This window comes from Phragmites australis, chromosome 6 (genome assembly GCF_958298935.1).
Source record: "Phragmites australis chromosome 6, lpPhrAust1.1, whole genome shotgun sequence".
Taxonomy (NCBI): Eukaryota; Viridiplantae; Streptophyta; class Magnoliopsida; order Poales; family Poaceae; genus Phragmites; species Phragmites australis.
In genome coordinates, this window is record NC_084926.1 from 40,051,044 (window position 1) to 40,103,227 (window position 52,184).

Here is a 52,184-nt window from a genome sequence, read left to right on the forward strand (position 1 = left end):
CAGGTACGGTAGTCCCCCAATGTTTCTTTGGTGGGCTCGATGGAGCTGAGGAAGACATTGCACTTGAGAGATATGAGAAATGAGCGATGCTTCTCTGTGAGGAGGTTTGGCTACTTATAGTTGGGGAAGGCAGGAGCATTGGATTCGCTCTTAAAGAAAGGAATTAGGGCATAGGCGTAGCTGGCGGGAGGAGCATCGGATTCCATCTTGAAGAATGGGACAGTTTTGTCGTTGCCCATGGTCAGAGATTCCACGTTTATTGGTACCCGTGTTGTCATTTACTGATTTGAAAAAGCTGGGTAGTGTTGTCACATCTTGTTTAAAGCCTGCAGCAGGAGGCATGTGTTGTCAAGTCATGGTTAAAGTTTAGTGATGTGGTCACTTGTTCATTGAACGTATCTGAATATGAAATGCATTTACGAAATGCTAAGTCGACCATACAAAGTGAACGTGTCTTAATACATATGAGCACATCACGAAGCGAATACGCATATGTTAGTTACAAAAAAAATGTAAAATGCTACTCATGCCTCCCTCGTTACCGTCGTCCGTGCGCCCCATCGTGGTCCCGATGCCGCTGGTTAACCCTCACGTGACCCCTGGAGTAGGTGAGGGGGTCAGGTGGGCCGACGTGTCTGGTAGGCCTAGTAGGGACCACCAGTGTCGAGGGCTCGTCGTGCGTGGGCTTGGTCCGAAGCGGTGCACTGGAAACCTGAGATCGCTGAAGGACGTCGTAGTCAGGTGTGCCCCCGAAGAAGTCACGGACGATGTCGTATGCGGTGTCGGGGCCAGCCTCATCCTCCTGACTAGGGTAGGAGGACTGTGAAGGCTCGGCAGGCGTCCACGTGTACTGGCTGGAGGGGCCTGTGAACAAATAATCACGTTAGATACGAACAATATGGTATTGAAAGTAGTAGTAAAAAATATATAATTGTACCTGCGTGGTACGACGGTGCAGCAGAAGAAGGCCACGCTGACGTGCCATAGTACGTTGCGGGGGGGGGGGTAGGGTGTGGGGCCGCCGAAGACGGACCGGCCTCGTCACCGAAGTAACCTGAGCACAGTTGTAACTTATTTTGCTGAAAGTACTAGAAATTAGGAAGAAGGGTTCCCGGAGTACCTGACTGTGGACGTACAGAGCTTAATCTGCGAGGCTGCGTCGAGACTTGTGCAGACGGACCTAATGAATGTTTAATAACAATAAGTATAGGATATTGCTTAATATTATTCAAAAGTATAATTCTTACCATGTTGCTCGGACCCTCCAAGACGTGATAGAAGGGGTCGTGTGGGTGCCGACACTGAAGAACGTCGGTGCACGTCTGACGGCCGAGATGACTCGGAGTGTACACCACTCGTCCTGGGAGGCGGCCCTGCTACATCTGTGGTAGATCGGCAGTAGGTGAGCTTCAGGGCGCGTGTCGTCTTGTCGAAAACCCGTCTAATGAAGCTCGCAACATCCGACGCACTTAGGTGATGCCCTTGCCGGACGCGGTCCATGACAGCAGCTGCATCCCTATTTACATCATAAATGATATCTGTCTGCGGATACGAACAATAGTGAACAATTAACGTATACGGTTATGTTCATTCAATATGGAGTACGGACTTGAAAAAATGACTTACTGCTAAAGCGGCGTCCTCGTCCCAATGCACCGGGTATGTCTCCGTTGTCGATGCGACGTGGCCCCGGACATCATCAGGGGTGTACGTGACATGAGTCCGCGTACGAGGTACGTACCACCGTAGGTACTCCCTGAAGTTTCCCTCGGTGTGGGGACGCGCCTCATCCACGACGTCCTGTAGCGCTTGGGCCCATGTTGCCACGTAAGGGGCCAAGCGGTCCGCCCAGAGGTGGCCAGCTGGCTGGCCTTTCCGCGTGTACCTGCATTCAAACCACGATAAATGTAAGTCAAACTGAAATGAAGGTTGCTCAAACTAAAATTTATCAAATATACCTGTGGACGTGCAAGGGGACTGTACGGATGGGGACGAGCGGGAATGCTTGGTGACGGCCAAACTGCCGCATGACGCGCTGCGGTGAGTACTCTTCGACGTAGATGTCGAAGACAAGGGGCGCCTTGGTGAGCCAGTACTCCTCGTCGCCCCAACCGTAGCTCCCGCGCAAGGAAGGCCTAAGAGGTAGGAGACGTCCTGCAGGGTTGGGGTCATCTCTCCGCACGGTAGGTGGAACGTATGTGTCTCCGGCCTCCAACGGTCGACCAATGCTGCTATCAGCGACCGATCAAAGTAGAAACGACGGGTCGCAACCTCGGGGTTCTCCGTCGATCGGGCCTCGACCAACCGGCAAAGCGGTAGGAGTCCGGCCGCTCCCAACCTATAAGTATTGCAGTACATCAATAATATGTAACAACAGCAGCGAAATGATATGTAACACCATCAGCTTTTCTAAGTACCTGTGGGTCCAGCGCTCGTCTACCGTCAGCAGTTCTCCGGGGCCTCGTGGGCGAAACACTCCTAGCTCCGTCTGGTGCTCGGCGGATAAGAAGCTGCGATGCTTCTTGTCCACGGTAGGGTCCAAAAGCTCCGGGGTCGAAGGCTGAGCCCTCTCTGTATTTGAAAGACATGTACATTAATACATTGATAAATAAATACAAGAACAATATACTTCGAATGCAAATTAACCATATGCGAAATTAACACATATTAAAATGGTACAAAACTAGCTGACCTAGACAACAGGTGCATCACCGCCTGCACTTTTGGGACAATATTTGTAAGTGTGACCTACTTCATTGCACTGACTGCATCGCTTAATCCTAGGGCCAGCCTCGGATTCATCCATATCGTTACGAATCCGCCGAGATTGTCTTCGACCCGGTGCGTTCTTCATCTTTCCCAAATCAGGCACATATATTCTTGAAAGCCCTGAGTTACTTATAAAAGTGTCAATAATGCCGTAACCATACAGCTCCTGGTTCCAGGTGTTCAGTACTTGATCTTTCATGAAATATTGTGACACATATTGCCTTGGAAGCATATGGTGCTCCGCGCACGCAGCTATGACGTGTGTACAAGGTTTGTGGAGTAATTGTGGCTTCTGACAACTACATATGCATGTCTCACTTCTTAGCACACACTCTTGAACATGCCGCTCACGTCTACCCCTCTCCGACCCTTATCCCGACACAGGACACTGAACCTGTGCTCTGCTGTGCCCTCTTGATTTGCGCGATGCATGTGGGCCTTCCTATTTGCCTTCTCCATGTACTCACATAGCATCCGGCCATAAAGCATACGATTGTCCTCCATTACAACCTTAGCAGCTGCAAACCGATCAATGAAGTACTTGTAGGTGCCATACAAAATGCCTTCTACAATTCCAACTAGTGGTAGGGACCTCATTCCTCGCATGACCCAGTTATAAACCTCTGCAAGGTTTGTAGTCATTACTCCATACCTGGCACCACCACTGTCGTACAGCAGAGCCCATTTTTCATTCGGCTCATTGCGTATCCACTGTGAAAAGCTCCTAATAGATGAGCCCGATCTCCTTACAATTTGCGGAGTATCGGTTGGGAGCCGACCGAGAGCTATTGGTTCCTCACGGTTAGGTGCGGCCTCCGCAGTTTGTTTAAGAGTCAGTTCATCAAGTCTTGCCCATAATGCATTGAACTTACGTTGCTGGTTCTGACTGCACAACTTCTTGAAGAGTTTCATTAACTCTTTGTTTTTAAACTGTCTGTAGAAGTTCGCACCCATATGGCGCATGCACCACCTGCTTTTGAGATCTGGCCACTGTACTGGTACACCCAGTCGCACGCTACCGTGTTGCATATCCAGCAAAGCATGCAACAATCCTGCATGTCTATCATGAATGAGACACACATCTGGTCGGTCAAGAACAATTGCATGCTTCACCCGCTCTAGGAACCAATACCAGCTGTCCCCATTCTCACTCTCCACGAACGCAAATCCTAGTGGCAGGACTTGGTTGTTACCGTCGACCCCTATTGCAGACAATATCTGCCCTTTGTACTTCCCGGTTAGGAATGTTCCATCTAGGCATATGATGGGTCGGCAATATCTAAATGCTTTGATAGTTGCACCGAATGCAAAGAAAGCACGCTGCAACACTCTTTTTCCGCTGTACTCCATATCAGTAGAGGGGTAATGCTTGATATCATAGTAGCTGCCTGGATTTCTTGCACAAATTGTGGCTAATTGACGAGGTAGATTGTGATACGAATCTTCATATGTACCGAACCTCATCTCAATAGCTTTTTGTTTCGCCCTCCATGCCTTCGCATAATTTATTGTGTACTGGAACCTTTGCTCAATAGCACGAATTATTGATCGTGGCTCATACCTTAGGTTGTCCACAATCTCTCCGTACATAACATTTGCAATGAAAGCAGAAGACAGGTTCCAGTGGGCAAACTCTATTTCCTCAATATGACAATTATGTTCCTTAACTATTGAGCATTGCCAGTAGTCTGCCCATTTCCCTCTGAATACGTGCACCCGCCAAGGGCACTGAGGAACCAAGCACTTCACATCGTACTCTCTTTTACTTGATTTAACAACCTTGAATTGCCTACGAAGAGACAACAACCAGAATTTCACAGCATCAATAACTGCCTCTTTTGTAGGGTACATAGCACCCTGTGACACCTCATTCTTATGGTATTACCACGGTGTCTGGTCAGCCTCACTAACCACCAACTTCGAAAATTCTTGATCCCGCCACTCTGCAGGAACTGCAGCATTACCCTCCTCATCAGAAGAATCCCCATCGGCAAGGCCTTCCTCCAACTCTTCATCCTCCAAATCCATATCTTCAATGATGCTAGGGATGTGCTCCCCTTCATCAGCTACACCCATCGGCTGCAGCTCTGGAACATCACCAACCTCCTCTCTGGACCCTACATTAGCCGCCTCTGACTCATCTTCCACTGCCTCACTTGGTCCTGCTACTGCTTCTCCAGAGTTCACCTCATTTTGATCTTTCAGGTACGCCGCAGCTAATAAAACAAGCGGCATGCCACGTTCACAGCATATATCTACATACTGCCTCCAAGTTGATGTGGTTTCGATGGGAACAAGCTCACCAAAGTATCCATGACTAGCACGGCTCAGAACACCTTTCAACTTCAGCTCATATTGCTGCGGATCCAGTTGGAAAAACCGCATGAGCCATTTGCACACCCCTACAATAGTCCTCTCATTAGCCTTACTAAGCCCCTTCATAACATGACGAAATCCAGAGAGATCTACACCGTTGGGACCGTACATAATTTCATCCTCACCATAATATATCTGAAAAATTAATTTATCTGCCATTCCTGGAAACACCCGCAAACATAACACATGTTAAGACAACAAACTATATTTCTGATTATCGGATAAAATAGTTTTTAAATGCTACCCTAGGTTCGCAAATTATCATCTAATGTTGACTCATACGTCCGCATGTACAAGTAATATACTATAAACTATATACTACAAACAACATACTGAAAATAATATACTAAAAATAATATACTACATGTAACAAATTGAAAATAATATACTAAAAATAATATTCTATATTCAACTATTATCGTGCAATTTTCTAACTAAATTTTACAATTTTCTAAACCCTAGACCATAAATATCTAAAATCTATGTCATATACTACTACTGCACTAATTAACAACAATAAAAAGGATAAAAAGATTTACCTGAATTTTTTTTCCAAATCCGCAGCCCAAATGCAGCAGGGCTTCGCCAATCTCTCTTCCTCCCCTCTCCTCTCCTCTCTTCTCCTCTCTCTTCTCAACTTTTCTTTTTTTTCCGAATTTTATAGGTTTTTCTCCATTTTTCGGGGTTTTTATAGACTCCAGGGCGCGGGGGGCCGACGCGGGGCGGCGGGCGGGAGGAGCCTTGAGAGGGCGGTAAGGACCTCTACCTGTCCTCTGAGGGGGCGATAAGCTGTGGGGCCCGGGCGGGAAGGCCTACAGCCCTCTCAGGGGGCGGTTAACACCCGTACCCGTCCTCTGAGAGACGGTGGGCGCCTACTTTTGCAAATCTTTTCGCCGGGAATCTATTTATTTAAATTTAAACTAAAAAAATATAAAAATAAAAAAACTCCCGCTCCTCCCACCTCACACAATGCAAAGCCGCGAGCTAGGCCCATCTGAGCCCAAACGGAATGAAGCCCATACGGCTCGAGAAACCAGCAGGCCCAACTCCAACCCCTCTTCCGGCTTCCCATTTCCCACACCACAACGGGGCACGCCGCGGAAACTTGTGAGACAGCTCTGCGCCGGTCGTCGCGTCGCGTCGCGCCGTCCTCCTCCTTCTCGCTCGGCGCCCGGCCGCCGGCTCGTGCTCCGGAGGCCTGCCTAGAGCCCGCCTGAGCGCATCCACTCGGCCGCTCCCTCTCACCTCGCCCCAGATTCCAAACCCTAGGGTAGTACGCGGCCTTGCGGCTGGCAACGGAGAATACGGCGTCTGGTGCGGAAAGGGCTTGGGAGTTTGGGCGCTTGGCAGCGGACGGTGTGCCAGTGCGCGAGCGCGACCGTGCGAGGTGGGTGGCTAGCGGCGACCGAGACTTGCAGGTAACGAGTTGTGCATTCTCTTCTTTCAACCCGTATTCTTACTGGGCACAGAACGGAGATACCAGTCAAAACCTATGAATTCGATGAATTCTGCGAAAATAAGACTTCCATTAGGTGCATTGTTGCAAAAAAGCTCGATAAGCTTCCGGATTAGTGTTTTAGTTATTCATATAAAATTTGGTTTGTAACGGTGCTAAGAGCCTTTTCAAGGTTCAAGTTTAAGCTGTCTGAGCTGACTATTTTTATCCCTTTTGTTATGTGCAGTTTTGTGGCGCTTCCTTCCTTTCTGGACTGAATGGAGCAAGGGGATAATCAATCAGCTGAAAACTTACTCGTTTCATCTGATAATGGTAACGAGTTGGAAGGTAATTGCATAAACTTAGTTGGTTCACGTGTCTGTAAATGCCAAATAACTGGGAATGAATATTCTCGCCCAAGAATACAAGGAAGGAAAACTATTTGACAAAAAGTTAAGAATAATACTGAGTATTTCTTTTTACATAAAACACATCTGTTCATGAGCCTCGAGATTGTTCGTGTGAGAGACACAGCTTTGTTTTAGACTTTCTATTCAGTCATTAAGAGTACAGGAACTAAATAATCAATTCTGTTGTTCCTGCTGACTTGTACTTTATCAGCTGATGGCCATTTTGTTTTTCTGTTAGCGTAATCCCCCCCCCCCCCCCCCACATTCTTGCAAACATAATACCAACCTATTCCAGTCATTTCATACCTGCACCTCTTTAATTTGTTTTTTTTCTTATTATTAAATGCAGGCCTTCTGTCTACTCCATGTATTTCAATCAGATATCTGAAGCGCCTTTTCCCTGATATTAGTTTCTTTTACAGATTTACCTGTGAAGGAAAGATGTTTTGAGCAGAGAGAAGCACTTCCCGAGGAGCCTCGCTGTGTTGTGTGTGGCCGATATGGTGAATATATATGTGATCAGACTGATGATGACATCTGCAGTGTGGAATGCAAGACAATTCTTCTTGCTAGGCTTGCTGCTAAAACAAAACCAGCAACTAAAGAAGCAAAATGTGTGAATCTTCCTTTTGGTGATGAGAGTTTCTGTATTACGGACAATAATTTTCCTAATATACCTACTTTGGTTGCCAGCCGGATCACTGCACTGAGAAGTAAACTTGACATTTGTGTCAAGGGTGAGGCTGTTCCTGATCCTATCATGTTTTTCTCTTCCTGTGGTCTTCCTGAGAAGCTTGTGTGCAATCTTGAGACTGCAGGATATTGTATGCCTACTCCAGTGCAGATGCAAGTCATCCCTGCATCAATGAGTAATAGAAGCTTACTTGTTTCTGCTGATACTGGTTCAGGGAAAACAGCATCTTTTCTAATCCCCATAATTGCACATTGTTCACGAGTAAGATCGCACCAATGCACAGGCAAGCTAGGACCTTTGGCTATAGTTCTTGCTCCAACTAGAGAACTATGCCTGCAGGTGGAAGAGCAAGCAAAAGTGCTTGGAAAAGGTTTGCCTTTCAAAACTGCTCTAGTTGTTGGTGGAGATCCCTTGGCTCAGCAAATTTACAGAATTGAAAATGGTGTTGAATTAATTGTTGGCACCCCTGGGAGGCTAATTGATCTTCTGATGAAACACAATGTTGACCTTGACAATGTTTGTATATTTGTCTTGGATGAGGTGGACTGCTTGCTAGAGAGGGGATTTAGGGATCAGGCTATGCAGATTTTTCAGGCACTTTCACAGCCCCAGGTTATGATGTTTTCAGCAACATTACATTCAGAAGTTGAGAAGATGTCTAACTCACTGGCTAAGAATGTGATACGTATCTCTTGTGGGAACCCAAGCAGGCCAAACAAATCAGTTAAACAAGTTGTCATTTGGGTGGAGTCTAAGCAGAAGAAGCAGAAGATTTTTGAGATAATGAAAAGTAAGCAGCACTTCAAGTCTCCTGCTGTTGTGTTTGTGAGTTCCAGAGTTGGCGCTGATCTCTTGTCTGAAGCAATTACTGTTGCTACTGGATTGGAGGTTGTTTCTATTCATGGTGAGAAGAGGATGAATGAGAGAAGAGAGAGTTTGACAAGGTTTTTGACGGGAGAAGTATCTGTCGTTGTTTCTACTGGGGTCCTGGGCCGTGGAATGGATCTCCTGAAAGTACGTCAAGTGATATTGTTTGACATGCCAAATTCCATTGATGAATATGTTCACCAAGTTGGAAGGGCATCTCGGATGGGTGAGGAGGGTATGGCTATTGTGTTTGTGAATGAGGAGGATAGGAGGCTTTTCAAAGAGCTTGTTCAGGTTCTGAAGACTGCAGGAGCTCCAATACCCCGAGAACTTGCAAATTCAAAATACACAACTGGTGTTTCTCTTGGTAGCGGGAGGAAGAGAAAATCGAGGTCTCGTCCTTGACCAGGATGTATAAAAGAGTTGCTGTCAATCTTTCTTGTAGTCAAATATGTCACTATTGCATGTTTACTCGGGACCTGACCCTTGCTATTCAACAGCCAATTCATCTGAAGATCCATCTACCTAAAGACAAGTTGATTATCTATGGAATTCATACTTTTCCTGAAATTTTCAGACATGTGCTGTCCCAAGTCACAACAGGGGCAAACAGTATAAGATGATTTCTCGGTGCAAGATGTCTAGGATCAATTCATGCTGGAAATATGAAGAAGATACAATATATGTAAATGTCAACAAGATGTAAGTCAAATGCGAATGATACAACTGACTTAGAAATGGTATAATTTGCATTTCCCATAAAAGTATAGTTCATCCTTACATTCACAATTTACTGGCTCTAGTTCAGTTTCTTTTTGTCATTATCTGTTTCTTATTCTGAAACATTTGTGAAATGGCAGTTATAAAGGTCAGTGTTAGATTTGTACTCTTTGTTGGAATTGATCCTACGAGAAGTGGGTTGGATTCACACACACTGGACACAAGAACAGCTTTTGATGTTTATTTAAACATCCAAAAGCCTATAGTTGCTAGCAGCTTCTAACGGGTGAAGCTCATCCAGAGCTTTCGAAACTCTTCCCTGAGCTCTACTATAGGGAGCTCTACTACCGTCATACTGTTGCTACAGTACCGACAACAAAAAAACATCAAACTACACAAGGATTATACTAACAATACTTCCCCTAAGCCTTGTGTCGCTATCGCTGTAGCCGGGCATCCGTCCCTCCTCTGCTTTGCCGTAATTGATTGTCCATGCAACATCGTGCATGATCCTCTCAGGGCCACTATATGCTCATGAGTTGGCCGCTCCATGAAACGGGTCACGAATTAGACGCTGACGGCGAGATCCTGCCATGCGTGGACAAGGTAGCAGAGGCTTCCGATAAGCCTCCTGTACTCTGTTGCGTCCACTTCTGCCGCTGTGCTCTCGTGGCTGAGCTTGAGCCGTTCCTCCATCAAGGTGTAAACGGGATTGCAGTCTCTCATCCCCGCCATCTCTAGGATTCGAGCGACGCAATGCGCTTGGCATAATGTGATGCCGTCGCTGTTGCTGCTCTACTAGACCTTGATCCTAAGGTAAAAGGAGAGCAAATCGAGGCGTTCATACTGAATTGAGTCTTCATTGCCATCTTGAATCGATCGATCTCCTTTACTGATCCCATGATGATCAGATCATCCTCGTAGACCCAAGGAGCACCAGCGTGTTGTCATGGCTGCGTCGGTACGCCGCATATTCGTGCGCACTTTGCTAGAAGCCGAGAGCCCTCAATGTGCTGTCGAGCTTTACGTTCTATTCGCGCAATGCTTTTCGTAGGTCGTAGAGCGCCTTCCACAACCGCATGACCTTGTGCTCTTCTTCACGATGACGAGCCTAGGCAGTTGTGCAACATACACTTCCTCCTCCAGTTCGCCGTTGAGGAATGCTGATTTCACATCCATGTGATGGACCAACCATTACTCTTGGGTAGCTAGTGTTAGCAGCAAACGCACGGACTCTAGACACATAGGTGTGAATACCTCGTCGAAGTCCACGCCCGGCTAGTACACATAGCCCTTGGCGATGAGGCGAGCTTTGTGCTTGATCATAGCCCTGACTTCGTCTTTCTTGAGCTTGAACACCCATTTTTGACTCTGATTGGCCGGTGTCCACGTGGTAGCTCCACTAGCGTCCGTGTCTCATTCTCCTTGACGGACTTCATCTCTTCCAGCATCGTTGCTCGTCATGCCGTGTCGCGTTCCGCTTCGACCAAAGTTCGGCTCTCCTACGCCCGGGTGTAACTCGGCGTCGTCCAGGACTCGTGAAGCGTGTCCCGCCAAAGCTCCCTCGTTGCTGAGCAGCTTGTCGACGATGCAATAGCGTACTGGGCTGTTGCCGTGGTGTGTGTCGAGCCTGGCGCCATCATTCAGCGATGGCGTGATGAAGTTCGACTCTCCGGTAGATTTGCTGCTTGGCATTCTGGGCGACGTTTCGGCCCCCGTTGGACTTGGTGTAGCTGGTTCTGCCGCTAGTGTTCCTCCTCTGGCTGAGGTGAGCCCGTCAGTAGCCGGGAGATGGACTTGACTCACCATGAACTCCACGGCAAAGTCGCTCGACGAAGCCACGCTCCCAGCTGCATCCGCGTCCCAGCTGCATCCGACGTCTTCGTTGAAGATCACATCTCGCGACACGCGGGCGCGCTTGGTTCTCGGGTCGTAGAGGCGGTACGTCTCTGCGCCACGCTTGTAGCCGATGAAGACACAGGGCGTGCTCCTATCATCAAGTTTCCGTAGATGCAGTAGTGCCTCATTGACGTGTACCAGATAACCGAAGGTGCACCATAAGTTCACCGTCGGCTTCTTGCCGTGCCATGCTTCGAACGTCGTCATGCCATCCAGGCTCTTCATCGGTGCGCGATTGAGCAGGAAGACGACGGTGCTCACAGCCCCTCCCCAAAACTCCGCGGTTACTTCAGTGAACAATAAGGCGGCTATTGTAGAGTGGTTACTTTATTGAGCAGTTGGTCGCTTATTGTAGTGAACAGTAGGTCGGTTTTTTGGCCTATATATTGGGTTGACCCCCCCCCCCCCTAACACACCTTTGGATTAGTTTTAATCCAATAGAGGTTGTTACCAGCTATAGGCTTTTGGGTGTTTGAATAAACATCAGAAGCTGCTGACAGCAAGAAAACTCATGTGTCCAGTGTGTTCATACGACCCACCTCTCAGGAGCTGTTGTCGGTGCGGAGGACGCGAACCGTGCAACCGCTCTCCACCTCCGTCTTCGCCTGGATCGCCACCGCTGCATCACTCTTCGTAGCCAGGAGCGTCATCAGCAGGAAGAATCGACGTTCGCCTAGTGTTACTGGCGTTATGGGACCACAAAGATTTCCATGGATGAGGTCGAGGCGCTCTTTCGCCTGATACTTGGCCTATGACGAGAACGGAGCTCGGCGGTGCTTAGTGGTGACGCACGTGTCGCATAACTGCTCGACATGCTCCAGATGCGGCAGGCCTCACACCATCTCATGGCGTGCCAGTCGTCGGAGTGCGTCGAAGCTTATGTGGTCGTAGCGCATCACGAGACAGATGGGACGGGCAACGTCGAGACGCTGGATGTACAGCCGGTTGCGCTCGCGACGATCTTTGGCGAGAAGGCGGCGTTGGCGGTCCCAGATCCGCAAGATGCCGTCCTCGATCAGCATGTTGGAACCGCCCTTGTCCAGCTGGCCCACGCTGATGATGCTGTTCTTTAGTCGTGGGATGAAATAGACGCCGGAGAGCACCTTGTGCTCTCCGTCCTTCCTGGCGAACATGATGGTGCCACAGCTGCGAATGTCAGCACGGAGCCATCTGCGAAACAGAGGGAGCCCACCACACCTTGATTGAGCTTCGCGAAGACATCGTGGCAACCCGTCATGTGGACTACTCGCAGATATTTTTCTGCGAAGCAATCTGCGAAAATCTTTTGAGGATTACTCGTAGATATTTTTCTACCATATTCTGTTCTTTTATTGTTTCTCCGAGCGTGCTTAGTGATGAGGTTGGAGAGACGCATCACGAAATCGTTGATCGTCTCCGCATCACGGAACGAAATTGCCTCGAATTCCTTTCGCAGTTGCTACTCCGAGGCCTTGCGTGAGCGATTGTCACCGACTTACATCGATTTGATGGCGTCCCAGGCCTGCTTGGTGCTCATTTTGACAGCGAGCGTGCCGATCATCTCTAGGGGCACGACGCGGAGGATGGCCTTCAGCGCCATGTGATCTTCCTAGAAATGCGCATTGCCAAACTCCATTGCTTCCTAGAGACCGCGAGCCTACAACATGACCTTCATGAGCAGGCTCTAGTCAGCATAGTTGCTCTGTGTGAGGATCTGGTACGAAGCACTGCCAACCTCCTTAACCACACGCTGGACGATCGCATTGCGTCCATCGACATTTCGATGTCGCAATCGTCGTGGCAACGGCGATGGGGAGCTACAGCGAACAGCCTCCAGGGACTCAAAGCCGCACCACTTGTAGAAGCCGATATCGATTAACCTTGACTCTGATACCAATGTTAGAATCGATCATGCGTGATGTGGGTTGGAATCACATATACGCAAGCACACACTGGGCATAGGAGTTTTCTTGCTGCCAACAGTTTCTGATGTTTATTCAAACATCTAAAAGCCTATAGCTGCTAACAGTTCTAATCGGGGTGAAGCTCATTCAAAGCTTCTGAAGCTCTTCCCTAAGCTCTACTACAAGGGAGCTCTACTACCGTCATACTGTTGCTACAGTAGTGATAACAAAAAGAGTGAATTGCACAAAATTACAAATATTGTGCTATTTGTAACACAAAACTATGCACTAATTTGACGCAAAACCCGATTTTAATTAGATTCACTAAAAAATGGTCCTATGTTTCTCCAAAAATCCTAGAATTTTTTGTACGTGTTCTATAATCCATGTACAACCTATTTTAATTGGATTCACTCGAAAAGACTGTGTAGAATTTAAACTAAAATTCTCCAAAAAGACTACTTTTATAACTTATTGTTAGGGCCTCAGATTAAAACCCCAAAATATGCGAAAATTCACTAATATTCTTTTTACAGGATGGATTATTTTCTAAAATTATTTCCTTAAACTAAAATTCTCCAAAAAGACTACTTTTATAACCCCTAACAATTATTAGGGCCTCAGATAAAACCCCCAAAATATGAGAAAATTCACTAATATTCTTCTTATATGATGGACTAATTTCTAAAATTATTTTCGAAAAATAATTAGTACACAATACTTGTAGTTTTGTGCTATTATTCACAATACTTGTAGTTTTGTGCTACAAATTGCACAATGCTCGTAGTTTTGTGCTACAAATTGCACAATGCTCGTAGTTTTGTGCAATTCACTCTTAAAAAAAGATTCGGTGCAATAACAAATTTACTTGTACAATATAGTTGTTATGGGCCTGGAACCGGTAGCCCAGCCGTGGACAAGGAAGGCCTAGTGGGCTGTTCACGTGCACTAAGCATGTGTGAACAGTACACACGGGCTGTTCACGTGCACTAAGCATGTGTGAACAGTACACACGGGTACTTTATCAATGATCCTCAATTAGTTACTTGCAGTTAAGTTTGGTAGGGTAGTTTCCTGATTATTCTAGATTGCTTTGGGGTCAAGTTATCATCTCTATTTAAAGAGAAGCCTAAATTGAAGGAGTTGTGCCCTTATGGTAGACAACGGGTTATCAATCCTCCAATATGCAGACGACACTATATTATCCATGGATCATGATGTAGAAAAGGCGAAAAACATGAAGCTTTTGCTATGTGCATTCTAGCAGCTTTCAAGTTTAAAAATTAACCTTCATAAAAGTGAATTGTTCTACTTTGGTGCGGCTCAAGACATGGCCGACCAATATGCCGATATTTTCGGTTGTGCAAGGGGTGAGCTACCTTCGCGCTATCTAGGAACCCCAATTCACTGCCTTAAACTCAGAAACTCGGATTGAAAAGGAGTTGAGGAACAAATAAAAAAAAGGCTGAGCAACTGGAAGGTCAGGTACTTGACCAAGGGTGACATACTTGTCCTCCTTAACTCAGTTCTTAGCAACCTATCCGCATATATGATGTCCTTCCAAATCCCACGTGGAGTACTAAAATGGCTTGACTACTTTTGTTCTAGATTTTACTGGCAAAACGATAGTCGTAAAAAGTATCATTTAGTGAAATGGAAAGTCCTTCGTAAGCCCAAAGACCTGCGCGTACTAGGGATCCAAGACCTCGATATCCAAAATGCCTCCTATGTAAGTGGCTTTATAAATTACTGAGGATAGGATTTGGCAAAACCTGATTCGTAATAAATACTTAGGGTCAAAACCACTTTCAGAAGTAAAAGGAAAACCAAGTGACTCACTTTTGGGCAGGATTAATGAAAGTGAAAAGCATCATATTCCGATATGGCACCTTTAACATTAAGGACAACTCTGAAATTAGATTTTTAGGGGACATTTTGTTAGGCAATTCGCTCCTAAGAGACTAATATCCTACCTTATATAACATTGTGCGACAAAAGCAAGACTCAGTTGCTAAGGTAATAGAATCAATCCTGTTAGAATAAATCCTTGTTTGTAGTTAGCTTAATCTTTCGACAATAGTAGGTCGGTTTTTTTGGCCTATAGATTGGGTTGACCCCCCCCCCCCTCTTGTAACACCTTTGGATGAGTTTCAATCCAATAGAGGCTGCTAGTAGCTATAGGCTTTTGCATATTTGAATAAATATTAGAAGTTGCTGGCAGTAACAAAACTCTTGTGTCCAATGTGTGTTCATACAACCCACCTCTTGCAGGATCGATTTCAACATCAGTATCAGAGTCAAGGTTGATCGATCCCGGTGATGTCGGCTCCTACAAGTGGTGCGGCTCTGAGTCCCCGAAGGCAGTTCAACCGCCGCAGCTCCCCATCGCCGCCGCCATGACGATTGCGACACCGAGACGTCGGTGGACGCTTTGCGGTCGTCTAGCCGTGTGGTTAAAGAGGTTAGCGGCACGTTATACCTGATCCTCACACGGAGCAACTACGCCGACTGGAGGTAATGTTGTAGCCTGCTCATGAAGGTAATGTTGTAGGCTCATGGTCTGTGGGATGCAATGGAGTTTGGCGATCCAAATTTCCAGGAAGATCGCATGGCGTTGGAGGCCATCCTCCGCGTCGTGCCCCGGGAGATGATCAGCACGCTCACTGTCAAAATGAGTGCCAAGTAGGCCTGGGACGCCATCACATCGATGCGTATCAGCACAATCGTGTCCGCAAGGCCTCGACGCAACAACTATGGAAGGAATTCAAGGCAATTTCCTTCTGTGACGGTGGGACGATCGACGATTTTGCAATGCGTCTCTCTGGCCTCGTCACCATCCTCGCCACGCTCAGAGAAATGATGGAAGACAAAAGGTGGTAGAAAAATATCTGCGAGTGGTCCCTAAGAGATTTTCGCAAATTGCTTTGTCCATTGAGACTCTTCTCGACCTCTCGACGCTCACGCTAGAGGAAGTGATTGGGAGGCTAAAGGTGGTGGAGGATCATCTCGATCTGAAAGAAACTCCTACCATTGGTGGAAAGCTCCTCACCGAGGAGCAATGTCTCATGCGCATGAAGGAGCGGAAGTAGGGCGAAGGGTCCTTGGGTAGCGGCAATGCTCGTCGCCATGCGCGCGCATCGCGGAAGAAAGGGGGAGGCAGTGGCTCCGATGGCACGGAGGCCGCACGTGATCCCTTCCACGACAAGTGTCGCAATTGCGGTTGCTATGGTCATTGGGCCAAGCACTGTTGATCGCCTAAAGAGGAGCATGCTTATTTGGCCCAGGGCGAGGAGGAAGAAGATGAGCCTGCGCTCCTGATGGCGCAAGTGTGCGCTCTCAGTGATGCGCAGGAGCCACCGCCAAGCCAGGTCCACCTCAACGAGCCGTACGTGCAAGTCCACCCTGGTGCCAGTGACGACGACGACAATCAAGAGGGTTGTACTTTGACCACGTCCATGGAGATCTTTGAGGCCCCATCACACCAGCGACACCAAGTGGACGTCGATTCTTCCTGTTGATGGTGGACGATGCCAACCGCTATATGTGGCTGACGCTCATGGCTACGAAGAGCGACGCAATAGTGGCGATCAAGACGATCCAGGCGGAGGTGGAGAGCGGTCGAAAGCTTTGCGTCCTCCGCACTGTCAACGACGGCGAATTCACATCCATTAAATTCACGTGCCACTGTGCGGATCGCGGCGTACAACGACACTTCTCTGCGCTGTACAACCCACAACAGAATGACATGTTGGAGAGGCGCAATCGTTCGATCGTCGCGATGACGCGTGCACTCCTGAAACAGAGGGGCATGTCAGCGGAGTTTTGGGGAGAGGCGGTGAGCATCGTCGTCTTCCTACTTAATCGCGCACCGACGAAGAGACTGGATAGCATGACGCCATTCGAGGTGTGGCACGGTCGGAAGCCAGCGGTGAACTTGCGCACCTTCGGCTGCCTAGCGTACGTCAATGAGGCACGACCGCATCTGCGAAAGTTTGATGGCAGGAGCACACCCTGTGTCTTCATCGGCTACGAGCGTGGTGCAAAGGCGTACCGCCTCTACGACATGAGCATCAAGCGCGTCCGCGTGTCGCGAGATGTGATTTTCGACGAGGACACCGGATGGACCTAGAAGGCAGATGCAGCTAGGAGCGTGGCGCAGTCGAGCGACTTCGCCGTGGAGTTCATGGTGAGTCAAGTCCATCTCCTGGCTATTGACGGGCTCACCTTAGTCGGAGGAGGAACACCGGCGGCGGAACCATCTGCACCAAGTCCAGCGGTGGCCAATGCATCGCTCAGAACGTCAAGCGACGAATCTACTGGGAGGCGGACTTCGTTACGCCACTACCGAATGACAGCACTAAGCTCGATGTACACCACAACGACTGCCCAGTACGCTACCGCATCGTCGAAAAGCTGCTTGGCGATGGGGGAGCTATGGCGGGATACGCTACCCGTGTCCTGGACGACACCGAGCTGCACCTCGCGAGCGCAAGAGAACCGAATTCCTATGTCAAGGCGAAATGCGACGTGGCGTGGCGAGCACCGATGCAAGAAGAGATGAAGTTCGTCGAGGAGAACGGGGCACGAACACTGGTGGAGCTGTCGCGTGGACACAGTCCAATCGGGCTCAAATGAGTGTTAAAGCTCAAGAAAGACGAAACTGGGGCTGTGATCAAGCACAAAGCCTGCCTCATCGCCAAGGGCTATATGCAGCAGTTGGGTGTGGACTTTGACGAGATATTCACACCCGTTGCCCTTCTGGAGTATGTGCGCATACTGCTGGTGCTAGCTACCTAAGAGGAATATGTGGTCCATCACATGGATGTGAAATCAACATTTCTGAATGGCGAATTCCAGGAGGAAGAGTATGTTGCACAGCTGTCGGGGTTCGTCGTCGTCGGAAAAGAGCACAAGGTCCTGCGGCCGTGGAAGGCGCTCTACGGCCTGTGACAAGCACCGCACACATGGAACACAAAGCTCGACAGCACATTGATGGCTCTCGGCTTCGAGCAGAGCGCACACGAACATGTGACGTACCGACGCAACCATGGCAACGTGCTGCTGCTCCTTGGGGTTTACGTGGATGATTTGATCATCACAGGATCGGCAAAGGAGGAATTCAAGGTGGAGATGAAGACTCAATTCAGGATGAGTGACCTCAGTTTGCTCTCCTTCTACCTTGGGATCAAGGTCTAGTAGAGCAGCAGCAACGACGGCATCATGCTATGCCAAGTGCACTACGCTACTCAAATCCTGGAGATGGCAGGGATGAGAGTGCGACCCCACTCATACCCCGATGGTGGAACGGCTTAAGCTCAGACGCAAGAGCACAACGGTAGAAGTGGATGCGACGGAGTACATGAGGCTTGTCGAAAGCCTCTGCTACCTCGTCCACACACGGCCGAATCTGACCTTCAGCATCGGATTCGTGAGCCACTTAATGGTGCGACCAACTCAAGAGCATATGGCGGCCATGAAGAGGGTCTTGCGCTATGTTGTCGGGACTACCAACTATGGCTGCCGCTATAGGAAAGCAGAGGAGGGACAGTTGGTTGGCTAGAGCGACAACGAACTTGCCGGTGACATTGATACGCGGAAGAGCACTTCTGTCGCTTTGTTCTTCTACGGAGATAGCCTGGTGGTTGGCATTCTCTCAAATGGAGGGTGGTGGCCCTGCCGTCCTATGAATCAGAGTATGTCGCCGCTACCACTGTAGCTACACAAGGTTTGTGGCTGTCCCATTTGCTCGGCGACTTCATGGAAAGCCTGTCGACACCGTCAAGCTCAAGGTTAAGAACCAATTAGTTCTAACACTAAGCAAAAACCCTGTGTTCCATGAGCGCAGCAAGCACATTGATGTGTGCTACCACTTCATCAAGGAGTGCTTGGACAACATGAGTGTTAATGCAGACTTCATTGGCACTATGGATCAACTCGTAGATATCTTAACAAAGGCATTAGGGCGAGTTCGTTTCCAGAAGCTTAGAGCTAGATTGGAATGGTCCAAATTAAACTTAAGCAAATACACGAGGCTTAGGGGAAGTAATGTTAGAGCAAACACACAAGTCTATATATTGGGCTAACCCCCCCCCCAGCTATTGGCTTTTGGATGTTTGAATAAACATCAGAGAAGCTACTGGCAACAAAAAAACTCCTGTGTCCAATGTGTGTTCGCGTGTGTGTTTATACAACCCACCTCTCGCAGGAGCGAGTCCAGCAAGTCCCTCCCAACATATCCTTTAGGCGGGACCTAATTGGCCTGAAACTAGTTGAGTGGAATGAACTGATGGCACACCTAAACAACATCACATTGTCTAAGGGACGAGATGAGTTTAGATGGAGTTTAAACCAATCTGAAAAGTTCTCGGTCAAATCTCTTTATAGGGCACTCGTGTAGGGTGCCAAGCCAATCCAGAACAGTCAGTTGTGGAAGTTAAAAATACCACTACAAATTAAAATTCTCCTTTGGTATTTACACAGGTGTTTTACTAACAAAGAATAACCGTTGTAAAAGACAATGGTTAGGTGATCGGAACTGTTGCTTTTGTCTCAAACTGGAGAAAATTAAGCACCTCTTATTTTATTGTCATTATGCCCGTTCTGCATGGTTTATAGTTCATGTGATCTCAAATCTTTACCAATCACGAAGTGTACCGAATATGCTTGGGAATTGGCTTCAAAGTTTTAGTAAAAATTTGAAAGCAAACATACTAGCAGAGGCGGCCACTTTTTGTTGGTTACTTTGGCTATGCAGGAATGATATTGCCTTTAACAAGAGGAAATCTTTCTTTCCTTTGTAGGTTATTTTTACTTGTACACATCGGTTCCGTTCGTGGTCTGTGCTACAACGACAGGAGCTTCGTGAGCTGGTACTTCAGCATATGAACGCCTGGAGAGAGTGGCTAGGGAGTTGTTCAACCGGTTTGGACGACAGTTTAGACTTTACATTCAAATTTAAGTATAATAACCATGGCTGAGGGGATCTATTTCCAGCTTGTTTAGCTCTTTTTCGTGATAGTCTTAGCATATTTGGTGTCTTTTGTTTTTTTGGTTGTGTGCATTGTTTATATGCAGAGGCTAGGGGGAGGGAGACTCTTGTACGGTCGTATCACCTTGATGTAACGATGAGAGTTAATAAAGCTTCACATTAAGCAGGGATTAAGCGGTAATCCCCTCATGCTCTCAACTCTCTTTCTCTCTTTGCCGCCAGCCGTCGTGCACCAGCCTCACACCGCCACACCTTCTCGCTCACACACGCTCTTCCTCCTCCAATTCCCTCCTATGGATCTATGCCCCTAACAATAATATTCTTTTGTGACTATTGCAGCTGTCTTTCAGTATTTTTTTCTGTTCTGCAAACTGTGTTTTCTGTATACAAACATCTTTTTACAACTACAACATTCTACCATCTTTACCTTGGCGTGCACTTTAATCAGTTGACATCCACATGTGATCTTTATTTAAACCATTTTGGGTAGATCTAGTATACGACAAGATCACCATCACAAAGTGAGTAACTTAATGCGATATGCTTTGCAATCTTAATTAAGATGACATCACTGGTTTGAATAGGATTGATACAAAGGATTGAGTTAATGTTGGGGGACCACTACAACTATCTTTCTGGACATATTTAATGCATGCTTTTGCATCATAGAAGTTCCTTGACCAGCTAATGTGGTACCAGAAATTATTAAGCACGGAATGCGGAAAATTTAGGGTGGCCATGTCACACCTCTAATTTTCACATACCATCCGTGTTGGATATGTTGCGCCTGTTTAGCAAATTGTGATGGATAAAGATTAGCAATTTTACTATGCACATGCTAATTTCCATTTGTGTGGATGATATAAGTTAGTGATGAGCAATTCATAGATACAACCTTCTTTAATTAGAATATATGAAAAGACCATGTTAGGATACATTTCCCTGTATGGCTGTGACTTCTGTTTCTTGAAGATCCTGCTCTTCTGTTTTGTTCTAGCACATTGACAGTGAAGAGCGAAGTGTGGTGTATAGGTATGTGCATAGCCAATAGGTTGCACACTGTTACAGATATTAGCTAAGGAGATGTTGCAAGAAGGATTGCTGTAAGGAAGCAAACAATGGCGGTAATGGGAAATAACTTCAGAAATTTCAAGGGAAGCAGCAAATGCCCACTGAATGAAATGAAGTCATCAAAGAGAACTTCATATGAAACATGTGATTAAGACAAACGTAGGTAGTGAGAAAAGACTGAGCTTGGTAGACAGTAGATACCTTTAAAAAGTTTCCATATTTAGACCATTATTCAGTGTAGACAAGGACTTGATTTAAAATGAGCTTCTCAACTACCCTAAGAACCAAAATTCAATAAGTTAGCTCTATTACATATAGTTATCCACACCTTTTGTTTTGGCATATGATTAAAAGTTTCAGAAGATCCTTCCCTTGAAAAGAAGAGAGACCTTCAGAAGGTCTTAATCAGATGTTATTTTATCAATTTATGTACTGAATGTAATGCTGTTTGTTCCATGACACCCCAAAACTTATTATGCATCAACGATGGTGGGAAGCTAGTTTCCTTCTTGACTTCTTGTATGTGTTACTGTTTTGTTCTTACAATCCTACATTACGATTGACCAACTAACTGGAGGGACCTTAGCAATGACTGCATGCCATACTTTGCACTGACCTCCAAACCCAACCATGGAGCTGATACTTGCCTTTTTGGCTGTGCCTATGTTCTTTGGGTTCTGAAAGAAAAAGCACACACTCATTGTGTCTTTGTTTGTTTTTATCTTTTTACAATCATATGTAAGGTTATCGTGAAACTTTTTTTTAATTGCCATTTTTGTTAGCATCCCAGCTAAAATACAAATTCATTGAGGTTCTTTCGGCTCAATCTTTGCATGATTTTGGCAATGATTGTTCATCGCAGGTTTAATACCACTGTGGTGGATAATCACCACTATGTGCACTAATGCACCTAATGCGCCTTATTGGATGACTGTCTCTTAGTGCTTAATTGACATGAGATGGAGCTTTCTTGTGGTTTGTTTTGTGTCTAATATGAGTCGAGGCTCCAGGCTAATATCGAAAGAGTTAGCAAATCCATATTTTGCAAAAATTTGGATCCTTGCTGCAAGTGAAATCCGGCCAGATTCCGGTGCTTTAATGGTTTGGGTTATTGTGTCATCTTTTTCTTTGTATTCTCAAGGTTTTAAGCTTCCCTCATCTTCTATTGTCAATATCATATGCATTTCATATGAAACAGCACATGAACACCTCAATTCTGACCTTGTATTGTAGTTCGACTCCCACCATGGAATACTGGTGCCAGATCCCAACTGGAAATTTGAGCCCTGAATATTGATTGTTCCTTATCTAAAGGCAAACATTTTGTTGGCCATCATGACATTTGTCCATATTAGCCTATCATGATTATCAATTATTTATATGTTACATTTGCTCTTTGAATGAGAAATATGACTCTTAAGGCTTTTAAAGTGTTTGTTGTACAGCTTGATGGTCCATACATTGGGTTCATCGCTCTCACCCTTAGTGCATCTCTACATCCACATTGCAGAGCGTGTGATAGTTACATGATGTTGAACATATTATTGTGCATGACATGTTCCTTAGAACAAGATTGGCAGAACAGAGCATATTGAAATGTTTCATTCTCCATCCTTGGTCAGTGGTGCCTGGTGATGTGGAATTGAACGTCCAGAAATACCGCATTCCTTGTGCCTGGTGTGTTTCCAGATACCCAATGCCAAATTTTGAGCTTCTAGTGGATGTATGTTTTATTAAAATATTGTGCATCTTTGTTCTTCTCTCTGATTTTTATCTTTTTTCTGCACAGCCGCCTTCACTAAAGTGACTCCTTTAGTTGATATGATGAAAGAAACGTGCTTGGCTGCTTGCTGGTTTGTCTCATATGCCATGTACATGTATTTCTTCACATTAAATGGGTACTTGGTATAGATACATGGCCATAGCAGTGATATCTTAGATAGCATGGTCCTTTGAAATGATTCTATCATATAAAAGCAGAGGTCTTATTCACAAATATCACCTTCATCCTGTTCTTGAGATTTTTTTTTTCTTCAGCTTTTTTATCTCCTTTTTGTAAGAAAGAAAGTAAGAGCTCTTCACCTTTTAAAACTGGGTTCTTGGTACTTCTCAACAGAGTACAAGATTGGGTCCGAACAAAGGATGAACAGTAACACAATCAAAATCTATTTATTTCCTTAATGAGCAACTATATCACTGACATTGATGTGTAACAAAGTATCTTGACAGGAACTGTGTATGTATAGCTTTTCACAAGTACATAAGCTGCACACAACTTATAATTCTTGGAAGTTGGATATAGTAATACACAACACTTATCTATATAACTATATTACTGAAGCAACCTGAATTACTTGTATACCAACCGGCCCAGCGAAATTCTGATCTGGGATGGTGACTTGGTTCTGCTGTTTCATCCATGCTTTTCAGATGACAAACTGACCTTCGTCGTCTCCATGTGATGGTGAAGCTGGACTGCTCCTGCTCAGCAACTCCTCGATCATTTGCAGCGCGATCCTCTCCTCGTCATCCATTGTTGTTGCTGGTGAAGCAGTTGCTGCTGATGTGGATTGTGCTGCAGCATCAGTAGTGGATGCTACCTCTTTGTTGAGCTCCACGGTCATGACCCAATTGGAGTCAGCATGGGGCCCTGCGCGCTTCTGCCAGACGCCAATGTGGGACTTCTCTGGGTCTAGGCGAAGGCAGGTCAGGGATGGCGATGGCGCCTTGCAGCACTTGCGGAGCTTGGCACTCAGAATCTGGGACAGGTTGGCGGTAGAGGATCTGCCGCCGACATTGCTGTGAACATCCCGGCCTGCAGTTGGGGCAGGCTCACCGGTGGTGCTCCTTTGGACAGGGAAGTTGGTCTTGGCGTTGCGGCCGCTCATCAGCACGGCAGCCTCGTCATATGCCCTTGCAGCCTCCTCAGCCGTCTCAAAGGTGCCCAGCCATACCCTCCTCTTACTGCATACGTTGCAAAAGGTACGTGCATTGCAGTTTAGACTTGTGGTTGGATCAAAAGTTTATGTTCTTATCTGAAAATCAGAGGGAGGGAAGGGCTTACAGGAGGGGGTGCCTGATCTCGGAGACCCAGGAGCCCCAGTGGCGCTGCCTGACTCCACGAAACTTCTTTGGCTGTACCATTTTCCTGGAGTGCAGATTCTCTGTCATGGAAGGACACAGGAGGCAGAGATGAGCTGCCGCTGCTGCTGGGTGCCTCTGGGTGACTTGTGGGGGAGGAAAGCTCTGGTTTGAGTGAATATAAACTGCCCAGCCTGTACTTGCTTCTGCAGTGAGTGTTTAATGCGGTTAGCTGCGTAGGTAGTCAAATACGTGTCAGAGAGGAAGGGATGGAGAGTATGTCTGGCCTAGTTTTCACTGACCACGATGGAAGGTATACACTAGAGAGCAGAGGTGCTGGGGCCACTACCAGTGTACCAGGCGTGTGTCAAGGGATAAAACTAGGGCAAAAAGATCAAGATGAATAGAGAAATCAAGGGAGGGGCAACTGAAGGGGGTCCACATGGTGTCTGCAGGGGTGGACTGTCGGTGAACTGTGTATGTATAGCATAACCACCTTCCCTGCTAGTACATGGGTAATAAACACTCTCACCTACGCCCATGGCTGCCATATTTATTGTGGGGCTACCCTGAGTTGATCCACATAGTCTCCTATAGCTAGTTGCTTGTACAGGGTTAATGTACATTTGTTTCAGATTAACGCCATCTCTTTTTCCAGAGCTACAGGGGCCAATCATGCTGTTGAATGCCATTGGACGCATGGACACTGCACTTAACTACACAACAGATATGGTAAGACTTCTGTTGAAAAATTGTTGTTATATTTTGTGCTTTTTTTTAAATAATGTCTTCAAATTTCTTTTGCTTCATTTGGAATCTCTCGTCACGTTGCATCACCCAGTCTCGTCTCTGGAATACAATGACATGTTGAAATTTATAAGAAAGTGTTCTTTAAGTGAGTGTAGAGATTTCAGAGAACTGTCAAATTTGCCTTTGTCCTGGGATGTTAGCTCTGGAATTGCATGGAGTTGGTTGGCATTTAAGCTTGTCTGAGGTAGCTGCAGGTACAGGCTGGACGGCCGGTGATGACGATGGTGTGTGTGCTCGGTGTTGATCGATGTTCTTTTGGTGAAGAAATATAAATTTTTTTCTGACACTGTCTTGACTGTTGTGCTATAAAATATTTTAACTCGTTGCTCGGTGGAGAATTTGATAATATATGAAATGTTGAGCTTTTGCGATATTTTCACAAGTAATGAAAGTTAGGTAGCAGAAAAGAAATACGATTGGGCAATAGTTCTCTTCATATGCATAACGTTGCTTGTCCTTGATTGAAGAACTCAGGTGCTTCAATTTGCAGAGAACTCTGTTTTACTTGTGGTTCGGTGTATTTTGTTCGTTTCTGAAATTATCCATAACTCTAGAGGTTTGTAGTAGTCTGCTTCAACTTGAAGCTTACATCTGACTTAGGATGACAAATGTTTATAATAAGGACTAGATGCTTAGCTATCCAGACATTCTGAGTGATTTAGGTTTCTTCGAAAGGGGGTTGGAGTCTTTACTGAAAATGTTTGATTGCCAGTTTGCAGCTTGGCACACTTGACTAGCCCACAACTTTCCCGTTAGGGTATTTTCCTGAACAAAATTGTTGACATTTCATTCGGAAATATCATTTCGCACGCCTTGCTTGGCTTTGAAGTATCTTTATGGGTTTTGTCTTTCGCCTGCTTATACAATTCACACATCTCGGAATATTCCATTCCCACTTCAATGGGTGGGCTCTTTTCAAAAAGAAAAAAAATAGTAATGGGCGTGTTCTGTACTGTGTAATTTTTCTGAGTTCATGTACCCTGATTCCAAGGTTTGCTCTCTTTGCAGAGTCATTTGCATGACCTGGGTACTACGGCTTCCTGTGATACCGAAACTGAAGCATTGATCTGCAATAGATTGGTGTTTGCTCATATTTCACCTGGCAAGCCGCTGCCCTTATTGCTGCAGAAGTTCTGTAAAAGTGAATCAAATTGATGGAAGTCCGTTGCCCTTGTCGACTCAATTAATGAGAAACAGGTACGTGCGGTACATTTGCGGTTTGGCTCTACAGGCATGTGTCCGTCGGTTCTTACTGGATAAAAAGCTTCTGTGAGATCTTGTCCTCTGACACTGTCTGTAGTACCTGCACCCTTTCCCACAGATACTAGTGCAAAAGTACCTTCAAAATGCTGGTACAGAAAGTCAGAAATTGGAGCATATAGTAATGCTACAATAAAAGGGTATTTTCATCTGAATCTCTTGCAGGATTGCAGCGGGATACCTGGTTCTTTTACCTGAGATACATGGCTCGTAATTTGTTCCCTTTCACTTGATCATTGAAGTTACAAATTTTGTTTGATCTTGTCTGATGTAGTGGACAAAGAGAGAAGGTTTTCTTTGGGACCATATATGACCAAGCTGGGCTCCAAAAATCATTTCCGGCAAAATTATGGACCTTGGCGAGGTACCAGGAGCTGGTTGGTTTTGCATTGTTTATATTTTCTATTTTTTTAGGAGTTTGGTTTCCATAGTGTTATGGTGAACCTGTATAGATATCCTTGACTATGAATCTATGATTAATCACCTTATGGCTGCAGACCTTCAGTAAGCCATACATGCATGGTACTAGAATATACTCCCTATGTTTCGCAGTAAGTTACAAATCTTGACAAAATATTTACGTCTGAGAATCTAGAACACTGAAAAATTGGAATATATTATTTTACATTAGAAGCCAGTCGAATGCTGTCGTATTAAGAACGATAAGAAAAGCTGGACAACACACTTGCCACAAAAAGGCAATCCACTAATCTGGTGATGCTGAGTTTGTTACATGAAACAAAACTCATTAGTCTTGACATTAACCCAAGTGGTTGGACACTTTCCAATCTTACATTTGGGATCAATCTCTCGCTTATCCGATCTCGACTCGATTAGAAGCCGGTTGTCCTATGCCTAGATCTGAACTGGACATCAAAGTGTGGTTTGGTGAAAGGAGAAAAATTAAGAGTAAGTAGGATCTGGTTAGCTGTGTTGAAAACTTGCACGGTTGCACTAGCAACTTACTGTTGCTTACCACCTTTACTTCCCTGCTTTGTTACTCTCTCTTTTCTTGTAAAGCTGATGAAGCCAAAAGGACAAACCTGGAGACAGGGCAATAAAGCTAGCTTTAAGCATGCTTTAACCAACTCCAGCGGTAGCTCTCTCGTCTCGTGCATGGATCAAGCGTGTGTGTACCAAACGCGCGCCACATAGCCCACCCACATAAACCGGACCTGGGTCGCCGATATCTGTAGAGAATCCGTGCGCTTGAGCCCTCTCATTGATCAAACTATGCAGCGGCAGAGGATAAATGAGCACTGAGGGGAAGGGGTTCTTACTGAGATTTCATTAAGAGTATACCACAACTTGAATCTGAGCTAGCTCAGTGAGATCATACACGACTGACTGATAGTATCGTGAAAGGCTTGGCATGTAGTAACTGAGGATGCGCACAGCTTTTAGTTTTATATATACACCGATGACAAACACTTTTGGTTTCATCGTGCAACTTTACCCACTGGCCTGCTAGACAGGTTGGGCAGGTAAACATCGCCGGTAGAGATGCAAGTTTTATATTTTTAGATTATCGAGGTGATCCAAAACTCAAAAATAATTTAAAGATTCACTTTCACCTAACTAAGCTATGAAAAATATAAAATAAATAGTGAACCAAAACTAGGTATCCACTTTCATCCTTACTCGCTAGTGAAGGAGAGTCGATTTGGCGCACACAGTTGAAACATGAGTACGCGCACGCAAGTGCATTCAGCGCTCATGCGGGAGATCCGTGGGTGCCAGATTTACCTGAGGCTTCGCAAGTATAGCGGAAATTAAATTTTGCATGCATTGTCTCAACTCTCAAGAGGGCAGATATGTTACTTCCTTCGTTTCGCAATGTTTATCCATAACCTTAGAAGTATCAAATTGTTTGTCCATTACGATAACTAATGATACTTTATTGTCTATTTTTCTGTTATGTCCTTAAGTGTATGTATGCATTTACTCAAACGCTGATAAGTTACTTGCTCTTATTTTTATATTGATTGAGGGTAGTATGGTTATCTCACTGTATTTTTAACTCGATTTCAGTATTTCTTAGCTTGTACGCAACAGTGGGTGTGGATTAATATTGCGAAACGGGGTAGTAAGATTTATGTCACCGAGGAAGCTCCTCATAAGTGTAAATGGATCTGAATTAAACGATGTGATGTGTGTTTACATCTGATTTGCTTGGGGTCGGACTTGAGACCGAGCTCTTGGTAACTACTACTGCCTACGCCTTTGTTGTTTAAGCCGAAGGCTCGATAGGCCGGAGCTAGTATATCCCAGAAGCTCACGACACCACAAGCAAGCCAGCCTAGATCGATGTTGCTAAAACAAGAATGATCCTACGCGAAAGTTAAACTCTAGAATTTTACAGTGAGAAGTTTTGAAATCTCTCCCCATCCGTTTCTGCAATTAAAAAACAAGTACTCGCAAGAAACTAGGCCGCCAAACATGCATACAGGCACTGATGGAGCTTAGTGAAGGTCAATGGGGGCCTTGGCCCCTCCTAATAACTTCAAAACCTTTAAATATAGCATTGATGTTAGGTAATAAATCATCTAATCATATAAAGATTAGTATACAATTCTTTGAGTGGTCCCCTCTTAATTTTGGTGCAAGCTGATACAGGGCCCAAAAACGATCTGATTGCCTGATTGGACCATGCTTCTCTATGGGAAGCCCAAGGGCTCCAAAATTGTACATTTTCTGAAGTGTTAGAATCCGATGAACGTGCACGATCACCATTTGTGTTCTTACTTTGGGCGGCTCTGAGAACCTTTCTGGTACAGCTTCTGATGGTAGCTTCACCGTAGAGAAAAAGCTAAACTGCTGCAAATTGAACGGCAGGACTCTACCGTAGCTTATAACGAAGCAGAAGCCATGAACTGAATGAGAAGTAGTTGCTGTTCGCGGATCTATCAATGTCTTAATTTGTGTCTACGGGTAGTATCCAGACGTGCCTCGTTCCTAGGGTGTAAATTGATGAATCTAAGGGTACCTATCGATCTTTTTTAGTTCAACTACTTTTTTCGAATTGAGCAAATTTTCAGAAAACTAATGTACATACGGACGTGCCTCGTACCTCCCTAAGACTGCATGTAAAGAGAGAGAGCAGCTGAGATCAACCAGTTGACTCGGAATTGCGCATTGGAATTATCGAGGATCGAGAGGCGTCCATGGACAACAGCGATCGCAAGCTCGCCATCGTGCTCGAACCGATCGATCTCTCGACCAGCTAGCCGTCCATTTCCAGACGAGACACCGTGAAAGCCTCACCTTACGTACCCTAGCTAGCTAGCTACGCGGAGCTAGCAGCAAGACAGGCGTAGGTACGTGTGTAGTTCAGTAATCAAAGCATGTCACAGAGATCTGCCGCTACATTAAGCCTGGTTAGTCTGTCCTTGTCGTTCGTCAAAGCGTCGTAGATGATCACCGAGGCTAGAGAGAGAGAGAGAGAGAGAGAGAGTAATGGCGAATCCGATGAAGCTAGCTTAGGTCCTTTCTGCCGTGGCTAGCCGGCCGGTCCCTCGGTTCTATCGACGACGCTGATTGCATGCGCGCAGAGAGAGAGAGAGAGAGAGAGAGAGAGAGAGAGAGAGAGAGAGAGAGAGACAGAGAGAGACAGAGAGAGAGACAGAGAGAGAGAGAGAGAGAGAGAGAGAGAGAGAGAGAGAGAGAGAGAGAGAGAGAGAGAGAGAGAGACAGAGGGGCAAGCACTTCCTCTTTGCTTCCTCTTACAGAGGGATAGAGAGAGGACGAGGTGTGGAGAGAGAGAGATGCAAGAACTTCCTAATAAATCGGGCGTCGCCGTTCTTTAAATTCGACCGGTCTCCGTCGTGAGGCATCAAAAACACGCATGGTATACGGTCAGCGTCAGGCAATGCCGATCGTTTGCCATCTCATTCTCCATGGAAAACGACCAGGCACCTGATCATGACGGACAGATTCTCTTCTCTTGCATGCATCAATATGTGCATGTATGTGCACAGGTGTAGCTCGGCCGTGCGTGCTCCCGTCTTCCAATCGATTCGATCGATCAGATTAATAAGAAGCATAACGATCGAGATGAATATATGTCGATGTGACCTCGATCATTTGGCTGTACGCAGCCAGTAGTTAGCCTGGTTGTCGTAGCCATCAATGGAGCTTGGTAAATTTGTTTTGAACATATGAACTTCACAGTAATCCCGTACCGTCTTCCAAACGGGATTAAAGGTCGTCCAAGCTTCACATGTGCAAGTGTAACCGTTGAAATGGCATCTGGATGTGTATGCTACTGGTTTGACGACGATAATACGATCGATCCGCTCTTATGGCTGATCTGTATTTGGAACATATATACGACGACTTCCAAATGAACTTTTCCCTTCTCGAGGTTTCAAGCCATTTCCTACCGAAATTTCTACGTGATTCTCGTGAAATTTCTGGCTTGATCCTGCATTCCAAACGGGGACTAAAACGAGCATCTATACCATCGCCGCCGCGCCTAAAACGGAGCCTAAAGCTAGAGAAAAATGAAGAGAATGTTTGGTTGCTACCATGTACGTGCGCTAGGCGCGTACAGCATCATTAACAGAGTTGTCTCTCTGGTGGTTGATCGCGATCTGCATGCATGAGTATTTGCAGCCGGGCTCTAATAATCTAACACGGATCTAGCAATCATACAAGAGTTAGTACATAGCTAATAAATATATATATCGCTCGATCTCTCGTGTAATCCATCTCTATATATCCCTTTCCATATGGAGTACATACCTACCGGGACCCCGGCCGCCGGGCATCGTATGTCATTGTCATGTACGTACGTACGTCATGGTTGTAGGATTGTAGCATCGATCAACGAACATCTGCAGCTGCACGTACGTACGTCGCTGTATGCGAGTAGAAGCTGGAGTGTTAATGAGCAGCTAGAGCTAGATATGTGTCTACCTGGAGTGGGGAGCTGAGGAATTCTTGAGGGCATGCATGCAGTGCAAAGTAAATGGTACTTATGCGTTAATGCATGCGCTAATGATGTGTAGTCAAAGTGCTAATAACTGCTGGGGATACAGGGACCTAGCATAAGAAGGAAATTCTACGAGACCTTTTACCGAAAGACTCATATGGGATCCGTATGTGTATAAATTTATGTCTGGCCGTCTTTCTTGATGGATTTTGGGTATGAGGTGAGTCCATGATCAGTATGTGGCCAAATGCAGTCCATATTTGTGAAGGTTCCGTTATGACAACAGAAACTTCAGTAACTGCTATATATACCTTCACATGCATGCGATCTGTGAGAATCACTCGCAAGTGAGGTAACAGTGTAATAAGTCTTCAGCAGATCTCACATTATTTTACGTTGTTAAATTTAACGATCGACCAAACTCGACTGCATTAATCTGGGAGAAGTAAAAAAGGCGAAGCGGATCAAGGATGCAGTCAAAAACAGTAGAAATCGCTATGCATCTAAAAGCAACGTTGAGAACAACAGACATTGTTCACATAGCAAGGAATTACATCAATGAACAAGCATATTTAGCTAATTTGTGAGCAATACCTTTGTTTTGAGCAAGAGGTGTATTTCATTGTAAAAACCTTTTTTCTTTAATGAATGGCAGAGCTCCTGTCCTTTAAAAAAAAAAAGAGAGAAAGAAAACCCCACCCCAGTGCAATCTTGCAAACCCAAACGTGGTTCGTCGGATGCGAAATGTTCAGTCTCGACGAAGCTCCGGTTTTGAGGCTTTGGAGTCACTTAGGGGCCCATTATGGGATAATTAGCTCACCACAGATGAGGCCTCACTGAGCGGGCCGGATTTTTTGGCCTGTAGTGGTATTGAATTTTTATTTTTATTTTCGAAAAAAATAATAAAACTAGACGCCCATCCGAAAAATTGCAAAAAAAATGATACTGTAGTCTTTTGAAAAGGAGATGGAAAGGTGGCGTGCTTTTAACAGAAGATAGATTTTTAAAATAAAAATGTCATCTTTCTAACAGGCAATAATAGCCTATGTATATTGTAGATGGTACTATGAATTAGCAAGATATCGCTCTTTCAACGGACAACAATAACTTAAATATTGTAGATGATACTATGAACTAGCAAGATGTCACCCTTTCAATGGACAACATTAGCTTATTTTTATACTTTTTCCAAATAGGCACCTAGTTTTGCACTTTTTTTATTTTCGAAATAGAAAAAAACTCAGGCTCTCTTCCTTTAGGACTTTAGTACATAACGCAACAGTTAGACTCGATGAAGCCCAAATCAAGTATAGTTTAGAGTGATTTTGAGCCCGCTAAATAATTGGGCTATAGGTCAGCCCATAAAGTTCAGGTTTAGGTGTTCCTGGCCCAGAATTCTGATCTTCCTGCCCTAGCAACCAGTGTTATGGTTGTCAGAAGACCTGAAATTGTGGAAGCGATGCAGAAGAATATGACATCCGGAGAATGACAGTGGTCTCAGGTTGTCTAAGCGTTATCGGGAACATTCTTTTAGATAGAACGAGAGAGCCGGTCAATGAGACCGAGTCATCTGCATTTAGAGTATATTTATTCAGCTTAACAGATAGTGATCACAATCTGCAAGTTGAAACAAATAAACTAGATTATATTGTACATCTATACAATTCACAATCTAAAATTTGTTTTTTACGATACACAGCTGAAACAAACCATCTCTTACACCCCTAGTCAGTGCATGTCTATAAAGATGCACAGGTTGTTTCGAAATTCTTCAAACACCGGCGTTAACTGTTGATGTGTTGGCACGTGCAGTACGTGAAGTTGACCAAGAGCTATCTTCTCATGGACAAAATAAATGTCCAGCTTGACGTGCTTCTTCCAGCGATGATGGACCGGATTCTCTGACAGGTACACGGCAACGATGTTATCACCATAAACAATGGTGGTCTCGTCGACGCCGATGTGCAGCTTCTGAAGAAGGTTTTGTAGCCAGCAACACTCTGCAGTGAAATTTGTGACGCCGCAACACTCTGTAGTCAGGTCGCGCGAGTGTTTGACATTGCAATGCGTCTACAATGCTCTTAAAACGCGATCGGATCCTCTACTGTAGCTACAGTAAATGCATTAGGCCCGACCTGAGCCGTTGATTCCACGATAGTTGCATCAGATCCATATGCTACAGTGTCGCTGCATTATTGTGCTACAGTAGAACGGCTGTACAGTTTACTGTTGAAGCGGAAACCTTAGGCATGGTGTCGATGGGGGTTGCAGCAGGCTTGCAGTTCACCATGCCGACGCGCTGAAGCACGTCCTCGGCATACTGCTCCTGGTGGAGGAAGAAACGCACTTGCAGCTCTACGAGACTACCAAACAAGATTGCACTGTGGACAGGAGCTCATTCTTGGCACATTCGCTTCTACTCTGGTCTTGGTCTCGTTTGGAAACCTTTGGAGCAATACCGAATTGATCTGAAGCGCCATGCGTTTCGACTTTGGAGTTGGGACTTGGGACCTGATCCTCCCTCTCCCACTTGCTTGCTGCTTCCCGTTCTCTTGCATTTTCTTGTCGACACCATCCATCATCGATCTTCCTATCGTGTAAAAAAATTGCCTTTTAGTCTGAGCGTGACAGCTTAGCACCATCTTTGACGGGTCGCCACTTACCACGTTCTAGACGCAGGACTGCAGGAGCAGCTTCTCAGGTCTCTTTTGACCTTTTTGTGTTTTGTTAGCATTTTGTGTTTAGACCACGAGATTTATCTTTTTATATATATATAAAAAGAATGACGTGGGACTTCAACCGTCTCACATGAAATTTCTACCTGCCTTGTGCTAAATTTCTTACATTCCAAATAGGCCCTTGAAGTCCATATATCAGTCCGATTCCACATGTAAGTCAATACTAGTAAAGCACTAGGCATCTAACTGTACTGTAGCTGTCAAATTGATGGTAGGCTGGACTTTGCAAATGGTGAATTTAGGATATAACACTTAATCTTATGGTAATCCAAGATTTTACTCCCTCTGTCCACTTTTATAAGGTGTGTTTTGATTTGAAAAGGTTAAACTTTATAACTTTTGATCAACAATTAGTCACCATTCATGTTTTGTGTACAAAAATTGTATCATTAAATTCATATTTGTATCAATTGGCAATACATTGTAAGAGAAATTAAATATCAAAATATACTTTTTAAGACTTCTTGTACCAAAATATACTCCCATTAATAACCGACAGAGGGAGTATGCGTTTATGTCTCAGTGATGTGCTGCTCTTGACCCATGGGCGGGTACAAGTGAGGGCATAGGTGTACATATGTATATCTAATTTTTTTCATAAAAAAATAAGTATATATATCATATTTGTTTGAGCAATAATTATCGAGTGTATTAATTATTGATGAGAGCAGTACATGTATTTATATGCTACAATCAAACATAGCGGCATGCACAGTTTGTTAGTGATCAATTGCATGCCGCGGTTGTAACATGTCTTGCAGTAGTCTCGGAGTATTGAGTAAGGGGACATTCTGGCTAACGGATCCTACAAGGAATGTGGTGATCGGCGGAGGATTTTTCCTGAACCCTTAGCCCATCGAGCGGCCAGTCTCCTTGCGATATAATATGATCCCATGACCAGCCCTTACTGGTCGTGGGACGCTCATACCTAACCTGTCTAATCGTATTTATTGATATCTACTCAAGTGTTTTCATTCCCAAAGCACATCCTCCAACGAACAAAGTCATAACTGGCGCAGATGGACAACGCCCTGTCCTGTAGTATTAATTGCTACGGAGTGGGGTGTTGCGGACCAACTTGCACCACACAACGGATGTGACATGATTTGCAGAACAACCAGACAAGTGGATTATGTTGCAGGTAGACTCACAGAGCACAGGGACGGGACAGCATGGCAGACGAACTTGCGGTGTACGGTGATGGGATAGGCCGGGCGACTGAGAGAGGCAGGTGTGGCGGTTTTTCACGGATGGGACGGATAGGCAGATCTCTTAGGGCAAGTTTGGTTCACCCAGTTCTCCATAATAATGATCTAAGAGTAGCATATCTAGCCATACATAGGTATGCTAAACATAATCCACTTGTAAGTTCTCCTTTTTTTCTAGTATATAAAGAAAGAAGTAGGCAAGAGTAAAAAAACTCATATATAACCAGTTCACAAACATTGATAATAAAATACACATGATGTAGAGCTATTATCCTTAAAGAGGTCTGAACCTAGATAATCCTTGTATTCTTTAGTTCATCACAAATACACGCACACCGCAAGCGTCGTTCATGCGCCCATCAACCAGTACACCTTGGAATTAATGTCAGGAATTAACCCTCAACAATTGGTGCATCAGGTAGGGGGGCCCGTTTCTGCGTTTTGGTAGATGTTGAAGATTAGATAGGGCTATCGATGGACAGATCCACGGTAACCGCTGAGTCCCGTTCCGAGGACTCTGGTCACCGTGAAGTGTTTGTCATGGGATACGACCCAGATGAGCTCGGTGTGCTCCAAGAATGAGACACTGAATCGGTATCCGAGGGCTTCAAGGCTCAATGGGAAGTTTGCATGGCAGTTCATGCAACAGGGGGCAGCGGAAGCTCTCATTTTCCGGGTGCCGATGATAATCCCTAGTCCACATGCCTATAGGGGAACCAGGCCGACATCGCACACGAGGACACTCCGGCATAGCCCCAACCACCACAACATCGTCCAACGGAGTTGCCGCAGAGGACCTAGTCTTTGGCGGCGGCATCACCGAGGTTGTCACACAAAATGAAAGTCGGGGGCTCCCCCCTCGTGATATGTTGCCACTTCGCGCTCGGCTGCTCGACTATGAGGCCATGCCTGCACAGAATCTGTGGATCATGCGAATGCTTCTTAGCCACCCACCGGTAGCAGTGCCGAAGGGTTTGCCAGTTGTGTCATGGTTGCATGACCTCGCCCTCCTGTTTGAGACTGCCCAATGCCAAACTACGGTGGCAAACACCACGTCCGTCGCTAGGACTGGTGAAGGTCGCGATCGCCAAGAATCGCGGTAACCCCCACGACAGGAAAGATATCGTCCTGCCTCAGTAACAGGGAGTGCTCGAAGACCCCCGCCGCGTCAGGATAGCCAACCCTCTGACATGCATACTCTTTGCAACAATGCGACCTTCGTAACATGATCCAGAGCCAGGTGGCCATGTGAGAGTAGGACGACCACACCCAGCGAGAGTAGGAAAAGGGCAAGCAGACCTACCACTCGCCTCCCCCACGTAGGGAGGCATCAAATTCCTCTATCCTATCCCCAGGACCACGTGACCGTCGTCTCTCTCCCTGAGCACGTGTTATCGCCCATCGATGGGTGACTCCCTGTTACAGAACAGGGTGCAACGCCTTATCAGCCCAGTTGCGAGAGGTGCGCTAGCCGGACAAGTTTCGGCCGATCCTAGCTAAAAAGTATGATAGCTCGACTAACCCTAAGGAGTTCATGCAGATCTACATTACAATGGTGCAGGCCGCATGAGGCTACGGAAAAGTCATGGCCAACTACTTCTCAACCGTCTTGACCAGTTTACCCCAGTCCTGGCTTATGAACCTCCCTCGCAAGTCGGTTCACTACTAAGATGATTTGTGCTACCAGTTTGTCGCTAGCTTCCAAGGAACCTATGCCCGACCCTGGGTCGAGGACGACCTGTACCAAGTCAGGCATCAACAAGGTGAGTCATTGTGAGACTTTATCTGGCGCTTTACCGAGCGCCGAAACACCATTCCAAGGATCACGGGTGAATATGTGGTCATAGCATTCAAGAGAGGAGTCAGAGACCAAAAGATGGTCGAGAAGCTAGTCATCAAGGAAATCCGAAGCACTATCGAGCTCTTCGAGTTTGCAGACAAGTGCGCCCAGGCCACCGATTGCTAGGTCCGGCCAACCTCCGACCAATCCGCCTTCTCCAAAGGGGTCGACTGGAAGGAGAAAAAGAAGAACAAACGCAAGGAGGGGCCGTTCGATATCATGGCGGTCGAGCAAACCGGCCGATCAAGACAACGCTTCGAGAAAAGGGAGGGGCAGAAGGGTCATGGCTACTACCCGATCCACTGCACAGATACCCATGACCTGACCGAGTGTAAGGTTGTGCGGGATATCATCGATAAGGAGCTTTGACAGCGTAAATCTAGGCACGACGAGGATGGTGAGGATGGGGCTGACCCCGACCAGTCGTCATTGGGGTACCAACAGGCCAATCACATCGTTCACCACATCTTCGGGGGCGCCGCGACATATTTCTCAAACAGAGAATACAAGTCGGTTCTCCAGAAAGTGTGGGCGATCACACCAGGCCCAAGCCCATGTCTGAAGTGGTCGGAGGTACCCCTTACCTTCAGTCAGACCGACCACCCCACGAGTGTCAAGCGACCTAGTTGCTATCCTATTGTGGTCGAGCACATAGTTCAGAACATTTGACTAGGTCGCGTGCTGATCGATGGAGGGAGCTTCAGTAACCTCCTCTTTGCCGATGCACTGGACGCCCTACAAATGCCAAGGAGCGCATTGAAACTGTCTTCCCCTCCCCTTCTTTGGGATTACCTCGGCCTCTTCGGCCAAGCCCTTGGGGCGGGTCGAGCTGCCCATCACTTTCGGCTCACCAAGTAACCTTGAATGAGTCAAGGAACCTCTTATACTCTTCCTTGGGGTGGCAGTTAGTCGCCCTAGGAATCAGATGACAGTCTGCGTTGGGGCCAGGGAGGGTGGCCAGCGTGAAGACCCTACCAGAGCTGTTGACTGGTGCCGGCGAACCCGACTGACCCTCTTTTTGCACCTCCTCCGCCTTCTCCTCTCCGTCGGTCTCCTCCTCCAGAAGGTCCCAATCGATCTCCCCCTAGTCATCGGATATGTCGGTAATCTTGACCGGGGCAACCGCACTGGCCGGAGATTGAGCGAGAGTGACAGCAGGAGACCTGCTCTGTAACGAGGGAAGCACGATGGCGGTCGGCTTCAACCCCACAAGAAGGACCTTGAGATTGTCTGCCCTGGGGGCACCACAACGAGTGGAGCCAACGTCAGAGGCGACTCGGCCTTTGCTAAATCCTCCAAGATCATCGACCTTCCTGGCGAGGAATGGGAGGAGACACCATGATCCACAAGAAGAGTTGCCTTATAGTCTTGCAAAAACTTCGATGGGTGGCCGGCTAGGTGAACTCCTACTTTTATAGTTCGGCCAACTATTGATTCACGTCTGGAGGTCCTCGATCCTATCATTTACTGCCCTGGGGGCTTACAACTGCTTCCCGGTCAAAAACCGTGCATGTGTGGCTGCATCTGGACACCAACACCTTAGCTTCTTATATCTATCTCGTCTTAAACACCCCACTCTCGGAAGTACTGAGGAGCCTCAACTGATGCGGCATCCGAACCGCTCAAAATCCAAGGGGGCGCATATGGGGAACCGAAAGTCACTTGAGCCTAGTGGCAATCAATGTTTCTCTCTCTCTTTCAGAACTCTTAACCTCCTCACATGATGTGAAGTTTAGAGTTAAAATCTGAAAGCTAAATGGTGTCAACGACCACTCTCTGGATGGACTATGTACCCACAGAGCCCAAGTGGTGCAACCAGACCTGACCATAGCCACGGGAAAGCTTGGGGGCTACTGTCAACGTATTGAGTAAGAGGGCATTCTAGCTAACAGGCCCCATGAGGAATGTGGCGTTCGGTGGTGGATTTTTCCTGAACCCTTATCCCATCGAGGGACCAGCTCTTGGCTTGCCTGATCAGCGCAAGGCTTGCACGGCCAGCCTCCTTGCGATATAATATGGTCTCGTGACTAGCCCTTGCTGGTCATAGGATGCCCATACCTAACCCGTCTAATTGTATTTATTGGTGTCTACTCAAGTATTTTCCTTCCCGAAGCACCTCCTCCAGCGAACAAAGTCGTGGTCGGCGCAGATGAGCAATGCCCTGTCCCGTAGCATTAATTTCTACGAAGTGGGGTGTTGCAGATCGACTTGCGCCATGCGACGGATGGGATAGAATCTGCAGAATGACTGGGCAAATGGATTATTTTACAGATAGACTCACAGAGCGCAGGGACGGGACGACTTGGCAAACGAACTTGCGGCGCATGGTGATGGGACATGTCGGGCGACCAGGGGAGGCAGGTGCGGCAACGTTCCACGGATAGGACGAACAAGGAGAGCTCTCAGGGTAAATTGGGTTCACCCGGTTCTTCATGATAATGATCTAGAATATCTAGCCAGACACGTGTCTGCTAAACAGGGTCCACTTGTAAGTTCTCCTTCTTTTTAGTATATAAAAAGAGAAGGAGGTAGGAGTAAAAAAACTCATCTGTAACTAGTTCACAAATATTGATAACAAAATACATATGATGTAACGATGTTATTCTTAGGGAGATCTGAACCTAGATAATCCTCGTGTTCTTCAGTTCATCACAAATACACGCACACCGTAAGTACCATTCACGTGCTCATCGACCGGTACACCCCAGAATCAATGTCAGGAATTAACCCTTGATAGGTAGTAGAAGTGAACGTTAGAAGACTCAGTGAAATGGTGAACGTGATTATGCAGTCGGTTGAGGACATGCATGATGAGTCGAAGCACATGCAGTAGTTGAGGACGTGCCAGATAACTCGACGATGCATGCAGTGGTTGAGGACGTGCCAAAAGACTTAGGTAGCATCGGCTATTACTAAATCAATTACGCTAACAATATTTTTCTTAGTCTTTTAATCTCCTAAGTCTTTGTTTTTTCACACTACAATAGACGCATCTCCCGGTGGCTCAAGTGGCCTAGCCCAATGTGGCAACATGCAACGACCCAAGCCTAACATAACAAGTCATCAATGCCCAATAAGGTATGCTCAACGTCCAATCTGCTAGTCCCTAATTATCCAAATGTGCAATAATATTTCGGTGCCCCAACATCCAAACACACGCATAATATGGAGTGCGATGGCACCGAACCTAGTGACGACGCAAGCAGGGACGCCATGTGCGCGACAATGTGCTACTGTAGCGGCACAATCATGAGCTTAGCAGGAAGGGGATGTGATAGTGTGTCAAAGAGCTGCAACAGCGGCACGAGTACAATCACATAATTTTCTTAGCTATTTACACAAATCCGAATTTGCTATTAAATTCAAAAGAATACCATTAAATCGATTGCCATATCCAGATTTATCCCAGATTTTAATGCCGACAGACCATTGTTCCAACGAATAAACCCATGATCGCAGCTTCATAATCGTGAAAGCGTCGCGGATATTCGCTTCCCTTGGGAGACCAGGCAGGCAACCACCCTTTCAGTTCAACACCGTCAACTCAACGAAGCGCAGCGCAGCGGCAGCAGAACGCCTCTCCTCTCGCCGCCACCTCCTCGCATTTGCTTGCTTGCTCCTCTCCTCTCCCCGCTCCCAAGCCCTCCCCGTCGCCGCCTCTGCCGCCGCCGTCATCGGAGCCATGTCCGGCGCGGCGGTCCAGGCGGTGGAGCCCCGCCCAGCGGCAGCTGCCGCCGCTTCTCCGGCCACCACGTCTCAGGCGGCGGCAGCAGCGAGGGGAGGGGTAGGAGGGTGCGGCGGCCCGGCACGGCCGGCGGCAACGATGGAGCACGTGCTGCTAGCGCTGCGCGAGACGGAGGGGGAGCGGGAGGCGCGGATCCGCGGCGTTTTCGGCTTCTTCGACGCGGCGGGGCGGGGCCACCTCGAGCACGCACAGATCGCAGCCGGTCTCGCCGCGCTGCGCGTGCCGGAGGGGAGCGGCGGCGGCGGGGGAGCCGAGGACTACGCGCGCGCGCTGCTCCGCGCCTGCGACCGCGATCGCGACGGCCGCGTCGGCTACGACGACTTCCGCAGGTACATGGACGACAAGGAGCTCGAGCTCTACCGCATCTTTCAGGCCATCGACGTTGAGCACAACGGGTGCATCTTACCCGAGGAGCTCTGGCACGCGCTCGTCAAGGCTGGTAACTCCAATGCCGCTCCTCGCCTCCTTCCTTCAAGTGCTTCCTCTCGTTTCGCTCGACCCTGTGATATCTCAAACCGTCAAACGTGGTTCAAGCAGAACATGGACCATGTGTTTCCTTCTAGTTCTATGTTGAGATAAGATCGTTTCATTATGTGGGAATCCGAGTTTAAGTTTAGCAATTGCTCTAACAAAATGCAATGCCACATATTGGTGGAGACATGTAGTAAGGTGATGCTTTGCTTTTGGTAAATACAGTCGCTCATGATGGTTCTAGTGAGGCCATGGGCGTCCTTAAAATAGTAACTAAGATAAGGTCGTTCCATAATTTGGATATTCGAGTGCAAATCAACACAAAGTATTGATGGAGACATACAGTATGGTGATTGTTTTGAGGTAATAAGTTGCCCAGTTGTGTCATAACTCCATTTTGCGTGTTGGTGGCGTTGGAAGCTAAATCAGTTCCCTTGAGAAGTAAAAGGGATGAAATATATGCTTGTGCTGTGGCTGCTAGAATTTTTTATGTTTGTTAGTGGCAGAGATCCTCCCTCTGGAGCTTCGTGATGTGTCTGTGGATAACTTTGGGTTTTCTCAATGTTGAAATTCGTTATTACGTTTGCTTTTCAGGTCAGCTTTGAGGAAGTTAGTCTATTTTTGTGCCATGAGAAATATAACTGACAGCTGTGATAAACTTAGTTCAGTTTTGTTTCTTGCTAGTGGTGGAAGCTAAATTGCCTCCCATGAAAAGTGAAAATATAATGCAATACATGCTTCATGAATGGAGTAGGTATCGAGGTTGGCGGTTATGATGCTTATTAGGAGGTACCTTTCCCAGGGAGCTCTGTGACATGGATAAGTTTAGGCAGTCCCAATGTGGAAATTCTATGACTTTGGCTGTTGCTGACAGCGGTGAGAAGATTAGTCCCCTTGGCTGACATGGGAAATGTAGTTGAAGCCTTGAAGGGGAGGCAGATGGCATACAAGATATGGTTGAGTGGGAAGTGCCTGAGTGTTTATCTGCCTGTACTGGTCAAACCAGTGCCCAGTCAGCCCAAGCAACAGCCTGGCCCAACACGAGCAGCCTATGGACTAGTCCTTGGAGAGCTTAGTTTTCAGCTCTGTGAATTTCACCCTGCCCATCGTAGGATGCATGCTGCCTTTAAGCTAAATTTATGAACACAAAATCCATGGACCCAACAAGGAATAATTTACGGACTATCTACTCCCTAATTTCATAAGAATGCTAGTAAAAAGGCTGCCCGTCCACACATTCAGGAGCTTTGCCCTATACACACTACTTTCTCAGAACCAAAGAGATCTGCCAACCAGAGTGACTGTGTTCCTTAGTTGTACAAAGGAATGGAGATTTTAAGCATTGGTTCTTCCTATACAAACTGTTGTATTGAGATCTGGGACATAAATATGCATGCACATATTACTATTATTGATGTGAATACATATGATGTTTTATATGATCGTGTGCTTTCTTTACACACAATGCCTTTCTTATATTTTGAATTGTAAATATGGTTCTATATATCAAAGAGATACACATGAGCTGTCATCATGGTTGTCAACTGATTGAACCAATGCAATTTTTTCCTAATTTTGGCATAATATTCTAATATTAGGAATGGACCAGAAACCTTTAACGCTAACTGTCATTGGTTTACGTTGAATAAATAAGAGATAATTGTGTATTATGCCAACATGTGTGTGTTACTCCAAGGCCAACAGAATGAAACTGGGTGATTTGGCAACATCATGAAAAGAGCCTGCTAGAAATTATTTCAGAGGATGGAGTCATGGAGACATGTAGCTTATGTTGTTGGCTTGTTGCCGATTAATACCACTGGATCTTGGAGCTTTCATTTAGGGAAAGTACATATATTGAAGTGTTTAAGCTAAGGTGGGGTTAAGTTTTGACATAGTTTCTATTTTCTAACGCAAAGTTTCTAATTCAGCGGTTTTGATTTTCAACCTTGTAATTAGTCCATGTAAATACCACAGCATAGTTTTTATTGATGTATCATAAACTCCAATTTTAGCATGGCAAATAAATCATTTCAAAATTACTAATTGGCTCATTATATCTTAATTTGTGTTTAGTCATGTATATCTGATTGTCATTACAACCATATAAAGGCTGAAAAGATCATGTGTAAGTTGTGTATATGTAGCAAGCATATGTTGGCCTAATTGGCTAATTCACCATTTTGAAAATAGGAACTGGTTCTTTGTATCTGAATTTTATTTAGCCTTGAAAAATGCACTTAACTGTTTTTGTGGACAACACTTTGGTAGAAAATGTAGATAGCTATGTCCTAAGGAACGGGCTGACAAATCTTGTCTCTTTGATATGTCTTACAAGCGATATCAGTTTACTGTTTGCAGGTATAGAGATTGATGATGAAGAGCTTGCACGATTCGTTGAGCATGTGGATAAGGACAACGATGGAATTATTACTTTTGAGGAATGGAGAGACTTTCTTTTGCTTTATCCGCATGAAGCAACCATTGAGAACATCTATCATCACTGGGAAAGAATCTGCCTTGTAGATATAGGTGAGCTGGCTGCTATACCAGAAGGAATAAGCAAACATGTAAGTGCAAGCAAATATCTGATCGCAGGAGGGATTGCTGGTGCAACATCTCGTACTGCAACGGCACCTCTTGATCGCCTGAAAGTTAATATGCAAGTGCAAACAAACAGTACTACAGTTGCACGTGCAGTTAGGGATATATGGAGAGAGGGCGGTCTGTTGGGATTTTTCAGAGGGAATGGACTGAATGTGGTAAAAGTTGCTCCAGAAAGTGCTATAAGATTCTACACCTATGAAATGCTTAAAGAATACATAATGAAAAGTAAAGGTGAAAATAAGAGTGACATTGGTACTTCTGGACGTCTCATGGCTGGTGGTTTGGCTGGTGCAGTTGCACAGACAGCAATTTATCCCATCGATTTAGTGAAGACTCGTCTACAGACTTATGAGGGTGGCAGAATTCCTGGCCTTGGTGCACTATCAAGGGATATATGGATGCATGAAGGTCCTCGAGCATTCTACAGAGGCCTTGTTCCATCTTTGCTTGGCATGGTCCCTTATGCTGGAATTGATCTTACTGTTTATGAAACACTGAAAGAAATGTCCACGACATATGTCCTCAAGGACAGCGGTACACTTCTTCCCAAATTTGTTTGCATTTCTATCCTTTTAAATCTCAATTTGTGTCACTAAATAATAATTTTATGATGTAGATCTTGGCCCTTTAGTGCAATTGGGCTGTGGAACAGTTTCAGGAGCGCTAGGAGCGACATGTGTTTACCCTTTACAAGTCATCAGAACAAGGTGGGCAGTAGATTTCGTTCATAAAATGTATACTTGTACAACCATGACTCTTTCTCACACACACATTTTTTTGCATAATGGTACTTACAGAATGCAAGCCCAGCCAGCCAATTCAGAGGATGCATATACAGGAATGGCTGATGTTATTCGGAGAATGCTAAGGCGTGAGGGAATTTCTGGATTTTACAAAGGGCTTGTACCAAATCTTCTCAAAGTGGTGCCAGCTGCAAGTATTACCTATCTTGTTTATGAGACGATGAAGAAAAGTCTCTCCCTAGATTAAATGGTTTTGTAGGTTTTGCATATCAACAGTCACCATCGATATGGTTGACTGTTGAGATAATTTTGAGGCATGACCTTCCTGAGTTCTAACTTAACGTTCCTGAAGTGTGAGATAGTATGGATAAAGTAAAGGGAGGGCATTTTCTCATTCTTATTGGCAGAAATAAAAAGGTGATACTTGCCAGATCATCAAGGTCACATACTGGAATACAGGTAGTTGCCCTTCTTTGTCAGCCTCTACTACTACTACTATTTCTCTGTATGCCTTCTTCTGCTTATACGATATTATATGGTATCTTTCAGTCCACACTTAAAAACTTCTAATCAACCTTATACCATAAGGAGGTGTGTGGATGAGGAGAATTGCTCTAGGAACTTTTGGGATTTAGTTCAAATTTGAATTAAACTATAATGATTTGGATGCAATCCCCCTTATCCAAACAAGCCCCAGGTACTGTAGGTGTTCGTCTCCTAGTGCCAACCACACAGAAGGCATTACAACAACTAGATTGTATCATACCTAGCAGTGGCTGGCTAATCCACGTTCACCAGGGAGGTGGTCGAATTCTTCTGATTGTTAGTTCTCATAATGAACCTATCATCTGGGGCCAAACCTACAGCCGCCACCCCAAGCCAGGTGCAGCAAGTCCTGATCACAGTGGCTAGGTTTCCATAACAAGCCTTGCCAAATATATCTCCCTAGAATCAGATTTATTACTTTCCCTTCAATCAGGATATCAAATTATTACTTTCCCTTAAATCAGGATATTAGCTTCCTTATTATGTATTTCCTTTCATATGCTTTCTGGTAGATGGAAACTATTGTAAGTGGCCCTCTCCTATATAAAGGAAAGGGGCATATGAATGACAGGCAAGCAAGAAGAATTCCTATCTCCCTCTCTTTGCTCTCTCTTACTCTCTCGCCCCACGGCTCCAAGACGCCGAGCGGCCAGCCGCCCTTGACCTCCTGTCCACTATACCTACTCCCTCCGGTCATTGCCGGAGGACCTACTGGTTGAAGCCCGTGACAACACCATGAATATTTTATCAATAATAAGTATTTGCCATTGATCTTCATTGGGAATATGTACTAGAAACTATTGATATTTTGAAGCATGTGTACAGTGAAAGTATGAAATTCTCCTAGCAGCTCAATTTGGTGTGCCGCATAGTTTGGGCCATCTTCTAGGCGCTGCTCTTAAACTTGCCTGTTTCTTGTGCCTTGTTAATGTGTATTTCAGCATTGGTTAATAAACTTGGCCCTGTGTTGTGATGAAAGGGTGATGGAAATAATGTCAAATAGGCTGCCTGTTCATTATTTAGATAGGTAAAGCTGGCTCTTGCAGCAATGTGGTATGAAATGACTTCACAAATTTATCTAGATTCTTCAGCTTGAAAACCCACTAATCTGTGGGAAGGAACTGCCACTATTCTCTTCCTGTTGCTGTGGGAGGCACTTGATTCCTTGATTCTTCAGCTGAAAAGTAACACATGTAATTGTAAAAGTTGATTCGTGGAATAGATCTGTGTTGTACTGATTCACAATTTCAATGTTGTCTTTGGTGATTTCGTTCTTTCAATGGGTACATATTTTCCCCATTTCTCAGTAGTGGACTTCAAGCTGGAATAGGATAATAGGGATATCTTTTTTAGTTTAAGTTTGATGTATTGGAAAATGGAATTCATTATGTATCATACAAGGGAAATTTGGGTATGTACCACATGAAAGATTGCAGCACTGTACGAATTCTCATCTTTCTCGTCTCAAAAAGAAAAGTATTTATCTTTCTGTTTTTGACTGTTCTTTTTCATGTTTCAGTGTACAGGGCATCTCCGGCACCTAGTTAGCTGTTGAGTCATGATCCGCCGAAGACCCGTTTTCCTCCTGAACAGGAGGCGATTTTGTTCATACAACTTGCGGCCATTACAAACGGGGTATTGTTTAACTTACTCCAACTCCTTGTACTTCTGATTTTGAGAGAAGCTGTGACCTTTACTGACCCGCAGTTGCCCTGCATAAAAGGGTGCTGCATACATGTACTTGTGTTTATCATGCATACATATGGTAGTGATCTGTCCACATTATCAACCTGGGATTGTATAAACTGGTTTGAAGAAATGGTTAACTCATGACTGTTCATACGTGGATAATGTTCTCGTGGATTTCATTGAGCTCTAGTGGAGTATTGATGTATGTTTGATGCATCTGGTGGGTGTTTCTATTCCTCAATGGCAAGGACGAGCTGGTTTTTGTGTATGACTGGAGCGATGCAGGCAGCGGCTGTAGTTTCATGAACACTAACTCTTAATCACATAACGGGTGTTTTCGCAGCCTTGCCTGTGATTCAGGATTTGCATCTGAGAGCGTCTGTTTTTCCTGAATATATTGTACGCGAAGGTAAGAAACAATGCTGTTTCTGAATGTTGTTTTTTTCGTCTTGGATGTGATTCTGTGAACGTAAACTGTGCTTCTTTACTCACTTTATCGCAAGCTAACCTAAGACCTGCCATCCTGGGAAATATAACTCTGCACCGCCTGTTACACACTGTTTATCTCGACCATCTATATATATTGATTTTCTCATCTATCTTATGTTTTTATCACTAACCTTCCAATAGACAACCGAGATGGACGGTGTAGAGATGGACGCAAGCTCGGGTCTTGGTGCGGATGCCGTAGTCCATAGTGAAGGTGCTCGATGAAATGCCAGTCCGGCCACGCCCTACCGGCGGAAGCACTGGCGACTGAATCCCGCCGCGGACACCTGGCCGGATTCCGCCGCTCGAGGACGTACCTTGTGCGCCGCGCCCGCGCAGGACCGAACGGAGCCTCCCGAGTCGCGAGCTCTTGAACTCGGCCTGCCGGCGACAAGTGTCCCGACAGCGACGGCTCTGGGCTCTCCCCGCGGTGGCAGCTGCCGTCACCTGGCCCCGCGGGAGCCTCAGGGACAAGGACCGAAAGCGACGCGAAAAGGAGGCGGCAAACGAGAGCAGCGGACCGAGCCGCCGCATGGGGTCCCCGGCGGCAGTGCTTCCGCCGATTTTCACCGTTTTCTTTCGAGAGGGCGGCCGGCCGGACCCCGGTTTTGTCGGCCACGGATCGTGCTATTGCTACGTGCACTGCCGAACCTCAGGCTGTCGCTCTCTCCTAATCTCTCGGTTGCAGCGGGTGACATATCGGCTTCTTTTCGCAGGACATGCATGCCGCGCCTCAGTTTAGCCGTGCATCATCACGAATGGTGGCCACCGTGCAGCTAGAATCAGCCGCCTAATTAACACACTTGCTAATTGGCTCTCCACTCCAGTATGAAATAAAGCCTAATCGCTAAGCAGCACACTAGTACTATATATATAATATTATTTTGTGTATAAATAATATTACTTTGTGAGAAAATCATTGCCATATTCTAATTTAAAGACCACGTCATAATAAAACACACCTTGTATTATTAGACGTAGGGTGTACTAGTAAATTGTACTCCTTTCATTCTAAAATAAATGATATTTTGGATATGGATACGGTCTCCAAAATATAATTTTATATTAAATATAATTCTCATCTAATTCATCACAATTGGCTAACCCTAAGTATGAATACCTAAGTACGGAAGCGTGAACACATACCAAAACTTGATAAAGCCATTAGGAGTAGATGTCTCGGGGTAGATGGTTGATGCAATGAAGAAGGTGATATAGATGTGCAATAGTAGACAGTATAGCCGGAGTTCCAGTGCAGCTGGTGGCGACAGCGGCGATAGGCTTCGCCTCACTGATGCGCCTGTAATGATCCCTATGGGTTAAGTGTTCGGAGACGGCTAAGCCTCACAGGAAAAACCTTAGCCCGTGAGGTGCCGATTCCCCCTATTTATATAGCGCACGTGAGATGGGATCGCAGCAATTGATTGATCGCACTTCCGATCAAAGCGCACGAGGTGGCCCAGTCTAATAGGACGTTAGTTAGGATCTAAAAATGACCACAATAAAAAATGGTTACAACATCCAATAAATGTCACTAAAATCCAAATACCTATAGTATACCACTTCATCTTGAAATGAAAATTCGTTTTGCTTAATAGGAGTTGGTTTGCTTTATGGTCTTCTTAATCTAGAATCATATGCTTTCTCATAACCCCATGTTGGCAACATGATCATGAAAATATATGGGTTGGTAAGCCTAAAGCTGATCCTCAAGCATTGACTTAGTACTTATATGCTTGATACTTATTGTTTGATTTTGAATTCTATCTTTAACATATGATACTTGATGTCGATGTGTTCAGTAGCACAACTTGACTTGTTGTTATTCGTATAGAAAATTACGAGTTGATTATCACAGTATAGCATAAGTGGCTTTGGAATATTGTTGACCACTCTTAATCCTGGATAAAGTTCTTTAGCTATACAGCATGTCCGATAGCCTCATAACATGCCACAAACTCAGCTTGCACCATTGGCGATGCCGTAAGGGTATGTTTGGAGCTTTTCTATGAGATCGCTCCTCCAGCGAGAGTGAAGATATAACCTAACGTGAATTTCTTAGTATCCACACACCCCACAAAGTCTGCATCCGAATAACCAATAACTTTGATATTATCGGATTTTCTAAATATGAACATGTAGTTCTTAGTGCCTTGCAAATAACGAAGGTTTTTCTTAACTATTTTCTAGTGGTCAAGTGCTGAATTTAACTAATATCTGCTAAACATCCTGGTCATGAAAACTAAGTTAGGATGCGTACATACTTGAGTATACATAATGCTTTCGACAACTGAAACATAAGAAATTGACTTCATTTGATCAACTTTATATTGATTCCTCGACATTAAAATATACTAAACTTATCACCCTTAGGGAAGGGCGATCCCTCCTTATCTACTATGTGGTGAATTATTCTTTTGATCCTTGTTTGTTTGTGAAGGAGAACGTGATCAGGTTGCAGGATCGTGTCTTCGAATTCTGCGGAATTCTTCTCTCTGGATCGTGCTCCTGGAGTCACGGGTTGGAGAGTTTTAGGCTCTGTTTGTTTCCGTCCAGAATTGTAATAAGCAGTTTATAGATAATAAATTATAATAAGTTGAATTATGATAAATTGAAAGGAAATAAACTACTAGCTATTTGGTAACCTGTATTATTAGAATCTGAATTATTATTTTTAGATGACAAAAGTCTACAATATCTTCAATAGAGAACTGGGGATTCGGGTGTAGGGAGGAGTGGCATTAAAGGGTAATTTTCTCTAAATTCGATGTGTAGTATAGTAAAAGATCAAAATAAGCTCTTTTTTACAGTTTATGAGATCGTTACAATCTAAATTTTTTTTAGCTTATAATAATTTAAATAAATAAACTAGTTATTTATTTCAACTCAGAAGAAATAAGCTAATTTATTATAATTCTAAACTGAAACAAACAGTATCTTATTGGGTTTGCATCTACTACGTTTCTTACCAGCCGGAGTTCTTTCTATTGTGCTGATGTGATTGTGTGAATGATTCTCTAATTAATTTGCGCAAGCGCCGGTACCATGGTACTCCATACGATTATAAATACTTATCGTTTTAACTAAAATTTGATTAAACTTTTAAATTTTTGACCGTAAATAGTTTCAAAAATATTTAATTTAGAAACATAAAAATCACATAAGTAGATTTATCTTTAAAATACTTTCATAATATTATATTTTTATTAGATATTATAACTATATTTTAATATAAAATAATGATGACAGTTGTATGTCAAAGATTAAAAATAAAAAACGATAAGTATACTTGCTGCAGTCTGAGTGCTTTTATTGGCCGTGGGATAGGATTGTTATGCTTGCTGGTTTTTCCGAGAAGTCCTGCTGAAACTGCTTGCTGCATACTCCTATATTACTGTTTCCCATACAGTAATAGGGTTGATTAATATTTTATCTGTCTTAAAATAGATGATGTTTTAGAGTTAAGTATAAGTATTAAGATGAACGATAAAATGATCATCTTAATCTCTTTAATATAATTTATTCTGTGAGAAAGGAGACTTGTATTAGAAATAAAGTTATTTAATAAAAGAGGTAAGATTAAAAAATTATATTAAAGTTATCTTAAAATTATAAAACATCATGTATTTTAAATATTATAAAAGAGACTAAAGCGTCATTTATTTTAAGATGAATACAGTAGTTTACAGAGAATGCAATTATTTTTGCTGGTACATTAGTTAAGTAAAATACAGAGAAGGAATTCCTATTGGTTTTTGGTACCGTGAAAGGGAGGGAAAATAGGGCATCGTGTCGGGCGCTCATCAGACAAGACCACCGGCATGGCGGCATGGGCGGGAGATTTTTCTTGGCTTTTATCACCGTTGAGCGAAGAAGCGTGCATGTGGAGGCTGCTGCCTGCCAAACATGGACTGTATGAATGCCAAACATGGCCTGAAAGATGTCGACAAGAACTACAACCTTCGTGTTAATCATTAATTCAACATAGATTAAACCTTAATTTTGAATTTAGGTCGATGTATGTAATGGATTGACAAAAAACACTGATCTGATGATAAAAATGATCGATTCCAATCCGACGATGAAGACAACCAATCCTAACTATCCACAAGTATCTAATGTCTACGAAGAGATTACCATAAGAGCATAATCGCAAATCAATGATAAAATATGATAAACTCGTGATTTTTTTCTTCTCCCTCCTCCTCCTCCTCCTCCGCCTTCCTCCTGCTCCCTTTTCCACTTCCTCCTTGCTCTTCTTCCTTTTTATTTCTTTCTTCTTTCTTCTTTTCCTAGCCGTTGGTGGCCCCTTCTTCACACTGCCCCCCTCCCACCCCTCGTCCCACCGTCCCCTCCCCTTAGCTTCAGCGTCTACTGGCCGTACGGTACACGACGGTCGGGGCATAGCATGAAGGGGGCCAATGATAGCGGCGGTGGGGCGACGGGTTGGCTGGTGGCGGAAGGGCGATGACTGGGCAACAAGATGTGACGGCTAGGGTTTGGCGTAGACCAGTCTGGGTGGCTCGCTAGAATGGGTGGGATTTGGTGAGGACATTATCCCTTCAAATCTTATCTCTTGCTCTTTTTATTTTTTCCTCTTATCTAACGGTCTAGATTCATTAGACTCACTACAGATTTATTGGGTGCCCAAACAGAATGTTAGATAGCAAAACGGAATCGTCTCGATGAGATCTACGCATCTGCAGCCTCCGATAGCCCATCCAAGCAATGGATCAAAAATCAAAATTTGAACTCCTCGCGGGTCTCGCAAGCAATTTCTGAACTTTGGTCATTTTCGGAACTTACACCGGTAGTGGTGGTGAGCGCGGGATGACGGGTACAACGTTGACCGTGGACAGTGGAGGACCACTAGATGGACGGTGTTAGAGCGGGGACAAGAGGAGACGTTCCC

General features: G+C 45.2%; 3 protein-coding genes across 6 annotated transcripts; 2 read left to right on the plus strand and 1 right to left on the minus strand.

Annotated features, from left to right (window-relative positions):
• The first annotated feature begins 6,220 nt into the window (after positions 1-6,220).
• Positions 6,221-23,681, plus strand: LOC133922439 (DEAD-box ATP-dependent RNA helicase 41). 4 transcript variants are annotated; one of them, XM_062367785.1, is made up of 5 exons: positions 6,221-6,563; positions 6,828-6,928; positions 7,413-9,253; positions 15,325-15,567; positions 19,854-20,211. In XM_062367785.1, the coding sequence occupies exons 2-3, from the start codon at positions 6,859-6,861 to the stop codon at positions 8,954-8,956; spliced, it is 1,614 nt and encodes a 537-aa protein (XP_062223769.1). In that variant the 5' UTR covers positions 6,221-6,563; positions 6,828-6,858; the 3' UTR covers positions 8,957-9,253; positions 15,325-15,567; positions 19,854-20,211. The 4 variants fall into 4 exon arrangements, with proteins under 4 accessions (XP_062223769.1, XP_062223771.1, XP_062223770.1 ...); XM_062367787.1 differs by lacking the exon at positions 15,325-15,567 and having other exon boundaries at positions 7,413-8,943; positions 9,052-9,253; XM_062367786.1 differs by lacking the exons at positions 15,325-15,567; positions 19,854-20,211 and adding an exon at positions 23,543-23,681.
• On the minus strand, positions 23,331-24,315 carry LOC133922441 (ethylene-responsive transcription factor WIN1-like). Its single transcript, XM_062367788.1, has 2 exons — positions 24,177-24,315; positions 23,331-24,076 (listed from the first exon to the last, which is right to left on the minus strand). Exons 1-2 carry the CDS (start codon positions 24,281-24,283, stop codon positions 23,539-23,541), a joined length of 645 nt encoding a protein of 214 aa, XP_062223772.1. The 5' UTR covers positions 24,284-24,315; the 3' UTR covers positions 23,331-23,538.
• A 16,150-nt stretch (positions 24,316-40,465) lies between these two features.
• LOC133922442 (calcium-dependent mitochondrial ATP-magnesium/phosphate carrier protein 2-like) lies at positions 40,466-45,002 on the plus strand. Its single transcript, XM_062367790.1, has 4 exons — positions 40,466-41,166; positions 43,560-44,339; positions 44,422-44,512; positions 44,603-45,002. Exons 1-4 carry the CDS (start codon positions 40,665-40,667, stop codon positions 44,793-44,795), a joined length of 1,566 nt encoding a protein of 521 aa, XP_062223774.1. The 5' UTR covers positions 40,466-40,664; the 3' UTR covers positions 44,796-45,002.
• The last annotated feature ends 7,182 nt before the right edge of the window (positions 45,003-52,184 follow it).

What these genes read in the sequence shown, in the direction of transcription:
- LOC133922441 (XM_062367788.1), bottom strand. Translation starts at nt 24,283, where the DNA reads ATGACAGAGAATCTGCACTCCAGGAAAATGGTACAGCCAAAGAAGTTT. An exon ending in GAGATCAGGCACCCCCTCCT is followed by an intron (nt 24,077 to 24,176) that starts GTAAGCCCTTCC and finishes CAACGTATGCAG; the next exon opens with TAAGAGGAGGGTATGGCTGG.
- LOC133922439 (XM_062367786.1), top strand. Translation starts at nt 6,859, where the DNA reads ATGGAGCAAGGGGATAATCAATCAGCTGAAAACTTACTCGTTTCATCT. An exon ending in TAATGGTAACGAGTTGGAAG is followed by an intron (nt 6,929 to 7,412) that starts GTAATTGCATAA and finishes TTTCTTTTACAG; the next exon opens with ATTTACCTGTGAAGGAAAGA.
- LOC133922442 (XM_062367790.1), top strand. Translation starts at nt 40,665, where the DNA reads ATGTCCGGCGCGGCGGTCCAGGCGGTGGAGCCCCGCCCAGCGGCAGCT. An exon ending in GCACGCGCTCGTCAAGGCTG is followed by an intron (nt 41,167 to 43,559) that starts GTAACTCCAATG and finishes TACTGTTTGCAG; the next exon opens with GTATAGAGATTGATGATGAA. An exon ending in ATATGTCCTCAAGGACAGCG is followed by an intron (nt 44,340 to 44,421) that starts GTACACTTCTTC and finishes TTTATGATGTAG; the next exon opens with ATCTTGGCCCTTTAGTGCAA.